Below are 72,089 nucleotides of genomic sequence, written 5' to 3'. Positions count from 1 at the left end.
TACAACTAGTCATAGAAGAAGCGTTCGGGGGCTTTTTGGAAGTGGAAAGCCAGAAATCAGAATACTTATCAAAATGTTGTTTTCAATATCATAGTAATATTGATAGTTATTGAAAGTGTGTTGCTTGAAACTATGGACATAATTTCTAAAAAACTTCAAAGTACCGAAGAAGACTTGGAACACGCAACAAAAATGCTCGTAAATCTCAAAACAAAAATTAACAAACTTAGGAATGAGTGGCAAACAGTTAAAGCAGATGCAAGCATTTGCAATGGAAAGTTGTACCACATTTCATTGACTCAAGAACAAAAAAGAAGACAAGAATGTTTGATGAAGTGCAAGTTGATGACCCTATTAAAGACAATGAGAAACGTTTCCGGGTTGAGGTGTTCAACCGTAGCCTTGACATAATCACAACACAGCTGACAAAGTGTTTTGAGGCTGTTACTCACATTACTAGTAGTTTCCAATGTCTGAAGCCTTCTGTTTTAGTTGGAGCAAGTGATGAAGAAATCTTAGAATCAAGCAAAATTTTGATATTAAACTACCAAGATGTCGTCTTCCTTAACTTAGGTCCACAAGCTTGTAAGGCTAAAAACTTGTTTTTTTAAGTCGCGTGGAAAAACTCAAAAGTATAAGGGATCTTGCAGATACTTAATAGTGCGTGCTCAAGTTGGTTCCAGCTTTCCAGATGTTGTGAATGCTTGTTTGATTTTTTTGACACTACCTGTTACAAATGCAAGTGCAGAGAGATCATTTTCAAAACTTAAACTGATAAAGAACTATTTTCGCAGCACCATGTCCCAAGAACGTCTGAGTGCCTTGGCAACCATATCTATAGAGCGCAGCAGAGCCAGGCACATCAACTTGGACGACACAATAACACAATTTGCTAGCATGAAATCACGAAAGAAGATTAGTTAAGATAGTAATACGCAAGTTGGTTTTGTAACTACTTAACTACTTACTATGTTCACGTTTTAGATAATGTGCTCAAATTTAAACTAGGGTTTTCAATACATATTTATTAAATATATTGAAATTTGAACTTTCATTCCAAACCCTATGGAATTGAATTGAGATTTAAATACATATTGCTATACACGTAAACTAGGTCTCTTACAAGGAACAAAACTTTATAAAGAATAGTAGACTGTAAGTTATTATAAAAAATGATGTTTGGTCAAAGACGCCTTACATTGCTGATGAAATGATGGCCAAGAAAGGTTTTGTTACGGTAGTAAGGTGAACTGTCGGCACTGATTGATCATGTAGGTAAAAGTTGGGGAAGGGGCGCCAGCGACTGACTCGCTCCATGGCGCCAAAATCCTCACTACGCGACTGCGTATTTATATAGTACAAGCAGCAGTGAAGCTTCATGCAATATCTAGAACCTGCCTAAAAGAAAGCAATGCTGTGACTCTAGTTGTCCGTGAAATGCAACAAACCGGCAACTTGTGACGTCATGCAAAACTAGGTCTAGAGAATAATCCAAAATTAACAGTTTTTCAGAAAATCCCGCAGGAAAACTTATTGTTCAAAGATATCGGAAAAACTAGTTACCAGTCAAGACGATAAAGGCACGAAGAAGGTCTAAGCACACAAACAAGATATCACAAAATACTCTGGACCACTGGATAACTAATAACGTATGTTTTAAAAACTTTTTTTTTCCAAAGTTCGCATTTTAACAAGAATATTATCCAGTGTGCCCAGATCAAAAAATGAAAAATCCCCACCCACGAACACGTAAAATCCCCACAAATCCCCACATGCTGACATAATCTATAAAGAGTACCAACATTGAAATATAATAGATCTCCACAGAATATTTGTTACATGTATGTACTTAACACATGCATCACTAAGTTATTGCATAAATAACAAATATAATGTTGATTTTTACTTACCAAATCAAACTTATTTTCACATAGGTTTATTCAGATCATTCCACTTAATTCTTTGTCATGGGCTCTCCTCGTGCTTTTGACAATCTGGATATTAACTTGTCAGCTAATACACTGCATTTTCAATATAAAAAGTGTACATTATTTAATTGAATATTTGTCAAAAATTTTAAAGAAATGTTCATGAAGTATAGGCATTATTCACAGTTTTAATTTGATCTAGTTTTCATAAATTTTCTTATTGTGTTTTACTATCACTTCTTTAGTCAGAGGAAAATTGTAGCAAAATTTACCATCCTTGCCTACCACATTTTTGGTATGCAGTATTCCGCTTAGACTTTTGGTTCCTAACTTGTTCCTTGTTTTTGTTTTATTTAGATTGGATTGCACTAAATATTCTTTCAACAGTGGCACTACTGTGAGGCAAGGTTAAAATGTGCCCTACTAGTGCATTTAAATTGGGAAATGCTTCTTCTTCATTTCCTTTCTGGCAGTTTTTTACTTCCCTCCAGAAATTGAGAGTACTTTTATCTGAACCAGTGTTGATTGAAGTGTTTCTTAGTTGCCTCCACTCCCTATCCAATGCAACAATATCCAGAAAGAGAAAACTTTCAAAAGCTTTTGCTGTGGTAGACAAGGACTGGACCTCTTTACTTTTTCAGGATCCAAAAACATGAGTTCCTTTAGAGATTGTATATAACTGCTCTTAAATGGAAACCGTGTATAAATTTGATGTGCACATTCAGCATAAAAATTTAAACAGTTAATTTTAAAACTTTTTATCTGATCTTATAGAAGTCCTACACCTGGCTTGTTAATTGAAGCTGCACACTGGGGGCCAAAGTACACCTTGTCAATGTCATTGTAATAAAAAGGATTTCTGTATTGCAATTCAGTTACATCTTTAGACGTGAAATATTTTGGTTCAATGTAATAGTCCAAAATTGTTTTGTAAACAGTTTCAATTTTGTTGTAAAGATAATGCACTTTAGGCTTTTCAGACTGAAACTCTATGTTTCATATCAGTCAAAATAGGTAAAATGTGGTCTAGAAACTGGAAATAGAGTTTGTGTATTGGTGTTAGTTTCTCATAAATAGTTTAGGCAGAGTTGTCTATCAAACATTCACCTTGGAAATACAAATGGAGAGCTGAATATTGTTCCAGTATTCTTTTTACACATGCATGAAGAGAAAGCCAGCGAGTCTGGCTGGGTTTTAACAATTTATGAGGCTTAACCTCAACAAATTTTTGGAAGTCTTTAAATTTTTGTTGGCGCTTAGAACTATACTTAAAATAAGAATACATGTTTCTTACTAATTCTTCAACATCATTCGGCAATTTCTCACAGGCATAAGATGCACAGAGAGCTAGGGAATGACAAATGCACTTCATTACAAAAAGATTTGGAATGTCATTTTTCAAATGAGCCTGCAATGAATTTTTAACTCCCATCATTGTATTTGTGCCATCTGCCGCAAATCCTACCATGTTTTCTTTGAAGGGAATATTATGTTGTTTAAAAAAGTCTGTTAGTAAGTTGTAAAGGCCAATTGCAGTTCCATCTACTACATTTAAAAGGCACAAAAATTCATCAAGGACTTCATAAATGCCAGTGCAAGTCCTGACAACTACTGCTAGGTGTTTCTCATCAAATCTATCTGTAGATTCATCAACTAAAATGCTAAACTTATTAGTTTTCATTTTAGAAACAAGACTATCAAAATCAGTTTGCCCCAAAGCATTATTAATTAGTGCTGTACATTTAGTGTAATCGCAAGACATTTGCTTTGATATATTCGAGTCTGGACATATTGACTTAATAAGGTCTATAAGATGGTCAGAGGTTTTTTGAACGAAATATTGTGTTCAGCAATAAAAGCTGCAATCCTAAGCTCACCTTCCTTTGCCTTAGTTTCTAACAATGTAGGTTTAGTAAAGCTCTCAATAATGGTTTTGGTACTTCGGAATGATTTACAATGTTTGGCATGTTTTTCGGTCTTACAGTGTTTTTTAACTGCGGACAAACCTCCTTTGTTATCCTCACCGCATACTTTACAAAAAAAGTACAACTCCCCTTTTTTACTGGGACGTAGCCACTGCTCATGTTGTTCCCAACTGGGTCGATATTTGTGGGTAAACTTACGAACTTTGGAGGAAGTCAAAACTGAAGTCCTGGAAGATTTTTTTGCCGGGTTCCCTATCAATACTAAATTCGTCACTTTCACTATCAATCGTGCACTCACGAGATGAAACAGGGCTTAGGTTCACTCATTTCACCGCACACACTTACACCGAACAGAAACACTGAGACAGAAACAGTTAAGGAGTGAGTCCGTGTTAACCGTGTCCCGCCCGCGTGCCAACTGGGTGACTGAGACTGACGACTGTTTGGTTTCAAAAGATAAATATGCGCAAGTAGGCCTACTAATAATTGTGATTCCCTGATCTGGTTTTAATAAGGTTCGTCGTGTGGTTCTATAACCGTGCATGCGCTGCACCCAAGTTAGTTTAGTATTGGGAAACTCCTTCGTGGTTTCAACCGGAACCGGTTGTTATTATGGTTCTTGTGCATCCTGATTTTCTACTCATCAGCTGTGATGAATTTTATCAGTGTCAATATTTTTACCTTCCAAAATCAAAATATCTCCACCTAATTCCCCACAAAATCAAAATCCCCACCTAAATCCCCACTTAAACTTTAAAGCTGTAAAAATCCCCACAGTGGGGAAAAATCCCCACATCTGGGCATGATGATATTATCTCAGTACATGATCAAAGACAGAGAGTTTACGCATCGATAAAGACAATATCAATAACAATATAATAGTAATATTGAAAAAAAACAACCATAATAATATCAAAAACAACAACGATATAGCAAATAATTAACAAGAATAAATGCTAATGTGAATAAAATAATGATAAATAGCAAATTAGCAACAATTAATACTAGTATGAATACAAAAATTTGCTAGTATATAATAAAAGAATAATAACAATAATAGAACAATAACAAAAAAACAAACATTCAACGGGGGACCTGACTCTGGAAGATTCCTCTGATCGCAGATTGGCCGTCATCAAAGAAGTCGAACTGGCGACACAGCTGGTTGCCCAGTCGATGTAATCGTGGAAGAGGACCGTGCATGATGCAATTGGTGGGGTGCGACCGACCAAAAAACAGGTTGCATGACCGGGTCAATCTTGAAGCACGTAGATCAATGCGACAGAGTAGGTCAGAACAATCGACCGTGCCACGAAGAACTCCCCATAGGAAAAGAGCATCAGCTTGTTGCCTTCTAGTAGACAGAGGGAGAAGTCCAAGAGAGGCTTCAACTAGATCAATGGGTACATCAAGATAGTTATGACCCAGCCTAACACCGACAGCTCGGACGAAGCGTCGCTGGATCCTGTCTAGACGTTCAATGTGATTGTGTTGATAAGGGAAACCAGACAACAACAGAACAGTATTCAAGTATACTCCTTACCAAGGACTTATATAGGATATTCAACGCCACAATGCCAATGTTATTATTGGTTCATGCGAGATGAACTTCTTAAAACCATATTGTGACTCCGCATTGGTTTAATACAAATATCTGATCCGTTTGATACTTTATTTATTTATTTTTTGACGTGACAACGTCTTAAAATTAGGTTGCGGCTCGGAGTCACTCATGAAAAAGTGTAACGCCCGGTAACGTTACGATGCCCGTCCAGTGGGTCCGCCGCACGGGATCCGCACGGGATAAAGCAGATAACTATGTTTATTCGTGAAAATGTGGAGTGCTTAGATTCGTCATTTACAACAACTACAGCAATAAAGGTAAATAATTGTACACTGATATTTCACTATCGTAAACTATGATTGATTGATTAATTGTTAGATTGACACAAAAGTTGAGAAACTGAGTTTATAGGTTATGTCATACTATTGACAAATGTTGATAGTGTTAAGTAAATTATTAGTTTAAATCACTCTGCAATCAATCGTAATTCAGTCGATTGAGAAGAAACAGCGCGTATTGCTAGTCAAACATTTAAAATAACAAATTATAACCTCTAACCTGTCATAACAGTGCGACCAAACAAACGAACTAAACCGACCAATCACCACGCGCGGAGTTAGAATTTAACTGTGTTTAGCAAGAATTTCAAATTCCAATTTTAGTAAATGTTTTATTCAACTTTACCATTTACAATAACAAATTTTAATTAATTTCAAATTATGTACAATGGTTTAGTAAACAAAATATATTTCTATAGTTAAAATTTGTGCAATTCTTATTTTCATTCAATTCCTTGTTCCTATTGTGTAATTTAATAATATTCATATCAATAAATATACTACCGAGAAAAAGACGTTGTCACGTAAAATCTTCGCCCGTAAAACCGACTTTACAGGCAACCATAATTTTTTTTTCTTTGTCCGGAAAACCCCTGTTTCCTTCACAATCCTTCCATCGTCAAAAATAACCTTCAAACAAAGAACTTGAATGCAATTGCATTTATGTACCTTGAATGAATACTGCACAAACAATTTAGGTAAGTTCGACTGAAATGTTTCAAACCAATGGATTTATGTACAGGATTGATTACTAATTAATTTTCAACTAATTAATACTTCACATTAATAACTGTTAAGTGAGTTTACTTATCTTTATAAATAATTTGTTGTAGATAGGGGTAGGGAATCCAAGAGCTAGTAAGATTGTAAAAAAACAAACATGACAACCTTTTAGTTTACATGCATATAAAAAAGAGACAAAAAGACTTTATGTATATCAGTAAAGTGGTGCAAATAGAAACCAAAGCATCCATAGGCAGAGTTGAGGATTGCACATGTCAATAGTTTTTAGAAGTCTGCTGCTTTCGAACAAAACAGTTCTATATGTCTGGTGGCCACAGAGTTTCGGTGTAGTTGTATTAGGTACGGTATGTCTGGTATTTTTATGAAGTTTTTATATTTTATAGTGGAAATTGATTATAAATAACGGATGAAAGAATTTTTATAAAAGATAAATATTTATAATTTATGACCTAACTATTTAATCGTACTTCTTACCATATATGTTTTCTAATTATTTATGAACTAAATAAAAAATTGGGATGTACATAATCATAATACAGCACTTTAAGTGACAACGACTAAGTTGAACTATAGTTGATGTTCTATAAAATATAAAAATGGCTTAACCTAACTCTTGGTAAACTTTTCACCCATCCTTATTTTGAGATGGAGTAAAATATTACGGCGAATCTTTATCAAACATTAAATCATTATTGTGAAAATCAGCACCGTAAATTCTACTCTGGTATTTCTATCCAGCTCTACTATGTTTCTATTTTGATTATGATTTGACTTCTAGAAATTCGTAAATACATACATATTTATATATACTTCAATTTCGCGCAAAAAAGAAAGAAGTATATATCAGCGTCAGAAAAACGCGAAGTGATTTTCTGATATATATATATATATGAAGGGTCGCGGGCAAGAACAATCAGAGTCAACTAAACCTAGTTTGCCAGAAAACAGTTTTTAAAGTTTAACGTTGCCTACCTACTATTAAAAAGGTCTAAAACTAAAAATAACTATCCAAACATGTTACAAATAGTATTTAGTTTATTCCAAACATAGTAAACATTTTTAAGTCACGACAATAAAAGGTTGTTTTAAATATTTAAAAAAAAGAGTCATGACCTTGATTGGTTTTCCCCGTCACTGGGCCTCATCAATGAGTGGGTCGTCTGCAAACCCGTCCGAGGCTTCCTCTAAACATTCACTGTCAGGTACTAACGCTTCATAGAAAGCTTTTGACTCCTGGCGTGTCAAAAACTGTTTTAAGTGTAAAAGGTCTTTCACTTTTGCCGCTTTAATAGGCACTGGTCCGTTGTACTGTTTACTAAGCACTTTTGGAGAGTTGTTTTTGTTATGATTTCTTGAATTTTGCTTTTTTTTCACTGGAGGAACTAAGACAGCCTTTAAATAACTACCAAAGTAGTTAGACTTGTGCAGCATGAATCTTGGTTCATTTTTGTCAATCTTGAGTACTCTTATAGGTCTCGTTGGGATGGGACATTTTTTTACGTACTTGTCAGAAAAGTATTTCGTCCAGGTTTGAAAATTAACCTCAGTGCCACAGTTTATTACTGTGAAAGGTGAAGGTTTTCACCCTCGAATTTCTGAGCACATCCCTCCAGTCATCTGGTGTCTCTGTGTAGGATTTTGAGTTTACAACGCTCATGTCTTTGTCTCCCTCCATATACGAATGACCTCTTATGGGGAACACAACTTTCACACTATCGAAACGGTCCTTGTCCACAACTGTGTGATGTAAAAAGCGTATGACGGTATAATTCTTGTTCTGTCCTGCACACGAGTCGCAAAACAGAACAAGATGTCGCACATTCAAGCTTAGTACATTGTCAAAAAAATGTTCAAGCATTGAACAAACATCATCTGCTCCCTTCTTGGCGACGGTTTCGTCGTATGTGTAAAACAACGATGTAGAGTCACTTAAACACGTGGACATTGAATGATATAAAGTTGAGCTGGCGTCGATAATATACGTCAGATGTTGTAATGTTTTGGTGTAGGCAAATTTTTTTGAAAGTCCATCGTAACGGCCTCAAATTCTTCTTTTCTTCTTGCTTCCTTCCTGCACTTAGTTTTAATTGAATAAAATTTTGTGCCTTTAGCCAGGTGAATTTCTTTTTCTTTTTGTTTCTTTGTTAGATCTTGTGATAATGTATCTTTAGTTTTTTTGTCATCCGCTCCATTGATTTTTTCTTCTAAAACAGAAATTTCTGCTTTAAGTACATCACAGGTACTGCACGTATCTTTCCTTGGGTACCCGAATGAAATATTGAATTTACTATCAAAAATGTCTCGAAATGTAGTGAACCCAACAGTATTATCTTTATTTGTTTCATTGTACATTCTATGCAATTTAGACTTATTGAGCTCTTCAGGTAAGTATAATTTTGATGTGTCCTTCAAAGAGTAATGTGATTTTATACCCTTTAGGGATTGAATGAAACTTATTACTTTTGCTTTTGTTTCTTCGGACAGAGCATTAGATCTGTTTGCATGTTTACCTCACCCATCTGGCTTGACCTCTCCAAAACTAGTAAGGTGTTTCTTTATGGTTTGAACGCGATTGTTCCCAATGCCATGTAATGACATGAATGCTTTGTAACAAACTGTAACGTCCTGTAAATTATCATCTACATATGCACGAACACGGTAACAATAAGAAGAAAGATTGAAATTAGCCTCTTCTTGGGAATTTCGGTTACGGCGCTGCTTAACAGGTACAACAGATATAAGACCACCCAAGTACTGATTTTGTGCGTTGTAATCACCTAGTCCGTTAAAGTTATTGATGATACGTTGTCGGTTTTCCGGTGAAACAACGTGAAAACACTTGTAACGAGAACATTGACAATCATCACCAACCTCATGAGTAGTTGCACGAAGTTTTTTCATCACGTCGCTCATCTTCCCCGTTTTCTTCCTTTTCTTTGCATTTTTTAAACCAACATGAGTCCCTTCCTCCCCCTCACTTCCACTTATATCACTCAACATAGCGTTTACTAACAGTAAAATAATCAAACAATCTTGAAAACTTGTCCGCACAACATTCACACATCCACTAAAGTAGGGTTATGTTTTGGAAACAAAACAACAAAGCACCTGACTGAATCTGAGTTAGAGTGAGGTGGAGGGGAGCGACATTGACTCTGATTGTTATTGTGCGCCGCCGCATGGACTATGATGTTTCTTGCCCGTTAGCTTATATCTTTCCCTTTGAAAAACTTAGTGACTCTACTTGTTTTTTGCACGTTTGTAATAGCATTAAGAAATCTACTTCTATTAAGCTATCGAATGGCACTGAAAACTCGATTTCGTGAAAAAATTGACTCTGATTGTTCTTGCTCGCGACCCTTCATATATATATATATATATATATATATATATATATATAATATATATATATATATATATATATATATATATATATATATATATGTACAGGGTGTATATTATGTCTGGAAACACCCAAATATATCCTTTAATAATTTAAATATAAATTTGAAACCTCTTACAATCGTGATAGAGATTGGGCATCTACTTTTTGGAACAATGTTTTGTTATGTCACACCAACGGGGGACGTCCTGCCGAGGGTATCGTGAATATTCTTAATGGAAGCCTATACCTTGTGATACATAATTTTAAAGGTAATAGCTTACTGAATTGAATGCCACAAACCGCATCTCAAGGGAATTATTCTATCAGAAAATAGAACATTTTTAGTATTGAAAAATTTACTGATGTTCAACAATGTAATTTTAACATGGTTCTTGCCACAAAATGTGTTACACTAATTTTTTAGCATTTTTTTAAATGTTCAATTAAATAAAACAAAAATTTCATTTTAAGCTGGTTCTATTAGCACAAATTTGCCAGTTTTTATTACAGTACAATTATGGAAATACTTATGTTATTGATTTCTTATTACAAATAAAAAATAATGTATGCTGTTAGAAAAGTCTTACAAAAAACGTTTTACCTGCATTTGGTGTCAAAGCAATTGTTCTAACTGTGTTCCTTCTACGGTTTGGACAATGAGCCAATCTTGTGTAAAATGATTCGACAGAGTTGCCTAACATTTCTTCAGTTATCAAAGCAATCTCCTCTATAATCCTGTTTCTTAGGTCTTCCAAATTATGAGGCTTTCTTCTATAAACATTGGATTTTAAATGACCCCATAGGAAATAATCGATTGGTGACAAATCCGGAGATCTTGGAGGCCATTCGATTTCTCCTCTTCGGCTAATCCATTTATGAGGAAACCTTAAATCCAAATACTCTCTTACCTGTCTCCCATAATGGGGTGGAGCACCATCCTGCTGAAACCATACATTATCAAAGTATTCTCCTGATGCAATTTGAATAGCTGGGATTATTTCATTTTGGAGCATATTGTAGTAAAGTTCGGCATTTAAATTTCCATTGATGAAAAAGGGTCCAACAATTTTGTTACCTAAAATTCCACACCATACGTTTCAGTTTTTGTGGTTGCTGTGAATGGGACTCAGTAATCCAATGTGGGTTTTCACTAGCCCAGTAACGGTAATTGTGCCTGTTAACATTGCCATTTAGGAAAAAAGTTGCCTCATCAGAAAATAGTATGTTGGTCAGAAAATCTCTATTGTCATCACATTTGCGCATCACAAGTTCACAAAACTCAACTCTTCTGTCGTAATCATCCTCACTTAACTGTTGGACTAAATGAACTTTAAATGGTTTGTATTTATTAATTTTCAAAATCTTACTCACAGACATAGGATGCATATCATGTTGCTGTGCAGCTTTTCTGAGCGATGTATGTGGGTCTTCAATAAATGTTTGCAAAACATCTAGTGCATGTTCTTCATCTGTTGCAGATTGTATCCTACCCGACTTTGGCCGATTACGTACACTCCCTGTCATTTCAAAACGCTCAATAGTTTTTGATATTGTTGAAACACTTATGGGATTCCTTTCTGGGAAAGTGTCATTAAACAAATTACAAACTTCCCGATAAGATCTTTGACGATCGCCATATCCTCGCATCATCAACAGAGTAATTCGTTCTCTTTCAGACAATTCCATTAAAATGCCAAATAAAAACTGAACTACTGTAATTAGATAACTTGTTGACAGCAATGCTTCAGAGACACTGATTAACTCGACAGGAATGATATGACCTTTGTCCATTTGTAATTCCCAAGCTTAGACCTGTCTAGTGAAAGCTCCATGCTCAACAAACTGAAACCTGTAGACCAGATGATTAATAACACAATAATGTTTCTCATAGGCTAGTGACCTTTGTCTCTTTAAACCTTCCTGCTGACTGGAAAACACCAAGTACAGATTTATAAGTAATCAGAGAAAGTGACTCATAAGTTTTATTCATTGTAATAAAAACTGGTAAATTTGTACTAATGAAACCAGCTTAAAAATAAATTGTTTATTTTATTTTAATTGAACATTTAAAAAATGCTAAAAAATTAGTGTAACACATTTTGTGGCAAGAACCATGTTTAAAATTACATTGTTGAACATCAGTAAATTTTCAATACTAAAAATGCTCTATTTTCTGATAGAATAATTCCCTTGAGATGCGGTTTGTGGCATTCAATTCAGTAAGCTATTACCTTTAAAATTATGTATCACAAGGTATAGGCTTCCATTAAGAATATTCACGATACCCTCGGCAGGACGTCCCCAGTTGGTGTGACATAACAAACCATTGTTCCAAAAAGTAGATGCCCAATCTCTATCACGATTGTAAGAGGTTTCAAATTTATATTTAAATTATTAAAGGATATATTTGGGTGTTTCCAGACATAATATACACCCTGTATATATATATATATATATATATATATATATATATATATATATATATATATATATATATATATATATATATATGATCGGAAGACCAAATACCTGTCAAACGACTTTTGTTTACATTAAATTGTATAAATGGCAATAGCCTTATTTCATTTCAATAAACATTGAATCACAAAAAGTATTTGCTCCGCCGGGAGTCGAACCCGGATTTCTCACTTGCCGGGTGAATGTGCTACCATTACACCACAGAGCGCTTACTTTTTCCGATTCAATTATTTTGTATTTGGCCGTATCTGTCACATATGCGTTTAAATAAGCAAACTAACATATATATATATATATATATACATATATATAACTTTAGAGAACTTGGAATCAAATGGGGAATTTGGTGATGCGTTACGTATGGACCAGTATTTAATACGGTTCGGGTAGGGTACAATAAGAATTCTAACGAAATTCCTGCTTAAAAAAATGACATTCTTTCAAAATTAATTTTAATCATGAGCATTTTTCGTTAGAAATCTACCAAAAGAAGTAAAAGCATTTTTGGTACTTTGGGATTATACCGACCACACCCAGACATGAATCGTTATTTCACATTTCGTTTCTACTGATTACTAGATTAGCGTAGAACAATATTTCGTCAATATAAAACAGGAATTGTCTTATCGCAAACCCCTCCCCATCCTCAGACAGAGGTCAAAGTCGAGCGTCTAGTAGATAACGTGATTGCAGTCTCGCCGCCCGTTCAGCTGGTGCATCGCTTTGTTGTACTTCCGTGTTTTACCTCTACATTTCTCCAAACACAAAAATTCAACAAAAACAATCATTTACCAAACTAAACTCTTTATTAAAAAAACACTAAAAACTTGTTTTTATTCTTGATCACATTCCGCCACCCAAAATGCGAGTGCCTCCGGCCATCAGCGCGGGCTTTGGCAGCACCTTCGGTGCTGCCCCGCGCTGATGTCGACGAAAGAAAAACATCCCTCGAGATAGTACCTATCAGTAAAATATCAAATTCTAGAGGGGCTAATCAGAAATATAAATTGAATTGTAATGGAAAGGCAATTATGTACCGTGCAAATCACGTGATGCCGCGCGGCCTGCCGTAATCAGGATTCTCGAGAAAGATAAGATAACAGCGACAACAATACCGATCACAATACCTGGAAATGCTTGTAAGTTTGTAATTTTGTAATTGAAGAGTTGTTTTTTCGTTCTATCATGTTTGTTTCTATAAATTTCTATTTTTGTGTTCTTCATACTAGTGTGGTCGGTATAATCCCAAAGTACCGCATTTTTTTTTCATTGCTTAGTAATACTTATATATGTATCCAGTTTTCAGACTCGTATGCAAGGAACGGAAGTAGTTTTGTGTCAAAAATGTTGGTACAGTTATTTCTGCAGACGACATCCTGGTTCTTGACCGAACCAACAGGCAACAGCTGGGTGGTTGGTGGTTAAATTGTCATTGCTTGATTGAACACTGATCGTAGTAGTTCAGGTTGTTAGTTTACGCTGTAGTGGTTATCTAATCAAAAGATTTGCATTACAAAACAACTGCTTATCATTGTGTTAATAGTTGATTAGGAATATCTTACTTGGGTGTTGCTTTCGTTTATCTATGAAAGTTTGTACAAATACATTTTTAATAGTTTCAACTTCAGTTTAAATGATCAGATCTCTGTTATTTGTTCATCAAAATTGTACATCAAACAGTCAATTCATTAAACAAGCAAAGAAACATCTGAAGATTGGTCTTTTGATAACCTTCCATTATCACACTGTTTTGTGTAACTGCCAGTAAGTATATCATCTCTAAATCTTTTTATGTTTCTTGTATAACATATTACTCACTTGTAGGCCTATAAAGTGTTAATTATTAATATTACTGATGAATCAGGCCTAATATTAAAATTTCATTTCTATAAATATATATGTAGACTTAAAACATTTAGAAAATAATTGACAGTCATGACTAGGTTACTTAACAATGCACATGAATTAATCATTTACATATTTAGGTTAGAATCAATATCAAAATTTCAACTTAATAAGAAATTAAGTGGTAATTGTCACATTAACGGCCGGAGCGGCAAAATACGAGTTTTGCGTTAATAACTTATTGGAATCGTCCTACAGAACAAAACAATATAAGGTTTGACGGGGTGGAAATGAGAAATAACGAATTTCTAGAACATAAAAAATGGAACAACTATCAAGTGCGGAGCAATATTTCCATGTTCTACATCCACATCGGGCATCACGTGACCTTTTGTGACCATGATTCAACCTCGTGATGACGTCATCGGATGCGGCACCATCTTTGCAAATCTAAATGAAAAATAATACTGAAATAAGCAGAATTTTGATCCAAATGAACAATGTTTTTTCTTAAATTTCAAGCTACAAATGAATTAGTTGTTATCTAGACTAAACCCACCAACACTTACGTCTGCGTCGTTTAGTTGTGTCACTAACCTCAAAAGTATTATAGTAACAACTGAGGAAAACACCCAATCAGAAGCGCTAAAAAGCAGAGAGTAAACTCATATGAATGATTTTTCAACTTCGACATACAACTGCGATCTGTAGGATATTTATAAAACTTTTGAAAACTCTAAACGTAGACCGTTGTTAAACAGTCTTAGTAGGACTCAAGTGAAGACGATCGCCCGATCTATCAGACATTAACAGAACTATTTGGAGGGAAATTTAAAAGCAGACCGCTTTTGCGACCTGAGCTCGTCACCGTTAGGCCCGGCCGCTGTGTGACGAGCCCAGCTCGTCAGTGATCCGCAATGGGTTAACATGCCCGACAAAACACTCCGACACACCAATTCACTACAATTGGTCGAACTAGTGGATGGTTGATCCATGATCGTCATGCACTCACTAGATTCAAACTACAGTACACGATATCTAGTGAAGCACTGACTTCTGCCCCCCGGAGCATTCAGATAACAGGTACGCTATCAGTCCCATCCGCAGATAATATTTATGACACACCAGTTCACTACGATTGGTCGAACTAGTGGATGGTTGACCCATGATTGTCACGCGCTCACTCGATCCAACCTACATTACACGTTATCTCTGACTTCTGCCCCAGAGCGCTTAGATAACAGATACGCTATCAGTCCCACCCTCAGATAATATTTACAGATATCCAGACACAGCACACAAACAGAACATTAAGAACTTAACTATTTATGTATATATTAATATCCCGTTATTTGCACCACCTAAAACCATATATATTTTTTGTTCAGGAGGATGAGCAGAATACGTTGATAACGTCAAATTTGTGATTTGCCACCTCGATCTTTAATCTTATAATTTCCAATTAAATGTATAGGATATTAGTACAATAGACATAAAATAGGGGAAGCCTAAATAATAACCGAAATTATAACGGAAAAACCCCTGGCCATTTATAATATTGGTGCCACTCTGCACTGCTGGCAAAAAAGGAAAAACATCCTCGAGTAGTAGTTCGGGCTCAGATCACATGAGTGCCCCCTTTCCGCCCTACCAAATATTCGATAATCTTAATCTGACATTAGAAAATCAACCAGCCACCACATGAATTCAAGTAATAAAATCTCAAACATAATTAAAATAACAAATATGAATGAAAATATAAAGTAATAAAAATAAGAGCCACTTATGCAAACAATGCAGATAAGTTATAGGTACACTGCTTCTTCTTTTTATTTGATTTAGAGACCCACCTTAAACAACGAAATAACAATGTATTCTTAGATAGAGGAAAGTGGCTGCCACATCTATCACACAACGAAGATCCATTTAAAACTGTGTGTCTCACACAAAATGAAACAATTTGGGAATTGTTCATTGCACTGCTGTTGAACAACTTAAGTGAACATCCATTACACTTGTTGATCACTGGCTCAATCACTAGTCAAAGGTAATCCCATTGTTTTTAACAAACCACGAAAACATAACTGCACTTGAAAAGGCACCAGCACAAAATAGATGATGGTGATGTGAAAAAAAGTTTTTATTTCGGAATTTACAAGGCAGAAAGTCTGACCAATCCCAAAATGGCTGAAAATAACTAAGCAATAACGAGATGCACAGCATAGATGCACATCGGTAGAAAAATGCTGAAAAAATGTTTAGAAACAGGAGCAGAGGAGATGACAGAAGAATAAATGTCAATATAGAGGTAGAAATTGTTGCAAAAATGCTCGGACCTCTAAAGTTTCTTCTACTTTGTTGGCCTGTGTTGATGCTGATTATCATCTCTGTTTCCTACCCCTCCTTAGCTTGTTATCCCCCCCACCTAAAAAGATGGATTCCCCTTGGTCCCCTAAATTTTTGGACTATTCGAGATATAACCTAAAATGTGAAACCTAAACGTTGAAACATATTATCAGTTAGTAAGCAATTATGCATCGCGATCTACTAAAAATTCTTTCTGGGTATCAAAACATACTATTTTAATTGATAAATGTTATTTGATATCGTTATAGCAGACGTGGCTAAAGTAAATAGCAACCCCAGAGTCTTGTGTAGACAGTGAAGAACATCTAGATGGTGTCAAGTAGCATGAGGCAATGTTACTAAAGACATTTGAAAACATAGGCCTACTATAGTCGAACACAAAAAATAATTTATGTTCCTAGCACTAACTCCTTTAGGGGGTGCTAGAAGGAGGGGCTGCTCATTGAGGGGCTGGTGCAGTTAAAGTATGGTAACCGGACCCAGTTTTTATTGATATTAACAAATGAATGAATGAATTGATTTATTTCCCAAATATATGTACAATATTACAATCCAAACTGTACAATTAACTTCTAAAAAATTTTTATTACATTACCGAACAGAGTTTGAAATGAGAACAAAGAATAAATATCATAAAAAATAATCATCATAAAATAAACATCATAAAAATAACATCATGTATAAAACATTGTCCTCGGGAAATGAGCCTGCATGGGCTATGATGCCTGTGCGTAGACTCGTGTTGCTCACGCCTGAAGAAATAACGGACTGGATATATACATAAAAAAAATTAATATAAAATATAATACAAAATAATACACTATTATATACCACATACATACGTGAATATGGAATAAGTATATTAAAAGGAAAAAACCGTGTAATTTTAATATGTACCTGTTTTAAAGAATTGAATATTATTAATTTTAAAAACATTTTACATATTAGCAACAAGGGTAAATAAGCAGAGTCACCGCAGATTATAATGGGGTAGTGATAATAAATAATGATGGGATAGGAGTGGTGGCTGTCCACATGTCAAACTGTCCGCCCCGTAGTTCGTAGACAATACTGCCTCGGTCCTCCTCAATAGACAATGATAATATCCACTGGTTAACTTTCCTTTTAATGATAATTGTAGAAATTTCATTGAAAAAACTAAAATTAGGAAACTGTTTACTTATATTAATAAAAAGCACATGAGCTAGATAGTATGAGTTGGTGTTTGAATAAGATTTAGTTAATTGCAGTGGTAGAATTCCTGTTGATCTAGAATAATGTGTGTTATGGGTGTGTTGAGTTCTTTCAAATAAATCATCTAAATTTTTATACATGTGTATTAAAAGAAATTTTATAAAAAGTTGTCTTATTGTAAAAATGTTAGTTCTTGAAATAAAATGGATGTTGAAAATCTATGACATTTTTTAAAAGCTACTTTCAAAATTGATTTCTGAACCGTAAACAGAGGATCAAGATTTGATTTATAAGCTGCCCCCCAAGAAATTATCCCAAATGCAAAAAGAGATTGCACGTATGCATAATATACCATTTTCATTTCTTGAACAGCAAGAATATCCCTAAGGTTCTTAAAGGCAAAGATATACTCTCGGGTATTTTGTTTGAGATATTCAATATGAATTGACCATTTCAAACGGAAATCTATAATAACGCCAAGATATTTATACGAGTTTATTTTTTCGATTGCTTCGCAATTACAGGTACTGTTACTATGATTTCCACAATTATGTTTAATCAGATTTTCTAAGACATATCCGACTGAGGATTCAAAGAGATTGGCATAAATTTTGTTTTACAAACAATATACAGTATAATTTCACTCATTTATAGGCTGAAGTAGAGTTAGCGGCCACCAACAATCAAATCAGTGTACCAAATTATCGATTATAAATATCTAAATTATTGAATAAAAATCATTTTAATTACAGTTATTTGCAATTCATTATTGCCAGCTCCTTTTAATATAGGTATTGTATAACACCTACCCTTGAATATCTTCTGCTTCATCTCTAACCAGCAAAGCTGGACAGACTGCGTCAATAATAAATAAAACTAATATTTACAAACTTGTGAAGCTGGATAGACTGTGTCAACAATAAATAAAACCAATATTTACAAACTTGATGATGGTGTGTTGGTGTTTATAAGTCCCAGTTAACATAAAAATATTCTTTTACAAAGTAGAGTGGGTTAGCCTGAGAATCAACCTTACCTAAACTCACTAGGATCTAACGCTTTCACTTCAGTTGGCAGGGCATTGTAAAGCCTAACAGCTGGAATAGGGAAGTAGTCTTTCTTTTTGCTTAGCTGACAGTATGGTATATTGAGTCTAAGCCTCCCGCAGGTGTTATAGGTATGTATCTCATTTCTCACGGAAAGAGGTCCAGGTTATCTCCAACATAAAGCAAGCTTATGAGGATATGTTTACTATAGATTGACAGGATTACCAGTTCCATAAATATAGGTCTACAATAGTCCCATGGTTCAGCTGATATGTAATAATATGCATGGCTTTTTTTTAAGAATCATGATGTCACTTCTTTACATGTGTCCACATAGCTGGAAGCTATATAAGATATGGCTGTGGAAAAGTGCATGATAAACTGTCATTAAGCATAGTCTAGACAGTATAGACTTAAGCCGTTGCAGCAGGAATGTTTCCCGGCTATTCTTGAGCAAATGTTGGTTACATGGCTATTCCAGGTAAGTTTCTTGTCCAGTGTAAACCCGAAAAATTTAACTTTATCCAGAACTTAAGTTTCCGCACAGATCAGAGTACAGGCAATCTTCTGAGTTTTCGTTGAGGCTCAGTTTTATTCAATAGGAACCAGCCTTTACGTTTTCAAAAGCCCAATTCAGATGTCCTTGTAAAATTAGGTTTATCTTCCCTAGAATAGAATTGTTCTAAATTCTCTAGTAAAATGGTAATGTACATGTGTCATATGTGCCACAAGCTGGCAGACATGTTTATCCTTCAAAATAGTAAAAAGAAAGTAACTGTTTGATTTTATAAATATACAAAGCGTATGTTAGATAGTATTTTATTCATAATTAAACTATTACTTTTTAGTTATAAAAACAGCTCAACTTTGTTGTAATTTAAAATACCTACATATCATAATTCAGTTTGATATTTTGGTTTTGGTACTTTAGATAATCAAGAATATCAATTATTCGTTTGTGGCGGTCGCTTATTATACTGCAGCCCATCGATATAATCATCCGATAATAGTTAATTCATTTGAATATTTTACTGAAATCGGTAACAATGTAAATACATTTTAAGATTGTAAAGATTTTGTTTGATGTGGCTCAATCTAAATTTAAACTGATACTTAACTTTAGGAAATCATCTAAACTAGTGTTGAAAGACAATACACTGTGTTAGTTTAGACAGTTTTAATATGTTTCTTTAGTTGTTATGGTTTATTATAATTATTTTTAATACAATTTTTCCCATTATCTATAGTAATTATTGTTTGTTTGAGGGTTAATGGCTACTTTATTATTTATTAGGTATGTCATTATATTATACTTAATTAATTCTTTCAATTTCAAACATATGATTTTCCTTTTGTATTGTACATAGGCTTTGTTGATATTGATTAATAGTTATTATTTGGTTTATGAAGTATCGGTGATATATCGTACTGAGCGGTATAAAAACTGGGTCTGGTAATCATACTTTGATAATATGTGGTATCTATCTATTCAAACCCAACAGAGGGTCAACACTACTTCAGCTCTCGAAATGTTTTTATTTGGGAAGATAGACTGCAAATGTCTGATTCTATGAATATGTTGGGAATGATGCTGGACGGTTGTCCCTCATGGTTGGAACATCAAAAGCATTGGAAAAAATTTATTCTGGCCTTTTAGTTGTAAGGAGGGCCAGGTCTCATGTTTTGGACCAGCTGTAAATTGAACAATGTAAACATTTTATCTACAGTAAGTTGTTGTACTTTAGTGTAATCGAATTACATAGTGTATATTCAATAACCATTTGAGGAGGTTTTAAGACCAATCTAGATACTATTCTTATATTACCTACAAAAAAAGCCATAAGGGCTATTTTTCGTCCACCACATGGGAGCTTTGCCTAGATCTGTTTGTGAAACTAGTTGTACTTACGGTACCCTGCCTTTATATGGGCTATACGAGTTAGTCATTTAAGCCAGAATTTAATTAACCCCAGCCAAACAATCCATAGCTATGACATTAGTCACAAAACTACCAATTGAAGGTACATAGGTTGGCTTTGTTCAAAAAACAACCATTGTATGTTAACTTAAGTCTTTTAAGTTATCATGCGCTAACAAAATTTGCAACAAAAATAGTGAATCCAAAAAAGTTTAGAACTACATTAGAGTATTAGCTACAGCATTATTTCTATCAGGTGGACTCTTTTTCAAGCTAGACTGCTAAAATATTGTTGTCCTTGAAACTGTCTTGACCTACCCTTGGCCTAACAAGTGCATTTGGCACTTTGACCTGTTTACTGCATCAGAAAAAAGCTATTAGAGTGCTTGCAAAGCTCAACAACAGAAACAGCTGTTGACAGAAATTTAAAGAACTGAAGGTTCTAACAGTGGTTTGCCTTATGAATGTAGATATATAACATTTGTGGTAAAATAAGTACAAAATAAGAGCAGTATTTTAAAGTAGCAGAAAAGTTATATTGTACCTTTTATATGTGGCATGTTTAAAAAGTATGTAAACTACCTAATTTGATACAAAAGTTAAATAATAATATAACATTTTTCAGGAAGGCAAATACACCCAGTACAAACTCACTCACCTCAATGGCAGAAAACATAACTAACTCCAGTGTGTTCACGGGGAAAGAAGACAGGTACAAAGGAATACATGTTAAATCTAAAAACAACATCTGCAGTACAAGTAATTTTATTACCAAACTTGAAGGTAGGTTTTAATTTTAATTGGTTGAATTCAATTTCCGGATTTTGTAATGTTTTGTTTTGATTTACAGATACCATTATAGGAATATGTTGGGTATTTGAAATTTTGTCTGTATTGATTTCTAAAGATTACAATTCTTTTTTAATATAATGTCAGTTGTATATTTCATAGAGTAAATAAATTTATGTGTAATGATTCCATGATGTTGAATGCTACTTAATTAGATTTCAGTTGTCAAGTACCTACCTGTAAGCTGTCAAGTAACAAAAAGTAGGCTACTGCAAATAGATTATTTAGATGTGTAATGGTTCCCGCGTGGAGTAGAATTTGAAGGGAAGTGTAGGTTGGGTAGGGTAAGAGGAGTGGAACAGCAGATGCAGTTGGTAGACTACTAGCATTATTACAGGCATCAGGCTGATGCATTTCTAGACTTTCAATAATATTGCACGACTTTGAGGTATACCAACATGGTTTAACAAAACAAAATATACCATACCTACCTTAATCATCCTCTAAGGAATAATCCCAGTCATGCAGTCGTAGTCATCAGTGATTCATTGTTGGAAACTGCAGGGTCAATCAGCATCACTTCTTTGTCACTAACATTGCCCTCACTTGCATAGTCTTACCTCAAACACCTAATCGTTTCCTATCTAATACGCCGCAAAATAACATAATATTAGCTGTTAAAAAAATGTGTGTATAAAACTAATATAGTACGATATTTCTCAAGCATGGTGGTTTTTAAGAAAACTAGTATGGCATAATATATTTCCTGTGTGTGACTGTTAAAGGGTTTTTTTAGTCTAAAATGCACCTTTTTACTAAAAAATTACACTAGTTTAGCTTAAATAATTTGTATTTTAAAAGTTTTTCATGGAAAATACGGTTTTGTACCTGAAAAGAATTGACAGCTTTGCCTAATGGAAATGATGTTCTAGCTTCCCTGCAGGAGTGGACCTCACAGAAGAAGTCTGCTGCTTGGTTCTACATTAGCCTTGGTCAGTCGGAATGGGTTCCTCTTCTAACAAAGGTAAGCTCTTTGTGAGTAAAATACCATTAATTCAGCTTAGTCTGTGAGCCTGAAGACTAAATATCCTGGACCTGTCAAGCATTCAGTCCCTTCCAACAGTATTAAAATAACGATCAGTGAAGTTACTTGGTTGTTTTAACAAAATAAATCTTACAAACTGGAATGGGAATATGGATTCCCTGCTTATTTACCTCCCAAGTCCCACAACATGACCTAAATGCAAACCCCCTTTTTGTAGCAGTAAGCATACGATATTTACACACCATGTTTTCCAATGTTTATCTGCTGATCATAAGGTGTACCCTGCCCTGAGAAAAGTTGGTACTTCTTGTAAAGGCAAGGTTGATCTGGAAGTAGAAGCTAAACTAGAAGGAAAACAAGGATGGTAAGTTGCTTCTCTTAAAAAGCTAAAGGTTTCTTGGCCTCCAAAGTCTCCTTTGAAATCAGAATCAACAATAAGTTCATAACAAACAAACCTCCTTTTGTTTATTTTTTGTTTATATGTATATATAATTGAGTGCATCCATTAAAAAATATATGTGGGAATTCCTAAACTAAAATAAACCCTCTCATAAAAGGTTTAAACTATTAAACAATAAAGTATTGTGATTTCAAATACTCCTTGCAAAAAAGTACCCCAACTTCGTTGCAGAAGTGTACACTTTTAAATAAGATGGTGATGATGCGATGGCTGGCTGCAGGGGAGTCACACATCCCTGTGTTTTGCACATACCATGACCGATGTCAGGGCAGTAGTTGTGAAGCAATAGTTAAACTGTTGTTCAGTAGACCAGACGGCTGGGTTGACAGCGAGCAGAATAGTTTCAGATTCCACCTAGCAGCGCGGGATGGCAGTGAGGTAGCGATGGTGCGGTGGCTGGCTGCAGGGGAGTCACACATCCCTGTGTTTGCACATACCATGACTGATGTCAGGGCAGTAGTTGTGAAGCAATAGTTAAACTGTTGTTCAGTAGACCAGACGGCTGGGTTGACAGCGAGCAGAATGGTTTCAGATTCCACCTAGCAGCGCGGGATGGCAGTAAGGTAGCGATGGTGCGGTGGCTGGCTGCAGGGGAGTCACACATCCCTGTGTTTGCACATACCATGACTGATGTCAGGGCAGTAGTTGTGAAGCAATAGTTAAACTGTTGTTCAGTAGACCAGACGGCTGGGTTGACAGCGAGCAGAATGGTTTCAGATTCCACCTAGCAGCGCGGGATGGCAGTGAGGTAGCGATGGTGCGGTGGCTGGTTGCAGGAGAGTCACACATCCCTGTGTTTGCACATACCATGACTGATGTCAGGGCAGTAGTTGTGAAGCAATAGTTAAACTGTTGTTCAGTAGACGAGACGGCTGGGTTGACAGCGAACAGAATGGTTTCAGATTTCACCTAGCAGCGCGGGATGGCAGTGAGGTAGCGATGGTGCGGTGGCTGGCTGCAGGGGAGTCACACATCCCTGTGTTTGCACATACCATGACTGATGTCAGGGCAGTAGTTGTGAAGCAATAGTTAAACTGTTGTTCAGTAGACCAGACGGCTGGGTTGACAGCGAGCAGAATGGTTTCAGATTCCACCATGCAGCGCGGGATGGCAGTGAGGTAGCGATGGTGCGGTGGCTGGCTGCAGGGGAGTCACACATCCCTGTGTTTTCACATACCATGATTTGGTGTGGGGGCGGTAGTTGTCAACACAGAGAACAAACTTCTGGTGGTCCAGGAACGCTACCAGAAACCAGCCTTACTGGAAGCTGCCCGGTGGCTATGTGGAGCCTGGTGAGTCAGTTGTATTACTATTTCTTCCGAAGATGGAAATCTCTACTTTGAAAATGCCAATTCTTCTTATCTGAATTATTATTTAAAAGTTAAAATATTACTAAAAAAATCATCATCATACTAATCAGAAATTTGTATTGTTAATAATTTCAAAATCTAACTTTAAATTGTACGCATTAAAAAACGCAAGGTCGTATTTTTATTATCAAATATAAATTATTATTAACCTATTCTGTTGAAGAATTTTTATACTAAGTATATTTTAACACTCATGTAGTAAAATAATTTTAATTAAGATTTTATCGTTTTATTGTGCATTATCAGTCTTTTTAAACCTATGTGACAATTAATAAATTAGGAAATTAACTGTTTGTTTAACTATTTAGTGTTAAAACATCAAAATAAGTGGAATAATGTTTCACATTTTTTAATATCGTACATTGGCCATGACATAAGAATCAAACTGCTTGGCTAAAGAAAAAGGAGATTACATTAAATAACTGTACTTGCCTAAACTATCTTTCTGAGATAGAGTACTATGTATTTTGTATGAAGAGCGATTTGTAAAGTAGGTAGCATAATTTTTACTATGGTAACAAACAAGCATTTTTATTGATCATGAATATATATTCTATAAATATCATAATTTAATAAAATATGTTGAATTCATCAAATATGTACGCAATTGTGTTAAAAATTTAAACCATACTACACATTGACATTATTGTTGTAAACAATTGACCTTATAATATATATGCTCTACTAATTAGTATCAGATACAAATATCTTTATTCAAACTCTGATGTATGTAGTAGAAGTACACAACCAACAAACCCTATTACAAAGTTGTTGGTTTACTTAAGGTTTTAGTTGTTAATCATAATGAAAACAAAAATTAGTATATTCTCAATGTGGATTAAAAAATAAGTCATTAAAATTGCTACAAATACATTTTTGTTTTAGATTGAAACATAGTAATCATATTAACAATGTATGTTCCAAATTAGCTGAAGTTCAAATCTGTTGCGCAAGTTAAAACGTTGTGTAAGTAAAACTATCCTGATATTAGCACCTTGTGTATTCACCTTCTGCTTTCATACTGAGGTATTATTGTGTGGAGTTATTTGAGAACTCAAGCAATGTATTTATGAAACAGAAAAAGTATTTTGTGTCATGAAAGACGTCTACCATTTACCATTGTTTAAGGAGATTTAAATAGTTACCCTATGTTGCATATACTTATGCATCTTAAGTAGTAAATGTGAAACATAAACTACGGTGTTATGATTTAAGCAGGATGGACACAATAAACTAGGAATAAACACTACACAGCAGTTGTAGACAATTGAGTATGAATATTAGTTGCCATTGCTAGAAGAAGCTTGATTAAATAACAGGGCTAGTTCAGGAAGTAATAAGTTTTGAAATATTTGACTATATATTCGTTGTTGTTCGTGATAATCAACAGTTATCATGGCATTCAAGGCACAATTCTCTATAAATATCTATCATCTGCAAATACGACCACCGGTTAACCCAGGCATGTAATAATACATCCTATCGTCTTCTTTACTCGTCACTATACAATTGAACTTTTTACATTTTGTTTATAATATTTGATAAAGATGTGTGATACAACCAATCTATTGTCTGTGGTCTTTCACAAATATATTGACAATACAGACAATCTAATGTATTGTCTATAGGTTTTTTAGCACCAAACGTAAATGAAATTCAGAATAATGTCTGAACATCGTATAATTGTAAAAATACCTTTTTCATGTATTTTACTGTCGAATTTTATCATTAGTTCATTAATCACAACACAGCCTACCACTGTAATCTTCCATGTAAACAATAGTATAGCTATTTTTGAAATTGCACCATTGCCTTTCTCTTTCTATACACACTACAAAGTTTATGATAAATTTCAATTAGTGGGTTCAACCTACTAGTTCAGAATATATCTCGCAAGTACAGGATTTTAAATAGGAGCTCATATTTTAATATTTCACAGAGACAAATAGCAATCGGTCGGTTACAGAACTAATGAGCAGTGTCCTGAATTGTTTATTGGACTTCTGCCACTAGACCTGCATACAATAGGAACTGCTGATGAATTGACCTACACTGCATAGCCAAATGAGCACATGGGACTTCAGTCGTTATATGGGATGTCCAGTAGTTTCACATAATTTACTCAATTCCTGGGTGCATGATAAGCACCAGAAAAGATAGGCTACAACCCCAGTTCAAAGAATTATGTAAACTACCTATAGACTGACGTACCTAGGAGTCCATATTTAAATAGAATAATATATCACACAGAACCAACTATGTCAGAAGGACAGTCTGGATCTCAATAGGTTAAAACATTTGTTTCAATAATTTTTTAATTTACTGTTAAGTATTTAAACAAATTTAATTCCTATTAAATATTTGCTAATCATAAAGAACATTACTTTCATAATTTACTGATATGTATAGTGTTCAAAGTGTAAATCTTGAATATTTAATCAGTGGCGTAGCGAAGGGGGGGGTCCAGGGGGTCCGGACCCCCCCCGAAATTTTAAGACGTATTAAAAAATAAAGCATGGAGCAGGAGAAAAAAGGACAGTTATCATTACTCTTGTCTACAAACATTAAATTGATTGATTTCACTGATTGAAGTGACCGTTGTTAAAAATATAATTGTCCTTTCGTTTAAATCATAAGGTATAAAACGATATTTTTGGGCTCGGCCTTTCGGATAGTGTTGTGTAATCACGGTATTTTTATAGGGCGCGGTCACGTGACGTCGCAAAGTAACCTGAACTGTAACACGGCGAACAGTTTAAATTAGCGACCACTTCGTTCAAATTCGTCGTGGGGGACGTAAAGTGACTGCTTAGAATTTAGTTACGACGTTGATTTTAGGTATCATTAAACTGTAAAACGTGTATATAATTATCGAAAAAAAATCACTTTCGGTCGGAAAATACACTTGAAAAACTACTGATTAGAACTTCAACTAATTTGGACTTCAATAATTGAGGTAAACATGGGGTTTTCGATTGAGTTAGGACGACGATTTTTGTTATCATTAAACTGTACACCGTACCTATATAATTATCGAGAAAAAAATCACTTCCGGTCGGTAAATACCGAAAGAAAAGCTCTCAAACCGATTCAAGTTTTGACGATTTTGGATTTCATTGGTTGAGTGGTTGAGGTAAAAGTGATACTTAGGAATATCTAAGGATAGTGGTTTTAGGTATTAATTGAACGCCGACTAATACATATATAATTATCGAGAAAAAAACATTTAATCATTTTAAATTAGAAACTATGGAGTCCCACAGGGATCTATACTTGGACCAGTCTTGTTCCTTGTGTACATCAGCAGGCGGAACTCATCGCTTCTGAGAGGGAAAAAAACTGAATTCATGTATTCAGTACGATGTCCTCATAGAGGAAACTGATTCCACCAAGTTCCTCGGAATGTACCTTAATCGAAGTCTGACTTGAGACAATCACATTGAAAGTACCTGCTCAAAGGTTTCTTCAGGCATTTATGCTCTACGGAACCTTTCAAAATTTTGCTCCTGGGATGTACTAAAAATGGCCTTGTACACCCCCATATAATGTACGAGTCGAGGCTATGGGGCAGCTGTTCTAAATACAAATTTGAGCGAGTATTTAGAAGTCTAAAGAAAGCTGTCCGCATCATTTCAAAATTTAAATCCGAAAATTCATGCAGAGATGCCTTTAGGGAGCTTGGATTCCTAACTTTGTCCTGTCTCTACATCCTCAATGTCGCCCTGTACTGCCGATTTAAGTGCGAGTTCGTCCGGGGCAGGGACGTCTATCAATACGGGACAAGAGGCAGGGACAACCTTCGGTTACATCCGCACAGAACAGCCGCATTCAAACGTTTGCCATCCGAGGTTGGTGTTAAGCTGATCAACAAGCTCCCTGATGAAATCAAAAATTTGAATTAACCAACAAAATTTAAAGGTCGATTGAGACACTTTTTGGTGTCGAGGGTGTTTTATTCAGTGGAAGAGTTTATAATGAGCCGCTGGGATGAAATTTAAAGTAATTCGATCATCCTCTATTTCTGGTGGTAAAATTTAGAAGATTTTAAAACGTATGGCTGTAAGTATGTATCAGTCTTAGGAATGAGTGTGGACTGTGTATGAACGGGTATGAATAGGGGCAATTTAAAATAGATATACATATTTCTAAATAATTTAATTTTACGATTGTGTGTAATTTTTATTATTGTTGACACAATAAAAAGTATTTTTATTATTATATTATTATTACCTCCGGTCGGAATTATACCGAGGAAAAGCTCTACTGAATCAGATTTTGACGATTTTGGGTTTCACTGGTTGAGTCGTTGAGATAAAAGTGGTACTTAGAATTATGTTAGAACATTGATTTTAGGCATCAATTGAACGCCGACTAATACTTATAGAATTATCAAAGAAAAATTGAAAAAATCGCTTCCGGTCAGATAATACACCGGAAAACCTCTACTGATAAGAACTTCCGACTACTTTGGATTTCACTGACTGAGGTATTATTTCATTTTCCTTAGTATATTCCGATCGGAAGTGATTATTTTTGTTTTTTTTTTTTTCTCGATAATTATATATTTATTAGTCGGCGTTGAATTAATCTCTAAATTCAATGTCCTAACATAATTATAAGTACTACTTTTACCTCAACCACTCAACCAGTGAAATCCAAAATGGTCCAAAACGAATCAGTAGAGAGCTTTTCTTCGGTATTTACCGACCGGAAGTGATTTTGTTCTCGATAATTATATAGGTAGTCGAGTACAGTTTAATGATAACAAAACATCGTCCTAACTCAATAAAAAATACCACGTTTACCTCAATAACCGAAGTCCGAAGTAGTTGAAGTTCTAATCATTAGAGTTTTTCAGGTATATTTTATTTCCGACCGAAAGTGATTTTTTTCCGATAATTATATACTCGTCTACAGTGTAATGATACACAAAATCGTCATTATAACTCATTCATAAATACCCCAATCAGTGAAATCCAAAGTGGCCGAACTTCTAATCAGTAGAGTTTTTCCGGTGCATTTTCCGGACCGTTATTTTGATCTGTACCCGAGCAACGCTCGAAAATCGCCCTTCTTTTCTAAAGGGTTTTCAGCCGTCAATGGTCCAATGTCCCCGAAGGGGTATTTCATTTTCTCCACAGAATATAGTTGAGTCAATTATAGGCTTGAATGAAGCTCTGTTTTGTTCTTTTTCTTTCTTATCCAGTGAATCCAACATCACTTTGGTGCCTTCTACTCGGCCAGAATCGAACTTCGTAAAGTTTCTGTAGCTATAGAAGAAAATTTGTGGTACTAGAGTTGCTGTGAGAGTTTAATTTGCCTATTACATCTTTCCACTTTCTATAAGGCGTAGTTATTAAAGCTCCATATTTTTGGTATTTACCTTTTACCAGTGAATTCATTGGCAAATAACACACAAAACGTCCCCCTGATCCTCCGGTTTCGGACCCCCCCCGAAAGAAATTTCTGGCTACGCTACTGTATTTAATCTTGACTTCTTTCGCTATTGTATTTCATAGGCTATGTTTATCATTACATAAACATGTAATCCCTGCAATGGAATAGTAATTTTTTTCTTATAGTATTGTTACAATTCTAAAAAAAATGAGTGCTAAAAATAATTTTAACTATATTTTTTTAAGCATAACGATTTTTCCTCTTATAAAAGTTTATATTGCAAGTTGCTTTTATATATGATGTTTATCACATTCATTACACAAAATAAGCTAATAAAAAATATATTTACAAACATGGAAAAAACACAATTACAAGCACTACCAGACTGAACGATAAAATAGCATGGCTTGATTTCATGACCGCCCCTTGATTTCAATCTCTTTCATTAGAAATGCAAAATAAAGTGTTTGTGTTTTTACTGTAACATATGTTTGAATTTGTAAGCTATGAGACATGTGTCATTATCCCTGATTGTTACTGCAATGTCCTTTAACTCTGACTGGTCAAGTGACATGGCTTTGTGTGTTACAGAGAAGTATCTTTTTGGGTACGGGAATGGTCATGACAAAAGTGGATATATACTTTCACTGGTACTAACCCAGATTGAATATTTGTGTATCGTTCACCTCTAGCCACGGAGTTTTTATGTCATACAAAATTGACTATGACAATAAAAAAATTGAATAATAGTAATAAAACTGAATACTAACTTTGAATGATGCCTAGGAGTTAGGCTGCGGCTGTCTAAACTGAGAAGTTACAAATCTCAATTCCCTGGGAGATCAACAAAAATTAAAAAAATGGTTTTGGACTGTATTTTTTTTTTAAATTGGTGAAATTAATAAAAACTGTCATTGGTTTAAAAAGAACACCACTAGCAACACAATAAACAAGAATACGAGATAAAACTACATTTACATAACAATTAATTATTTTAAATTAAAAAATATAATACGTTTTATAGCAAATCAAAGTAAATCTAATATAATTTAAATACTGCCAGTAATTTATTCATATACAATAGTCAAATTTAAAATTTAAAATTTCCTGTTTTAGAGTTTAGATGTTTTTCAAAAGTCAGAACATTATGACAATTCTCAAACTTTTTCAGGGGAGGACATACCAGCAGCTGCGATGAGAGAAGTGCTAGAAGAAACCAACATTAAGACGGAATTCAAATCCATGGTAGCCTTCCGACATTCACATGGGGGTCCTTTTGGTTGTTCTGATATCTACTTTATAGTCGAATTGGCACCACTGACTGCGGAAATTACCAGTTGTGAAATAGAGATTGAGGACAGCCAGTGGATGGAGGTGAGTTCTAGCTCTCAGGCTGATAACCTAGAATGTACACTTACTCTTCAGTGGGAGTGTGTGTGACTGACTGTGACTTCCTGCCAGATTATAGCTCAGATTTAGTATATTTTAGACTCAACAAACTTTTTGCTTTGAATGGTTTTATGCTAAAAACTGTTAAAAGTTACATAAATAAGGTTTAGTAGATTTTAATGTGGTACAATCAGCCTTCAGTTGGTTTATTAAAATCACATCTCTTGAATACAGATTACCTATTGATATAAAAATTGATATTGTTTATTACTCCATAGGAATATACTGTGTATGAATTTTATTGTAATTTTTAGTATATTTGTAACCAATTCAAGAGAAAATAGTTAAATGTTAATCATTTTAACATTTTACAGCATAAATATGAATTATAACATAAAGAAATTACATTTTTGATGAAATACTATGTAAGAAAATAACATGATTTTTATTGAAATATATATTATAGAAATCAGTTTTGTTTTAGTCAAAACTGAAAAAATTTGTGTCCTATTCTTTAGCCGATTTTACAGGGGTCTGATTTCAAGATGACCTCAATTTATTACTTTACATGTCTATAATACCTTGTCAAACTATTAAAAAAACTAGCAGTTATCCACGGTTTCATATGTAATTCTTAGGTTTTACACCTGTATGAGCACTGAGATACTGCATTGAGTGATTTAGATTTCCGACCTCAATGTTGAATTTGCCTTCTTGCCAAAACCAAGAAAATATGTTAACAACTACATATTTATGGCCATTGTAATGTACTCCAGTCTTAGTATTTTTTGTTGTGTAGTTGATTTTATCTGTTTCCCGATGACGAACATACATACGATATGTATTATATAGTCAATAGTCAATAATCTTTATTACATCTTTGAAATTTACAAGCGTCAAAATTTCTATACAGATTGGTCAAGTTGTGTTGGTTGTGTCTTATTCTCTAGTCGAGGAATTCATCCACGGAGTAGAATGGTCTGTTGATGAGCCATCTGGTCAGGGTAATTTTCAGCTTCTGTTCTCGGAGTGACTTCATGTCTTCTAATAGAAGGTTAAACAGCTTTTGGCCCATGTACAGATAGAAGAATATGTCTGGGCGCGCGGGGCCGGTCAGTGGTAGGCTATGGCGCGGGGGGAAGAGGGGTGTGTGAATCGCTCATTCCTGAAAACATCACGCCTGCACCACGGTGGCGGACTTCAAGGTCGGGCCAGCCGGAAGGGCTTGGCTGACTTGTGACTCATCTTTCCCTCCAGCAAACCTTCCCTCCAAACAATATAATACCAGTGTGACATCTGTTGTCATAGAGTGAGCATCGTTAAATTTCAGTATTAACAGTGAGTTGTTCTAAGCTGTGTGTATTTACTGTGTGCAGTTAACTGTGAATAATTATTACGTTCAGTGTTTTTGTATTGTGTTATTTTGTTTTAGTAAGAAGCTTATTTCATAAGCGATATGTGTGACCGCGTGAAATCAAAACTGAAGGGTAGAGTTTTGCACAGTCAAAGTCGTGAAATTGTCAGTAATGTATATACATTCATGAAAAAGGAGGCTGATGAAAAAAACTTTAAGTATTCCCTTGGCAAAGGCCCGTGTCCGAACAGCAGTAGCTACAGGCGTCTTAGAACTTGAAATCTTAAGAATTAATAAAGAGCTTAAAGATTTAACCGTTAATAATGACAATGGTGAAAGTAGCTTTCTCACCCCAAACAAATTGAAAAGGAATCGTAAAAAGCCTATTACAGGATTGGATGACTTTGACAAAGCTCTGATAAGGCGAGTTGTGTACGAGTTCCATCTTCTAAAAAACAAGCTACCAACTGTATCTTTGTTACATGAAGAATTGAAAACAGCGGATCGACTTTAAAGGATCAAAATCAAGCCTGAACAACATTCTTAAAGAACTTGGTTTTCGATGGAGAAGGACACAAAATAACCGCAAGCTTTTGATCGAGACTAATGAAATAAGAGAAAAAAGAATTTCGTATTTAAGAGCACTCAAACGTTACAGAGATGAAGGACGTCCAATTATATACTTAGACGAGTCTTATATACTGACAAGTCATGTGTTAAGTTCATCGTGGTCTGACGAATCAACTAAAGGAATGCGTGTTCCCATTTCGAAAGGGGAACGGTTGATCATGATACACGCAGGAAGTGAAGCTGGTTTTGTTCCCAATGCATTGACAATGTGGAAGGCATCGAGTCATTCGGGTGATTACCACGATAACGTGAATACGGAATCAATGTTGAAATGGATGAGAGAAAAACTTCTGCCTAACATACCACCAAGATCATTTATTGTTGTTGATAATGCCCCCTATCACAATGCACAAAAAGACAAAGCACCTACTTCAAAAAGTAAGAAACAATTGATGAAAGATTGGCTTTCCAAATATCAAATACCTTTTTCGGATGATTTGCTAGTCCCGGAGCTGTACAGGGTTATTCCCTTAAATAAACCGAGATTTGTTAGGTATGAGCTTGATGAACTATTGACCAGCAGTTGAGGACATGTTGTGCTTCGGCTCCCACCATACCACCCGGACTTAAACCCTATTGAACTTATTTGGGCTGAAGTGAAAAACTACGTAGCCGGTAGAAATATTCAGTGCAGTTTTTTCAAGTATTAAGTCTTTAGCGGAAGAAAAGTTTTCACTTATAGGTGCAGAAGAATGGGCCAGAAAGTGTGAACACGTGAAAAAAATTGAAAATGATTATGCTTCAGCTGAGCCCCAAATCTCGTGGAATCAATGATCATTTCACTCGGCAGCAGTGACAGTGAAAGCAGTGAAAACGCGCCAGATGACTTGAGCGGCATTGAAGACTTGGGTGATTTGAGCGGCATTGAAGATTTGGATTGAAGCGTATGTATTAACTTTGTACATATTTTATTATTATTTATTAACATGTTTTAAATTACTTCTGTCATTAAAAAACTGTGGAGAATGTTGAATACAACACTGTTCTGTTCTATTCTATTATGTAAGGATCTAGCTTTATATTTAAAGCCATTTAAAGACAGTTTAAGATTTAAAATGTTAAAACTGAACTTTTATCCGTATTTTATCCTAGAAAATATATTAGGTGAGGTTTATAGGTAAGCCAAAATGTCATTGCTTTAACGCTAAAAGAACAGAAGACCGTACTGAGACTGGGAGAAGCTCGCGTGCCGAGTGTTTATAAATATTAAGATAACGCTTAATTTCCCCCGGAATAAGGGGTCGTAGAAAAAAGTTTTTTAGATAAAAAATGCAGTTTAATCGATTTTCTAAAACTTTTCCATGGGAAGTTTGATACTGACCGGATAATAAAAAACTTCCTCGCAGAGCACAAATTTCATGTCATAAAATTAACCAAACTAAAACTGTACTTACTAATTTTTTACTAATTTAGACATTATTATTTTAGAATTGACATTTTTTATACGTATTGGTTGGAAAGACAAGAATGTGTTCTTTAATTTGATATAACTTTTATTACGATAAAGTAATGGCAAAATGCTCATTTCATGTGTTGAATGGAATGAGTTTTGTAAAATGTTGCGCGTGACAGCGAAATAGAACCTCGAGCGAGCCGAACCTTAGTTGAACGGCTAGTAGTGCCAGAGCCGTGCGCCCAGACTAATTATTTCATCTGTACGATACAATTGTTTATTTTCAAACTGTGTGATGTGGTCTAATGGCAGGTGGAAATTTAAAGCATGGTGAGTGTTATGTCTTTGGAAGTTGTTGCCTCGTAGATGTTCCTTGTCAACATGCATGATAACTTCTCGGATGTATAAGCCAACTATTGTTAAAATCTATTTTGGCTGGAGAAAAAAATGTTGCAGCTCTCTCTAGGACCCAGTTCTGGCACTATCATGATGGCTTTTTTTCTGAATCAGCAATTCTATCGAGGTTTCTTGTTGTGGTCCCTCCCCAAACTATGAGGCCGAATCTCATGTGCAACTCAAACAGAGCGTGGTAGGCAACTTTAGTTGTGGCTTCATCACTAATATGCTTGATTCTTTTTTAAACGTACAGGCATGAACTTAGTTTCTTGGGAAGACTCTCAATATGATTATTATGGAATAATCATATTGAGAGTCTTGTGTCTTGAGTTTTGTGGACAACAACTTAAAATGGTTGTAAGTTGTTGTAAACTATCATTCCAAAAACTTAGCATGAGTTTCAAATTTTAAATCTGAAAGCGTAGGATTTTCAACATTTATTCTTCCAAAAGCAAGCTGTTTTGTCTTATCAGTGATAACTACAAAAATCATTTTCAATACAATACTGGTAAGCCATGTTCAGTCCAATGTATGAGTTTGACAGGTTGTTTGAGGATGATTCAGACACCAACAGTGTTGTGTCATCAACATACACAGGGTAGCCGTGTGTGCGTAGGTATTGTTGTACAAAGGACATTGTCAGGAGGATGAACTGGACTGGCAATACAGAACCCTGTGGTACTCACATGCTGATTAGAAGAGGCTTTGATCTTGTTACTTGGTTTATACCATTTTGTGTGTTTTGTATCTCAACACTGTGACTTCTTCCTTCTATACAACTCTTCAACCAAGCCTGTCCGAAGCCTTAACTCCAAGCTGTTTGAAAACAATCAAAGGATTTACTGAAATCCAACATCATAACAGCAACCATATTTTCCTCCTCCAAGGCATCTATGATTAATTCTTAACCAGTTTGATCATGGCTGATGTTGTTGACTTTCCTTTGAAAAAGCCATGTTGGTCTTCTCTCAGGATTTTGTGGAATTGGCAGTGTTTCATGTGTCTTTTCAAGATTACTCTTTCAATCACATTGGCAAATGTAGAAATTAATAATATTGGTCTATAGTTGCCTGCCTCAGTATGAGGTGAACCTTTTAGCTTGGGCTAAACTTTGCTTTGTTTTTTGGTCTGAAAGGAAATGTCCTTGGCTTAGGAATAGATTAGTTTTACTAACTAGAGGTGGTATTAAAGCTTTGTTACGGTGTTTTAGTAGTTTTGCTGAAATTTCATCGAGGTTTTGGGTTTAATGCTTTCTGTTATGGCCTTAATTTCTGGTTTGTTAGTGAGAGGTAGTTGTGTTAAGTCATGGATTGAGACAGTCAGGTGTCGTGCAAATAGTTTTGAGAGTTTGGTTGTGAGTTAAGAGTATTTTCTACTATGTTAGTAAAGTAATGGTTTAAATGGTTTGGACATTTTATGTGGACAATACCTGTTCTTGTTGAGCTAGCTCTTGGTTATGACTTTTCCTTTCACTGTTAATAAATTTCCACAGGGCTTTAGACTTATTGTCGGCTTTTTTGCTATATGATCTACAGACAATTTACGCCTGAGTTTCATGTTGTAGTCTTTCTTGGCTTTGCTCATTTCAGCTTTATCTGCTTCTTCTCCAGCCAGTTCATACCTAGGGAGGCATTATATATACGAGTATATTTGTCCCTTAAATGTTTTGTTTCTTCATTGCTAACATTTTTCTTTGGGCATGTGTTGTTCATAATCATAAGTATGGTTGATAAATGTTTGTAGACTGTTTCTGGTGAGTCGACTATGTGTACTTCTTTTTTCAATTAATCCTTAAGCAGATTTAGATTTTATTGGTTGAACTTTCTGTATTTTTTATGTTTTGGTTTGGTTTACTTTGTGTATATTTAACTTTACAGAATTGAGCGGTGTGATCACATATTCCAGTATGAATTATAGTTGATTTAACAAGGTCTCGGTCTAGGTTTGTGCAAATAAAGTCTTTGGATGTTGCAGATGTGGATTTGACTAAGATTGGAGGAAGAGGATGTCTTATGATGTTGTGGCTGCTTAAGGTGTTAAACATTTGACTATTCCTGTCTTTCTTCAGGCCATCAAAATGTATGTCTCATTAGAAGAATTAGATGGTTTTCTGCCTTTGTTTCTTCTAGTGCTTCCGATATAAAATTTAAAACCTCCTCCAAGTGTCCTCCTGGTGTCCTGTGTACGCCAAGGACATACAATTATTTTTTCCTGGACATTATTTTAGCCATACCCATTTCTAGGATTAGTTCTCTATTACTTTTAATGGGTATCTCTTGATTAGAAGCCTCATGCTCTTTCTTAACATAAACATCCACACCTCCCTTTTTGTGGATTTCACGCCAAAAATTTATTTCAAGCAGTATTTCTCAAGCCTGGTGTTTTCTAAATGTGTCTTGAGCTTATGTTCACTTAAGATAGTAACATGTGGTTTTGTTTCCTGTAAAATATGATTGAGCCTGTCAATGTTATTGCTCATTTCCTGCATGTTTCGTTGTAGTATGGAGAATTGGAGCTTGGTTTGAGGGAGATTTTTTCCCAGTTGAGTATTTGGTGGGTGTTATTTCACCCAAGATATTCTGCATAGAAAGTTTATTGTATTGATAATACCTTTTCACTGTGTTGCTTTTTGCTGAAGTAGAAAGTTTTGATTGTAAAAAACTGTGGAGGGATATGCCTTATATGTCATTTTCGCCTGTTCCCTCTTGTCGCTTACTTCTAAAAAAGAAGTTTGTCTAATTATCTGGCTGGTTTTATCTGCCTCTGTTGGCTGGTAACCCCTGTTAATGTACTTTGCAGCTTGGTTGTCATAAGGCTGGTTTCCTTTTGCTTTGTTTACTCTTTGCTATTTGTAGAGAGACATTGAAGACATTCTTTTTCTGATAGCTTGAAGAGCTTATGTTTGTGTGAGAGTTGAATATACTTGTTTTAAAAATTGGCATATCATATTTGTCTTCAGAGTTTTTAGTCCAGCGTTGCTACAAAAGTGAATTAAGGATACTTTCCATATTATCTTGATTCTTTTGCATGTTTCCAAGTTAAATCAAAAGTGTTATGAGGTTGAAAGATAGCTATGGTTTTTTAAGAGATTAGTTAAGGTTGATTTTACAGTTAGAACATTTCCATTGTTGTACTCGTATATTTTGGTTTTGTAAGTTTCTTAATTGTTTATCAGACCAGTTCAGACATTTGTTCAGTATACACATACATAGCTCTGAGAAGCACACTTCTAACAAAAGACAACAAAGGTAGTTTACATAACAGTCTTTAAATGTATAGAAGTTAGACTACTTTGTCTTTTATATCTCCACTGATAGCAGTTACCTGCTGCTTTGCACACAATTTTATAGGCATTGCACGTGTAGGAGCACTACTGGTTTGTTTGAATTATATTTCCAACATCAATGTTGAGTTTTCCTTGTTTCACAATATATATATATACAGATCTGAGAAGATGTATTTCAACAGTAACTAAAAAAATGTTTAGTACTTTTTTACTAACGTTACTAAATGACCTGCACCATGTAAAAATCTTGAACTAATTTTACCTCAAATATTTTCGCTCAAAATAACTATAAAAAAAGTCCAATTAGTACAAGTACTTTGGAATTTCCATCTGAGTAAAGCTTACACAAATCTTGGTAGCAAATCATGTATTAGAGGAAGTTCAGCTTCTTGTCAAAGTATTAAAACAAATATATAGTGATATTTTTTTTATATTCCCAATCTATAGTAATGTTGCCTGTTTCCTATGGACATTACTAATATCTCTGAATGACTGACATAATTTATAACCAATAAAGGCTTAAAGTAACATATTTTTTCTAGATGGATACGTACCTGAAACACCCGAAGGTACATGAAAACAATCGGTTGTTCCTCCGCAAGTACCTCTTCAGTAAAGAGAATGGGATTGTTATCAACGGCACGAAAACCAATCATCCGATCACCAAGGCACCTCAGACATTGTATTGCCTGGAGCACTCAGAGTGAAGGAATTCAGGCAGTTGGAATGGTGGCAGCATTTAATCTAAAAGGAGAATTTCGTTGGGAGTTTAGTGTTGGAATATTGATGGTAACTTTTTCTTTAGGAATTATTTTATAGATTCTTGCTTTTCAACAAATAATCCTCTTTAAATGTCTTTGCTTTTCATGTTCGTAAATAAGAAAACTTTTTTTGTTCATGATAACTGCTACAGCAGCTATGGAAACATTTTGAAAGGCATAGGTCACATCTTTGCAAGAATTAACTGAATGAATCTTTTAAAATTATTTTGATATTTTTAATTATATATATATATATTATATATATATATATAAAATCATATATATACAGGGTGTATATTATGTCTGGAAACACCCAAATATATCCTTTAATAATTTAAATATAAATTTGAAACCTCTTACAATCGTGATAGAGATTGGGCATCTACTTTTTGGAACAATGTTTTGTTATGTCACACCAACGGGGGACGTCCTGCCGAGGGTATCGTGAATATTCTTAATGGAAGCCTATACCTTGTGATACATAATTTTAAAGGTAATAGCTTGCTGAATTGAATGCCACAAACCGCATCTCAAAGGAATTATTCTATCAGAAAATAGAGCATTTTTAGTATTGAAAATTTACTGATGTTCAACAATGTAATTTTAACATGGTTCTTGCCACAAAATGTGTTACACTAATTTTTTAGCATTTTTTTAAATGTTCAATTAAATAAAACAAAAATTTCATTTTAAGCTGGTTCTATTAGCACAAATTTGCCAGTTTTTATTACAGTACAATTATGGAAATACTTATGTTATTGATTTCTTATTACAAATAAAAAATAATGTATGCTGTTAGAAAAGTCTTACAACAAACGTTTTACCTGCATTTGGTGTCAAAGCAATTGTTCGAACTGTGTTCCTTCTACGGTTTGACAATGAGCCAATCTTGTGTAAAATGATTCGACAGAGTTGCCTAACATTTCTTCAGTTATCAAAGCAATCTCCTCTATAATCCTGTTTCTTAGGTCTTCCAAATTATGAGGCTTTCTTCTATAAACATTGGATTTTAAATGACCCCATAGGAAATAATCGATTGGTGACAAATCCGGAGATCTTGGAGGCCATTCGATTTCTCCTCTTCGGCCAATCCATTTATGAGGAAAACCTTAAATCCAAATACTCTCTTACCTGTCTCCCATAATGGGGTGGAGCACCATCCTGCTGAAACCATACATTATCAAAGTATTCTCCTGATGCAATTTGAATAGCTGGGATTATTTCATTTTGGAGCATATTGTAGTAAAGTTCGGCATTTAAATTTCCATTGATGAAAAAGGGTCCAACAATTTTGTTACCTAAAATTCCACACCATACGTTCAGTTTTTGTGGTTGCTGTGAATGGGACTCAGTAATCCAATGTGGGTTTTCACTAGCCCAGTAACGGCAATTGTGCCTGTTAACATTGCCATTTAGGAAAAAAGTTGCCTCATCAGAAAAATAGTATGTTGGTCAGAAAATCTTTATTGTTATCACATTTGCGCATCACAAGTTCACAAAACTCAACTCTTCTGTCGTAATCATCCTCACTTAACTGTTGGACTAAATGAACTTTAAACGGTTTTGTATTTATTAATTTTCAAAATCTTACTCACAGACATAGGGTGCATATCATGTTGCTGTGCAGCTTTTCTGAGCGATGTATGTGGGTCTTCAATAAATGTTTGCAAAACATCTAGTGCATGTTCTTCATCTGTTGCAGATTGTATCCTACCCGACTTTGGCCGATTACGTACACTCCCTGTCATTTCAAAACGCTCAATAGTTTTTGATATTGTTGAAACACTTATGGGATTCCTTTCTGGGAAAGTGTCATTAAACAAATTACAAACTTCCCGATAAGATCTTTGACGATCGCCATATCCTCGCATCATCAACAGAGTAATTCGTTCTCTTTCAGACAATTCCATTAAAATGCCAAATAAAAACTGAACTACTGTAATTAGATAACTTGTTGACAGCAATGCTTCAGAGACACTGATTAACTCGACAGGAATGATATGACCTTTGTCCATTTGTAATTCCCAAGCTTAGACCTGTCTAGTGAAAGCTCCATGCTCAACAAACTGAAACCTGTAGACCAGATGATTAATAACACAATAATGTTTCTCATAGGCTAGTGACCTTTGTCTCTTTAAACCTTCCTGCTGACTGGAAAACACCAAGTACAGATTCATAAGTAATCAGAGAAAGTGACTCATAAGTTTTATTCATTGTAATAAAAACTGGTAAATTTGTACTAATGAAACCAGCTTAAAAATAAATTGTTTATTTTATTTTAATTGAACATTTAAAAAATGCTAAAAAATTAGTGTAACACATTTTTGTGGCAAGAACCATGTTAAAATTACATTGTTGAACATCAGTAAATTTTCAATACTAAAAATGCTCTATTTTCTGATAGAATAATTCCTTTGAGATGCGGTTTGTGGCATTCAATTCAGTAAGCTATTACCTTTAAAATTATGTATCACAAGGTATAGGCTTCCATTAAGAATATTCACGATACCCTCGGCAGGACGTCCCCCGTTGGTGTGACATAACAAAACATTGTTCCAAAAAGTAGATGCCCAATCTCTATCACGATTGTAAGAGGTTTCAAATTTATATTTAAATTATTAAAGGATATATTTGGGTGTTTCCAGACATAATATACACCCTGTATATATATATAAAAAATCATATATATATATATATATATATTAATATATATATATATATATATATATATATATATATATCCTACCTTTCTTTAAAAGTAGATAGTATTATATCATATATTCATTTGCAATTGTAATAATCAAAAGCACAAAAAATACAATAGGAGAAATTTTATATTATACTATTTATCCTACTTCTTGCATAATTTATATTCACATTTTCTATAGAATGGAATATGCAAATAAATAGACTTGAAAGAGTTAAAACTTACATTACTTAAACATTTTTATAGTAGTTTGAGTTTTTTAAATCGTGTAAAGTTTCATGACAGCCCTTAAAAGTTAAAAATTTAAAAAAATGTTTTTCAACCAATGTAATATTAAAGAGTTATAATGGGTATTGGTAAAAGCCAATGACCAAATCACATGTAAGATGTTCGACTTAGACTCTGAAATAGAGCTATCAAAGTTTCAAAGCCTATCCTCAAGTACTTTTTATCAGCATGGTTAATCTTGTACTGTACTCTCTCCCAATTCTGTTCGATAAGAGCCTTGCACAGGTCAGTAACAGGAGTATGGTTATGTGAATGTTAAATTTAGGTCCAATTCATTTTCGTCTTAGTACAGGGTCTGAATCAACCCTTTCCGCCATAGACACATTATGTGTCATATGGTTATGTTTGACATATCCTTTAAACAGTTTAACACACTCGAAATAAACATGATTTTCTGTTTGAATTCAGTAGATTAGTTTTAGTAACAATTAAAATATAAAGCAGAATCACTCCAGAGTTTTAAGTATGCCATGTTGCGATGGAAACATTGAAGTACATGCAGTTATATTCCTAATGTAGTTGTGACACTTAGGAGGTAAAAAAAACCTGTAATTTTATAGCAATTCACATATAGTGATTAATAACAAATGTTCATACTTAAAAATGTAACATTGTTATTTATTGATAAATTTTCTTAAAATATTTTTTTTGCAAAATATTATGTTAACCTAAAATATGAAAACAAGTAAAAACCACTGATATCCACCAATTTTTAACAAGTTATTTCTAAAAATAAAAATTGAGTGCCCAGCCAAATTGATGGCTCTCATCACTGCTGATTGATCAGCTGTGTTTTGTACAGTATATAACATATTTATCAGAAACAACATTTATTTTTAATGTAAATTAATATTACTGTAAATACGTTTAAAAATTCAAAACCTTATATTTGAAATTTTTTTTTAAAACATTAGTTGAAACTGTATGTATGTTCTTATAACGTCCAGGTACCTGGATGATGGCTCTGAAAGTGTTAAATGGCATTTTATTCACAGTTTAAAACACATGTTTTATTGTAGGATACTCAAGAGATCTTTAAACTCTTTTTTAAAGATATAAGTGTTCAATATTTCTACATTATGCTTAGCAAGAAAAGGTATATATTTCTAAGTTATTTAACACATTCACTGCAGTTCACTGTTCACAGCAGGCCACTGTCCGGACAGTAATGCACGTTACCAGTAACAGCTCTCTGTTGTTATATCTGATAAGTGCTGCAATCTTGCAGCAGACACTTGAGACTTTTCAAGCTTATTATAGATGTAGTAAGGTTCCTTACTGACACTGCTGTTTGGCCTGGAAATGTGGACCAGCTGTCCAGATAAGTTTTTGGAAAGCAGATGATTTGTTTATATTATTTATTGACAACCTAGCTTAGAGAAAATTATTATGGTCCTAATTCCTAAAACTAAAAATAATAATTGGAGGGGGGTTGTTAAAAAATGGTGAATATTGAAATTCTACTGCAAGCCATATTTACTATTGAATGAATTGTCACTTTCATTATCAGAAACATAACACTCAATAACAACTGGTTGTCCTCCTCCGTAGATGGTTATAGTCGTGGCTCTCTAACTGAGAGATCACGGGTTCAAATCCTGGGGAGGTCCAATTATGTACTTTGACAATAAAAACCAGTGCACTTCAAAGCCGAAATAGCTGACACTGAGGCTTAAAACTCGTATCACTAGAATGTAAATCGCAATCCATTTTGTATCACAGTATTAACAAGCCATATAAAATAAATAGAAAGATAACAGCTGTCTCGAGCAGAACCAAATTGTGCTGAGCTTGTCGTATAAAAATAATCTTTGGTTTTTAGCAGCCTGTAACAAAAAAACATAATGAAATGTAAGTAAATACACAAAAAGTAAGTATGGAATGTGCTGATGAAAATTGTATGTTTTAGTCTTATTTAAGCATTGATGAATTGAACTGTGATATTTTAAAATTTTTATAATCATGGAGTGATTTATCATGAATTATTCATTGCGATCCTACCAGACCTTAAAGGGTTAAAATACGTAAATTACAACATTGGCAGTTATAGTAAAATAGGCACTGACATAATGTATTGTGGCAGTTGTTGTACTGTGTAATAGTTATTGTAAATAAAGATGTTTATAATATGTTTTCACCCAGTTTGTATTTCATTTCTACCTTTTTCTAGTTCACTCAAACATTAATAAGATGTTTGGTACTATATGGTAATGACAGAGTATATTCAAGGTAAATAAAATTACAAAAGATCACAAAATTTTTGCTTTATTCAAAGTTATGATTTGGTGATTAACAGCATTGGGAGTGAAAATGCCAAGATATCTCATGTTCTTTCTATTAATTACATCAAAAGCACCATGCCTTTTTTGGGTTAATCTGTTCTGTGTTTATGCCTAAAATGTTTGAATGTCACCATTATTTTAAAGTCTTAACTATGCCTTTTGTGTGAGAAATCACCATCCTAGACCCATAAGGTGCTGAAGAAGTGTGGTTTTTTAGAGAGGTTACGTAAACATTATATTTAAACTATTCATCCCTTTAATACTAGTGCAGATGACAATATTGATTGCATTTAAGAAAGTTGTGGACACTTACAATAGAATGACTAAGATCCACAAACCAGACCTTAATACTACATGGCAATCAAATAAAATATGATAGATAAAATATGAGTGTGTAGGTAACTTCTCATTTGGGTTTTATTACAATGCAACTTAATTGTGTTCGCATATGTTGTGGTGCATATGTCATATGGGTATAATGACATTTCCTCTGAATTTTGAATTCCACATTGGAGTCTTCAGAGTATTTTTATAATGAGTAGAGCAGGACTGTTTGTGAATTATTAAAAAATGTCATCCAGTAAATAAAAAGTAAATACAAAAAAGTAGGATTAAAACGTTTTAGGACATGATGCTCATGGTTGATGAATGTGAACATCCTTGAGAAAACTATGATCTAATAAAAGATTGTGTTTTTTTCTAATATTAGACAAAAGGTTAGTCATCCCAATAAAAACTGAAAATAGACTAAAATTTGATAAATAAAAAAGGTGTTTGTCAAAAGTACTTGAATCTTTCAAAAGCATTAATAATTTATTAACCAATCGCGTAGGAAAACCTTAAGCAAACCTCTGAATAAAATCTGTGATTTAATGAATGTTTAATTAAATCCGATTAAAATCATAGGAGACTTCACTTCTGGTTGGTTTATACCTTCTAGATTAAGCTACACAAGGTGCAGGGAAAACTGGTCTGTCAGTTACATCTTGGACCTTTTTTACTGACACGCTTAGGAAAGTTGAATGGATGGTCCTAAGGCAATCTTAAAGCGATTCAAAATTATATTTAGAACGCAACATATATCATCTTAAGTGCTAAAACTAAGAAAGCTAATGAAATCCAATACCTTTATGATATCTCTCCTTGGCCTTAAGATAGTTCAAGTATTTCTGAAATCTTTTGAGTCGTTCAATAAATATCATAGAATGTTGTAAGGAAATTCAAATGGAAATATCTTCAATAGGCCAGGACTTATCTCATGAGCACAATGCCATTTAGAAAAGATATATCTTTTGAAATCACTGTTATTCAGTAAGAAACTGCATGTGAAGCCGCAGGTAACTGGTTATTTTATTATAACTAGAGATTGGTCAATTCCCCATCTTGCAAACCTACATCTGTGTTTGCTGACATCATCCATAGAGGAATCTTGTCAATCTTATTTTCCTTGGCCTCCTATATATCCTGGCATCACTGTCTTCTGAACCACCTAAATTTCATCTCTCATAAAATACACAACAATTTCAATCTGAAAATTAATAATCTTGAGACTTGTATACACATATTATGAATAAACATAACATTAAAAACTTGAATATTTTTTGAAATCATACTTTTTAATGATTGTTATTAAGTAAATTCATGTATATCATACAAAGGAGATTGAAAGAGATATGTGGTGAAAATTAAGAACTTTTAGAAAAAAACTGTGCTTAAAGTTAAAACTTTGAAGCCAAAAGAGAAAATGTCCTTATTCAGACATCATAAGTTCCAGGCTTTAACACCCTTATTATTCTTCCAGTGTTTTAGTTTCCTCTTCTTAGTTCTTGCTGCTACTCTGGTAATTTTCAATTTTATATATGTATGTAAAGTTTTTATAGTAGCCTATATTTGAATTGTATTGCCGGCTTTTTAAGTAAGTATATGTATTTTTCAATTAAATCGTTAAAAATGCTTTAATATACAAAATTCAATTTTATTATTATCTTAATTTTATATATCGTATTGAGCGTAGGATGTGCAGACAAGAGAATTATAATGTGCTTAATAAAGTGGGTAGGTTTATCTATATTCCATGATAACTCGTGGCATTTTTTTTTTTTTTTTTTGAGGGAAGAGGACACTTTGTCCCCGCACTTAGTCCTAAAAGGACCTTTGCGCCTCCCTTACTTTTATTTGTGCCCTCAAAAACCGAGGCTTTTGCAAAAACCAATCAGATTTAAGGGCTCCTGTTCTCTGATGTCCTTGGGGCTGAGGAGATATGCTCCCAAGTATCTTTTCCTAGTCTCTACGATGGCAGGACAATCCAACCAAATGTGCTCTGCTGACTCTTCCTCCTCTCCACAGAGTCTGCATTCGCTGCTCCGACTAAGGCCTACCTTCAAAAGGTGCTTCCTCAGAGGGCCATGTCCTGTCAACATTCCTAATATCAGTCTTATATCCTCCTTATTCTGGTCTAGGAGAGCTGTCCACCCTTTTGCATAAGGAGAGATAAACATTTTGGATATTCTTAAACCCGGCGCTCTGCTCCAATTCTTGTATCTTGTCCTCTTTTCCCAATCTTTAACCAGAGCTTTAATGCTGGAGAAGGATATTCCACAACCTGGCTCAGGCCCCACCAAAGTGGATTCTGCTCCCTTTTTGGCGAGGATGTCCGCTTTTTCGTTCCCATGAATTCCTTCATGACCCGGCACCCATCCGAGTGTTACTCTGTTATTTGTTGCTAGCTCTGCTAGGGCATTCCTGCATTCCCAGACCGCTTTCGAATCAATCGAACAGGTATCCAGTGCCTTCAGTGCAGCCTGACTATCAGAGAGTATAAGGTATGATAATCCTTTTGTCCCCAACTGTGTGAGTCTTCTAGAACATGAATCTATTGCCATGACCTCCGCCTGAAAAACTGAGGCATGTCTTCCTAGGGGCACAGCCATGTCAAACTCCAGGTCCATGTATTCCATATCCTGCCCTTGAGTCTAGGAGTGAACCATCGGTGTAAAACTTCAGGACTCCTTTTTTAGGGTAGGCCTCCCTTTTAATCCATTCCTCCCTACTTCCGATAGAGACCGTGTATGGTTTTTCAAAGGAGTATTTCTTAACCATAGTATCAGATACTTTGGTTAGCATTTCAGCCTCAGGGAAATTTTCCAATATCTTCATGTGGCCTTCTAGGGAGGTAGCAATTATTACCTTTGTTCCTAGAAGCTTCATTGCGCTCATCGCAGCTGTTCTCATCACTTCCTGGCCAAGAGGAGTATAACCCAGAACCGCTTCCATTGCTAGTGTTGGGCAGGAGCTCATTGCTCCTGTGATGCTTAAGCAAGCTAACCTCTGAAGACTCTGTAGCCTTTTTGCAGCTGTTGTTTGTTCGACCTTCGGCCACCACACTAAAGCAGCATATGTGACCATTGGCTTTACTATGGTTTCGTAAATCCAATATATCATTTTGGGTTTAAGTCCCCATTTAAATCCAAAGAGTCTCTTACAGGCCCCAAGGGCCATTATTGCTTTGGATGTCTTGTTTCTAATATGGGGGTTCCAAGTGAGCTTCTCATCCAGGATTAAACCCAGATATTTCACTTCTTTTGTTTGGTTAATGCTGATTCCCTCCAGGACCGGTTTAGCTAGCTGGAATTTCCTTTTCCTGGTAAAGGTAATCATATTAGTTTTTGATGGGTTGATCCGCAGACCTTCCCCATGACACCAGTTGCTTATGAAGTTCAGTTCTGTTTGTATTAGGCGTTCCAGCCTGCCTATGTTTTTCCCTTTAATCATAAGCACTAGGTCATCCGCATAACATAGTAGCCTTATCGCCCTCTTCTCTGCTTTTCTTAAGAGATCATCCACTACCATCGCCCACAGGAGAGGAGATAAGACTCCCCCCTGGGGGCAGCCTCTTTGGGCCGTGATCGCAGCCGATTCGTCCCCGTACTTGGCTTTCACCTGTCTGCTTTTTAGGAGGGCTACTATCCATTTGACTACGTCTGGGGAAACTCCAAAACGTTCCATCGCAGTCTTCATGGATTGATATGCTACTCGGTCGAAAGCTCCTTCAATGTCCATGAAGACGCTGACTAGGGCTTCCTTTTTTTCGAAGGTATTCTCCACCTCTCTCACTAAACTGTGGAGAGCAGTGGTGGTTGATTTTCCTTCTATGTATGCGTGTTGTGTGGGACTAAGTGGGTGTTCCAGTAATACTACGTCCCTTATGTGTCTATTTATTATTTTTTCCATAGTTTTCACCGTGAAGGAGGTTAGGCTTATGGGTCTGTACGAACTGGGTTTTGTTGGATCCCTGTCATTTTTTCGCAAGAACACCACTAATGCTATCCTCCAGTTCTTTGGTATATATCCTAGGGCGAAACTGCTTCTAAATAGAATGCTAAGGGTATTTAATAGAATGTCCAGCCCCTCTTGAAGAAGGGCTGGAAAAACTCCATCCGCCCCAGGAGATTTAAATGGCTTGAACGATCTTATCGCCCATTTAATTCTTTCGTGTGTGAATAGTCTGTTAGACAACTGTCTGGCTTTTGCCACCTCCCGACTGGATCCCCCCCATATAGAGAATAAGTATCCTCATTACGAGTTAGCTGACCCCCCGGGAAGTGTGTCTCCAGAAGTAGTTCTAAGGTCTCCTTCCTGTTCATTGTTAGGTCACCATTGTCCTTTACTAGAGTCCCCATAGGATTTGTATGCTCCGTTTGGAGAGTTATTTGAAGCCTGGATGCCTCGGGGAAGACTGTTAATATTTTTGCAGAAATTTCCTCCAGGTTCTTCTTTTATTTGTTCTAAGTTCGTTTTTATATTCATTTTGGGCCTGTAGATAAGGGAGCCAATCATCTGTCCTTTTTGCCCATTTTTAATAATTTCCTCGTTTTATTTCTTAATGTTTCCAACCTCCCAGTCCACCATGGCACATCCCTCTTCGACCGGTTTTGCCTGGGAGGACAGTTTTTCTCGTAAGCCTTTATTATAGCTTGCTATACTATTTGTGCAGACCTTTCTAATTCAAATTCATTTTTCTGAAAGGGTCCTGTTTTCTTCCAACTCTTCTGCCAGGGACTCTCTGTAGCCTCTCCAGTTGGTCGATTTAGGAACCCTGTGGGTCACGTATCTTTCCCCTATCTCCTCTATGTCGAACCTAATTGGACAGTGGTCCGATAGTGAGGCCTCCTTGGAGACGTGCCACCTTACTATATTTATGTTTTTGAGTCCTGTAGATAGGGTTATGTCCAGGACTTCTTTCCTATTTCTAGTTATAAAGGTTGGGCTTGACCCTCTATTCTCTAACACTAGATCATTGCTGAACATAAACCGTAGAAGTTCCTCACCTCTCTTGTTTGTGTTCGTACTTCCCCAATACGTATGGTGAGCATTGCAGTCGCAGCTGAGAATGAGGGCCGAGCCTCTGTCTCTGCAGCTCTGCAATAGTCTTTCTAATTCTTTCGGTGGGCAGCTTGCTGACGGGTTGGGGAAGTAGGCTGAGGCTATAGTAACCTCTCTGTCCCCTTGCAGTGAAGCCACCTTCACTGTAGCCGCCACCAGATCTCTTGTTATTAGATCTGTAATAGGAAAGACTGTTATTAGTTTTGAAGTTAGAACACAAGTTCTTGGGTTTTCAATTGTTCGATCATAAATGAGATTACCTACCTGAGTTGTCAGTCCTCTGATGCAACCTCTATTGATCCAAGGCTCCTGGATTAGGGCGATATCCAGGCCTGTTGAGATAAACCTTCTTCCCAAGATGTCAGTTGCGCCCTTTGCATGGTGTAGGTTTATCTGTATTAGGCGCATACTTACGCCTTTTTCCCACCTCCCCCAGGTGGTCCATCCCCGTCTCTTCTTCTGGATTGCTTGGAGACTTTGTCCCCTTTTCTTCCTCGAGCCGAGACGGATGGTCCTTTGAGCGAAGGTCCCTTCTTCAAGAAGAGAGAACAGGTTGGTCTTTCTTCTTCGACCGCTGCACTGGCTTGTGGAGTAGACCTTTTAGGTAAGGTATGTACAGATTGCTCTGACACCTTCGTGGCCTCCTCCACTTCCATCTCTTCAGCGGTCCTTTGTTCTGTGGTGACCGTCTCAGATTTCTCTGTGGTCCCCCTCTTCCCTTGTGGGTTTTTCTATGTTTCCTTGATGTTTCTTCTTCAGTCTAAGCTGAACTTTCCCAAACTTGTAGCCGATCCATGGACCTTCCTTCTCAAGTTTGTTCACTGTAGCGCAGTCGACTGCCAGGGTGAGTAGGACAGACTTCCCCTCGTCGCTTCTCCGCAGAACATTCCATTCTCCGACAGATAGCTCCTTGTTTTGTCCTTTTAGGAGCTTCATTATCTTTTCGGTTGTATCAAGTATACTGTCAGGAAGATAGACAGTCACAATTCTCGCACGAGGGATTTCTTCCTCTGGTACTATCCTTAGACTGGCCTCTTCCCAAGGCTGTAGGGAGTCTTGCTTTCCTTTAAGCCATTCTGCTGTTTCAGTGTTTTCGCAGGTGAAGATTAGAACCCCTTGTCTCCTGTTGATACCGTAGAATCTTGGAGAGTAGGGACCCTCCTGTTCTTCCACGATAGCTTCCAGGATGAAGCTCTGGATCTTCTCCATCTGTTCGGTTGTGAGTAGGGTCTCGGGAAAGTTGGAGTGCAGAACCCCTACCCTTATACCAGCTACCGCTTGTTTGTAGGAAGGTTTCTGGGGTTGTCCAGATTGCTCCTGTGTTCCCCTTGATTTCCTTCGTTCTTTGTTTTCTTCCTCTGATGGGCCTCCGAAGTGGATCCATCAGAGTGAGGTCTTTTCGGTTTCTTTCCCTCTTTTTGTTTGTTCAATTTTTTATTTCTTTCTTCTGGAATTGGTTTTAAGGCCAATTCCCTGGCTTCTTCTTGGGAATACCCTCTTTTTCGGAACCAGACCATGCGTTTCCTGGCGGCTCCACATAACTTAGGCAGTGCTGGGAGCTGTCTCTCGACTTTTGCTCCCTCTTCCTTCTGGTGATCGCCCTCCAGTATCGCATCTTCTTCATCGGTTTTCGACTCTAACCGAGTCGGAGGCTATTGGACTTCTACTAGGAAGTCCGCCTGTTTTTTGGGTTTGATCAGGATTGCTAGGGTCAGAGCCCATCATCAATCCCTCTGTGTTTCGTGAATTTTCATTAACTTTTTGAGTGCTACAAGAGCTCTCTGGTTTTGTTTGTTTTTCTTTAATTTCTATACTCATTGTGTTCCCACGAGTAGCGGAGATCTAAAGGTCACCCCAAGCATTGTCCCGCTCTACTTGGGGAAGGCTAGGTTTTAAAAACTGGAGGTCGCCAGGTATCCAGAGTTCGCATATTTACGACCAAGCTCTCCCTTGATCACGCAGCCCTCGGCATATGCTGTTCCACCTTGGCTTGGATTAACAGAAGGAAAATTAGAATTAGAATAGTTTAAGATAGATTGTTGGGAAGATTAATAATAATAATAATAATAATATTTCTTTATTGCGGTAACAATTATAAAATTGCATACAAACGTCATAAATAAACATTTAAATAGTAAAAAGGTAGGCCTAAACTTCATTCACTCACGCACACAGTCACATGGTTCTCTCATTCACTCTCATCTTCATTCTCATCAGACAATCCTGCCACTGCCACACCAGAACCAGAGGATTGATGGTGTTAGTTTTGAATTTCGTCCCAGCGGCTCTCCATAAACTCGTCAACCGAGTAAAACACCCCCGACAGCAAAAGATGTCTTAGTCGAGTTTTAAATTTTTTTTGGTCATTCAATTGTTTGATCTCTTCAGGGAGCTTATTGATTAGCTTGACACCAACCTCAGACGGCAAACGTTCGAATGCTGCAGTTCTGTGTTGTTGAAACGCGGAAGTTGTCCCTGCCTCTAGTCCCATACTGGTGAACGTCCCTGCCTTGAACCAAGTTACACTTAGAACGGCAGTACAGGACAACCTCCAGGATATAGAGACAGGGCAAAGTCAGCAATCCAAGCTCCCTGAAGGTGTTTTTGCATGAATCTCTGAAGTTCAATTTAGAAATGATTCGGACAGCTTTCTTTTGACTTCTAAATACACGTTCGAATTTGTATTTAGAACAGCTGCCCCACAGTCTCAAACCGTATGTCAGATGTGGATATACCAAGCCAAAGTAGGCCGTTCTTAGTATATCCAAAGAGCAGAATTTTGCAAGGTTCCGTAAGGCATAAATGCCTGAGGAAACCTTTGAACAAATGCCGTCAATGTGATCGTCCCAAGTCAGCCCTCGATCTAGGTGCATTCCGAGGAACTTGGTGGAATCAGTTTCTTCTATTAGAACATCATCCACCATCACGGCAGCGAAGTTGTCAGGTTCTTGCTGCCGGAGAAAAAAATTGACGACGCTTGATTTGGAACTGTTGGCCCTCAGATTTAGTGTTGAAAAATACTGAATACATGAATTCAGTTCTAAAAATGAGTTGATTTCTAATTCATCTTTTGTTTTTGCTCTGATGCAGAGAGTTGTATCGTCAGCATACTGAACCATCCTCCCCGTAAGGATCGATGAGTTCAATCTGTTGACGTACACAAGGAAAAGGACAGGTCCAAGGATAGATCCCTGTGGGACACCATAAGTCATTTGAACCTTTCCTGACAGGGTATTCGCAATCTGCACACACTGGCTTCTATCCCTGAGGTAAGACGAGATCCATTCGTGCGGCAGACCTCGAACACCACATGTCGTCAACTGGTACAACAGTGTTTCGTGATGTACACAGTCGAATGCTTTAGAGAGGTCTAGAAATATGCTTAACACATGTTCTCTTCTCTCCAGGCCATCGACAACTGTATCGATTAGGTCTGTGGCCGCATCGATTGTTGATTTGTTTTTTCTGAAACCAAATTGTTCAGAACAGAGGATTTCAAAACGATCAAGAAAATTTTCAAATCTGACAAGAAAAATCTTTTCAAAAACTTTGCTCATAACTGGGAGGATTGAAATTGGACGATAGTTGCTTGCTAGGCAAGGATCGTCTTTTTTGAAAATGGGTGTGTGACTTTCGCAGATTTCAAAAGGGAGGGGAAAATGCCTTGTGCGAAAGACAAGTTGATCAAATTTGTGAGTGGAGCCAAAATATGCTTAGAGCAACGTTTGAGCAGCCACACAGACATGCCGTTGATGTCACATGATTTTTTTGGTTTCAATCCCTGTATCACGCGGGCCACCTCTTCCTCACTCACAGGAGACAGTGCCATGGATGAGACCGGTCCTATCGATGACACTTCGCTGCAATTGAGGCCTTTGAATGATGGGTCAAGTGATGCAACAGATGAAAAAAATGAGTTGAATTCACTTGCCACTTTAGAGGGATCTGAAATAATTTCGTCCTGGATTTTGAGCTTTGGAATTTGGAAGTTTTTTGAGCAATTTGGCTGTGTTGTTACATTTTTCATAATGCCCCAAGCAGTTTTGGAAAAGTTTTCGCAATTTTTCAATTTTGTTTCAATTTCACGTGCTTTTGCAGATTTTATTGTTTTCCGATATTTGCTCTTGAAATTTCTAAAAAAAGTTTTAAATTGTTCATTTTTCGGTGCTAATGTAAATCGAATGGTAAAATTTGAGCCGTTCACGTAATTCTAAAATTTCCTTCGTCACCCAAGAATTTTGTTTTGCTTGTTTGCGCTCTTTAAAATTTTTGAAAGGACAAGTTATATTTAAGTGATAAAAAAAAGATTATGAAACGCGGTGTAAGCTTCATCTACGCTTTCAAGATTGTCTAAAAACGACCAGGACTCATTTTTTAAAAACGTATTCAAAAGGGAAATGTTTTCCGAGCTAGTGTCTCTTTTGATTTTGGATGACGGGTGTTCAATTTCTGGCTGAAAGTTACTACTGATAGTCGTCTCCTGAGCGAAGTGGTCAGAGATGGCCGCATTGAAAACAGTGACTGAGGCGTTTGGAATGTTTGTGATGACGTTGTCGATGGCTTTACTCGATGTGGCGGTCACTCATGTTGGCATGTTTACTGACCAGATCAACCCGAAAGAATTTAGGATGTCGCGTAGCCGCTGGGTCAGGGGGTTGGTGTGGTCTAAAACATCAATGTTAAAGTCGCCAGTTATGATAAACTTGGACGACTTCAAACAGATAGAATTTAGAAGATTTTCAAAATTTTCAAAAAAAATATTGCTGCATCCGTTTGGAGAACGATATAAACCGATAATTGTAATTTTATCATCAGAATTCAGGCCGATTTTTATTCCATCCACTTCAAAATCTAAATCACAACTGTGAGTCAACTTGTGTGGAAGGAATTCAATATCAGATTTTACGAAAATTGCCACACCTCCCCCTTTAAAATGAGTTCGATCGTAAGATGTTGCCAATTTATAGTTGTCAATCCTGAACAGTCTGACTGTTTCAGGTTTGAAACCATGTTCAGAAATAACAAAAACGTCAGGATGCAGTTCGCGTGCCATGAGCGACAGCTCGTCTGCTTTGTTGGTGGCAGTCTGTGCATTTTGATGCACAACCGAGAAAATTTTGGTTGAATTTTGAATTTTGTTGGTTTGATGTTTTCTGTGGAATGTTTGACGCAAATTTTGACGCTCTAGTTCTGATGTGTCTATCCTTCTTTTACATTGGTTAAAAACCGACAGTTTTTTTGTCCAGAATCATCACCGCACTGGAGGTTGGCTGGGCGTTGGCTCTTCACCGCCTCGGCGAAGGTGTCGTAGGCCATGGTCCGGACCGGAGGTTCAGGAGAAGCTGGCGACACATGGGCGGCGGGTGATCCCGGCTGGGCCGGCGGCGGCGGCCCGCAGGGGCTAGCGGGCGACGCCAAGGCCGGGGTGACTGCGTGGTCCAACCTTTGCACACACTCCAGCAGCAGCTCGGCCAGCAGGTGTTTGTGTGTGGGCTTGAGGTGCATCCCGTGCGGTGTGAAGGCCTCTCTGCCGATGAGGCTGAAGTCGAGTACTTTCTGTCCCACGATGCCTCACGCACAGCTCCTCGATGTACGAGTTTACTCGCGCGGTCTCCAGGTTGACAGGATGGCTCGCAGGCAGGTCGTTGTCTGTGGGGCAGAGTAGCGACGACAACCCCGCCGGCAGTCCTCAGCTTGCTGGTGATGCGCCGCTCCAGGTGTTGGTAGATGTTCACCTGTTGACCGGCGGCAACATCGTTAGTGCCGGCAATGATGGCGCAACAACTATCCGCTGGAGGTGGGGTGTCGGACGCCACTTCTTGGAGTTTAGCTCCCGGCTTGCAAACTCCTTGCACCGCAGTCCCTCGGGCCACCATCCGCCGCACCAGAACAGCCAGACCGCGGCTGTGGCTGTCTCCGTCTATGAGGATGGAAGAGAAGGACAGTGGAGTTTTGCGGTTGGTCTGATGGTCTTGTTAAGTATTATTGCATTAAATAACTTGTTTTTTATTGCCTAATATGAAAAGGCTACTTTTATTGAATAATAATTATGTATATATTTTTTGGGCAATTTATACTCTATATTTGAATTTGTTTACTAAACTGTATATACTACATTAATCCTATATCTCTTTCTGCGGCCTAGTGCCTACAATACCATTCCTTACTGGATTAAAATATTCACGTACAGTGACAGACCAATGAACCATTGTTTCCCGAATCAGCTGTTTACTGTACACTGACCAACCAATCACAACGGTTGACTTATCAATTGCCCACCTTGCAAGCGTAGGCACGCTTGCTCATTATACTCTCGGTCCCGCCTGGGGCACTTATGTACTCTCTAGCCACTGCTTACCATACTTACTCTCTTCCCCATGTGTTACTCTCTTATTTAAATATTAGTTTATCTCTATTTGTTTTACATTTACATTAACATTAAAGTCAGTGCTCTGGATTGGCAATCTCTACCAGAACGTCTCTGCTCCCGGACACCCGCGTCTACCGTGGTCTACAGGACTGGCCACAGTGTTATGAACTATTCGTTTGCGGTCGGATTGTGCGTGAGTGAATCCGTGAAGGACATCTTCCGTCTTCACGCCTGCCTACAAGACAGCAGCCTATTTCCACATTTACTGATCACAACCTGGCCCTCAACAACAGCAGTCTACGGTTAGGTACCTCTCATGAAAACAAAGGTAACTGTTTATTTTCTGCACTTTATTTGAATATGCACTGTTCATAAACTCATTATGTGTAACCTAGTGAACTCTTGTTAAAATCAGTGTGTTCGGCGTCTTCACTGCCTAGTGTGAAGTGGTCCTTCTAATCGAGCCTCTAAAATATTATTTCACGGTTCTCATAACCAAAAATTCATTCTTTTCAGGTCTGATAAGGCGTTAAGGTGTTTAGAGGTTTTTATGGCTCGTTTCTTCTTTCTTCGCCGTTTTTGTCGCCTGTCATCAGTCTTCCGCCTCTGGGATTTGGGAGGTTCTTTCTCTGAATTACCGTTCTCTGCAGCACCCCTGTTCTCCGAAGTAATCGGAAGGCGTTTCTTGCTGTTGATAGTCCATTCCATCTCCAGCACTCCTCCTCCACACTTGCAACGCGCCGCCCCCTCCTTCAGGCACCGCAGCTCAGCCTCCAGAACCTCAATGGTGACCTTGAGGCTGCCCACGAGGTCCCTGGCGTCAGCACAGCGCTGGTCCCTGCAGTCGGAAAGCAGGTCACACTGTACTCCGCAGTCGGTCGCGGAGGCGCGGCTCGGAGAGTCAAGCCGCGAGGAATTGGCCACGAACACCTGATCTGTGTACTGCAGCAGTCGTGTGTCTGATTCTATTGAGTGGTCTAGGACACACTTCAGCTGATCCTTAAGCTGCTGTACCTGATCTTTGAGCTCGCCATTCTCAATGACAAGGTCCGCCACCCCTGGCATCGACGCTGGTAGCTCACAGAAGGATGAAGAGCTGACAGGTGGCGCGGCATTAGAAACGTGCTCGGTTGGCGCGGCAGGACGACCGGGGGTGGAAGCTGCGGGCGATGCCGCTGGTGAGGTTGAGGAGGCCGTCGATCCACCACCCAGATGCGGTGATGTATTTGGAGACGTCAGTGTGTGTCCTCATAGTGACAGGGTGCGGGCCAGTGTACCTACTGTGTGTCACTGTTACGGAAGTTTTTGGCTCCGCATGTCCGGCCCAGGCAGCGCCAGACTATCTCGCCAGTCTTCACCGTATAGCTCTCTCTATACTTATAGTTTTTAAAATAGTTTATTTATTCATTTCAATAAATGAAATAGTATAACAGCCACTTGGTGATCAACCATCGTCAACACGAAGCCTTTTGGTAACAAGTCTCTCTTCTACACTTCTTATACACTAGTGTTTATTTTCCGTTTAAAAGCTCTTAACTTGTTTATCAAAATGAATACGCATACTAGCAAAAAGCATTTAATGAAACAGTTCAAATATCATTCATTAAAAATTGTTAAAAATTAACTGTCATGTTATGTTCATTGGCACTTTATTGTCTTTCGGCCTAACCCCTCCAGGTCTCAGTCCTAAATTTCCTTACTCTGGTCTACCACCTGCTATGCACGAAGCTGTTAAAATTTTAGCTATCAAGACAAGTTTTGAACTTTCTAAATTAGTATTGAAAGCATATAAATCCATGGCAGAAAACCATGGTAAAGAATTAAGAATCATATATGATTGTCTATTATCCCAATATGATAGTGATTCTCTTCATAATGACATTAATAATATAGTACGAAAGCTACAGAGTTTTATGACTAAAAAAAACTGAAAAACTTTCAAATAAGTTGTTAAAAATCTGCAGAAAAACTATAAATAATGGTGAGGAAATACCCACTAAATGGAAATGCTTCAGTGACACCGATTCTAATAATGTTATACCACCCTCATATGATGGAACAAATTCTTGTGTTGAACAATCACCGAACACAAATGTAGACCCCATTATTGAAAAAGTAGCCAAAACAAGATACCAATAATGCCAGTGATCTTCTTGAATCGTGCATTGAAAATATATCTGACTATCAACCTAACAAAGATGAACTTCAAGTTCTTTCAAAAGGTCTCACGTTTTGTCCTACTCCAAAATTTAATCAAATAAGCCTAATAAACGACGCTCTTACCTTTTCCCGGGAATTAAGACTAAAATTTTTCTTCAGCAAACAACAAAACATTTGTAATGATGAAATTCTTCCTTGCTTGAATAGGTTCAAACAAAAATCGGATTGGGAACCTCCCCCTCTCCCTGCAGATCACCCAATTGAACAGTTTATTAACATTGTATTGTCTAATTTGTCAAATCCGGAATTTCAAAACTCTTTAAATAAGAAGAATAACTTATCCCAAAATGAAATTCGAGCCATTAAATCACTGAAAAAACAATCGCAATATAATCATTCTCCCGGCTGATAAAGGAAGTAAGATTGTTATTTTAAATTTAAAAGATTACATTGAAGAAGCTACCACACAGTTATCTGATACAAATACTTACAAGCCTCTGGAGGAAGATCCTACAGATAAATTTAACGAAGTTATCAAAAACTACCTCAAAGATTATGGTCCCAATCAAGGTTTGTCTTCAAAGAATATTGAATTATTAAGTCCAAAATGGCCCCGAACACCAATATTTTATACACTCCCAAAAATCCATAAACCCATTCGTCCTCCACCTGGTAGACCTATTGTTTCTAGCTATGGGAGTCCAACAGAAAGAATTTCAGCTTATATTGATGATCAACTGCAACCTTTTGTAAAATCATTACCATCCTATATAAAAAATTCTACTGACTTCATTGAAAAAATTACTACTGTTAAACAACCAATTCCTGAAAATTCAATTTTAGTAACAGTAGATGTAAATTCTCTATACACAAACATACCACATAAAGAGGGTTTGCAGGCTGTAGAGAGTGTTCTAGACGCTAGAAAAAATAATGTTATTCCATCGACCAACTTTTTGATTAATTTAATGCAATTCGTCCTTACAATGAACAATTTTAAATTTAACGACAAAAATTATCTACAAATTTCGGGGTACAGCTATGGGGCACCAGGATGGCTCCCTCATATGCTAACCTATTCATGGGCGAATTCGAGAAGAAATTTCTAGCCTCACAAAATCTTCAACCATTAAAATGGGTACGTTTCATTGATGATATATTTTTCATATGGCATCATGGATTGGAATCTTTCCAAGAATTTTTGAAGAATCTTCAAGAGTTCTCTCCTTTGAAGTTTACATGGAACTATTCTGATGTTATAATAACTTTTTTAGATTTAGACATTTTCTTAGAATCAGGCTACATCAAAACAAAATTGCATGTTAAAAACAACAAACACAATGAACTATCTAAATTTTTCAAGTTGCCATCCAATATATATAAAAAAGTCTATTCCAAAAAGTTTATCTATACGAGCCAAGAAGCTATGCAGCAATGATATAGACTTCCTAAATTACATTGAAAAATTAAGCAACACTTTTAAACATTTAAATTACCCAGACAAAATTTTAAAAAATCAAATAAACAAACCAAAACATCCAGCAAGCTTCAATTATAAAACACAACCAAAGTTTATTACACAGTTTTTTCCTGGACTACACAAAATTAACAGTATTATGAAAATTGCCCATAATGTCCTACTTTCCTCTCCAGATACCCAAACGTTTATGGCCTAAAGCACCTAGAGTAATATTTCGAAAACCTCCAAATTTGAAAAACAAACTTGTCCAACCTAAAGTACCTAAATTATACCAACCCGTTACTAATGGATGTGAACCGTGCAACAAACCACGTTGCGGTTCTTGCAAAATTATGAAAAACTCTAGGGAATTCAAAAGTAACGTAACAGGTTTAACTTATCCCATCATTGGAAAAGTAAACTGTGACTCTAAGAATGTAATTTACCAAATTAATTGTAAATTTTGTGACAAACAGTACATTGGACAAAACATCTAACCACCTTAGAGTCAGAATAACAGGGCACAGATTTGATATTTTCCATAAAGACAAGGAGAAGCCATTGGCCAAACATGCTGCTGAGCACAAAAAAGACAAAATTGAAGAATGTTATAACCTTAAAGGAATTAATAAGGTCTTCCCCTGTCATGAAGAAAATTTAAATAGATTAAAAATTAAAAAATCTGGAACAAGCACATCAATTACTTTTAAAATCAAAATACCCAAATGGTCTAAATTTAAGATAATTTTAACTTTTCCAAATTTCCATCTGTGCCATTAATGATATATCAGCTGGGTTTTTGAATGTTTTAGTTGCGTATTTACATTTTTGGTTATTTTATTTATTTGTTGTGTTTCTTGTTTCTTGTTTTCTTCATTTATATTATGCTTCCTGAAGATGTGGGTATTAAATCCCACGAAATATATAGAAGCCTTTAATCTTCGTTTTTCATTTCAATAAATGAAATAGTATAGTTTTTAAATAATATATTTGGTTTTCCGTTGCGGGTAGTTTCGATTTCAAACATTGTGATATATTAATTTATGCCTGCAAGTCTGGAGTATATAGTTTGCAGAGCAGTTGTGTGTTGCGGGTGGTATCCAGGAGCCAAGGCGCCAGTGAAATGCAGGCGACGCGACGGACGCGTCGATTTGTGTACACGCCGCCTTCTAGGTTGGGCGGGTAGCAAGGGGAATCACGCGCGGCGTATTTGGCTGCAATGGACCGCAGTGCGCATGCGCAAACTTCCAGGCGGACGACGTGACCCTGTGATAGCTTGTCAGATTTTATTGCCAAGGTTAAAGTGAGTTATCTAAACTAAAACTGCACTTATTATGCTCCGGTTTTCAACGTCTAGTAGCACTGTGAATGTGTTGAGAGTTACCCCAGGCATGTTATAAAAAAAATAATAATATGTCTATATAGTGATAAACCCCTTAATTTAATACTAATTACGGAGCACTATAATTTTGATAGCAACAAATATAGGCCAGGCCTACCACCCCGACAGGTGAGAGTAGTGGGAAAAGAAAGTTAAAAATTGGGATAGTTCAACAGAAAGCCCGCCAGATCAGCTCAGCCTGATCGGAATTATCAAAGAAGACAAGATTTGGATCAAGCAGTTCCCAGGTGCACGCGCACGAAAAGTACAGCACTTAAGAAGAGAGAAGGTGGCTGTGCGTGTGCTTCGTGGACGCTCTGGCTTGGCACATGTGTTGGGGTATGAAGACCCCGCCACTTCGCACCCAACTCGTGGCATTACAAACGAATTAATGTGAGTATTGTTTAATTGTGAAACTTTAGTAATAGCAATTTCTTGATTATTTTAAATTATCTTTAGAAACGTGGAAACTAAACCGATAATGATAATCGCTACGATAATTTCTTATTGTTAGACGATTGTATTGACCTAGCTGCTAATGCTATTGTCAAGTGGAAATCAGCTGATGTAAACAGTTTCCTGCCACAGACACAAAATAAAATTACTCTTTGAAGTTATCTTTCATGTAAAGTGCAGTTCACTTGACTTGAATTAGTGCTCTATGCCAGTCCTAATTTTGGTAGTGTTGCTGACTGTTTGTATTGTTTTAATATATAATATTGCTTACAGTGATAGTCTAAAATATTTCAAATAAAGAACTAGATTTATTATAAGTACACTCGGTGTTTTTGGTTCTTTTCAGACAACGGTTATAAAAACTTTAAAATTTAAACAGTTGTCCTTGTGTATAATTCTAATGTTGTGAGTAATTCTAATGATATGATACAGGTCCGTTTTACACCTTGCCAGCGCCCTAGGCACAACGAATAGTAGCACCCCTTTTTAAACCCCTGTAAGCTGACTACGCCCCCCCTCCAGCCCTCCCATAACGCCTATGCCCCGTAAATTTAGATTTAGTCTGAAATGCGAATTTTGGTTCGGGAGTGACTTTAGATTTAATGTCCCTTAACTCTACTTTACAAATTATCCTGATTCTTTTCGAGAGCCTTCCCATTATCCACCACCTATGGACCCGCCATGTCCCGGACTGGCAACCGGTAGCCGTGTGGTATCTACTGGCCTCCGGTGGGAATGCGTGTAACATACCTCACGGACCATCCATCCTCCCCTCTTTACATTTGAAGTATTTACGTTATTTACAGTATTCGTTTAATCACATTTTTTTAGATTATTTTTGGTTTGTTGGCTTACCACTAGACTGACTAGAGATTCATACCAATGGCTTTTTCCGTGTTGCAAAAGTCATCAATAATGTTTTTGTAGTCTAACTTTAAAGTAATGCCGTTTTGGGTGCACACCAACTAATCTCTTCGATTTTATGTAGGCGTACATTTCTTTGACCTTAGAAAGGTTATCCAAAACCATGTATAGTTTGAAATAGTTACATTCCTGGGCAAGGTCTTGCCCATCAATATCGTTCCTGTATACTTTTTCCTAACAGTTTAGCTTCAGAAGCCACCTCTTTGGAATTTTTCTCTTCTAGATTTTTTTAAGATCTTAAATCTTGTGTCGAGATTTTTATACGCCTCCCTTCTTTTGTTGAGCTGCGAAGTTATGTTGTCAACAATGGCAATAAACACCCCAGTGCGAAATCTTTGGCGAGGAGATGTTTCTTCCATGCTTCTGTCCTTCTTTACATCGGGCTATAACTTTCTTTTTCTTACTTTGTCGTACACAGCTTCTTCTTTTTCTGCAAGTTCCAATGCTTTAGAATCGAAATCATCAAATAGATTTATCTTTTCACTCAAAAACGAGGATAGTGTTTCAAGTTCCTTTATAGCACCAAACAGATCTAAATCTCGATTTTGAAGAGTCTTACTTGTTTTATTAACTCTCTCGAGAACTTCGTCCTAGATCACAGTAAATAACGTGGTTTGGAAATTTCCAATTGTTTCTATAAACCCAGCGGCTGTGCATTGTCTTTGGCATCTGAGTATCGTTTTTATTTAGGTCTTCAAGAGCACATTTTAATTCATGTCGACTTATTTTTAAAGCTCGAAGGGCGTCTGCCCTAGCAGACCATCTTGTGTCACTCAGGGGTTTTACCATTAGCTTTCTCTGATCTTTCTTCGATTTTCCTTCGTTACTCTTTCCAATATGACTTTTTAGGATGTTCTACCTGAAAGTGGATGCCGATAAAAAAGCATACAACCCTTGTACGAATGTAAAAAAATATTGTTGCTTCTGGACACGCCTTCTCGGCAGCAAAACACCCTGCAAGGTTTAGTGAGTGAGTTGCGCATGGTACATAATCAGCAAGATCGTTTTTGCTGTTAATCCGTGCTTGAAGACCTGCGTATATGCCCGACATGTTTGATGCATTGTCGTACCTTTGCCCCCGACAGTTATCGACATCTAGCTCAAGTTTCTCAAGTAAACTGAGGGTTGCTTCTTCCAAACTTCCAGATTTGTGGCACACACTTGGTAAGAGTTGTATCAGGCGTTCGTTGGCGCAAGCATTGGGCAATGAAACATACCAAAGTACTACAGCCAATTGGTCTGTGCGACACATTAGGTGTGGATTGAAGAGAAATAGCGAGCTTGCTTGATTTCATTTAACATTTCTTCTGGTACTTCTTTGCTCATAATCTCAATAAATTCACTGCAAATGTCAGACGAAAAGTATGATACACTTGCAACCTTTGCTTTTGTTACCTGTGTTTGGGTGAAAATGGATCAAATTTACTTTATCAGCTCAAGACAGCCTAGAAAATTCCGTCTGGTGTAGAAACGCTTGGTTATCATCTCTAAATGGGAGGCCTCTACTCGACAAAATTATACAACAGACGCAACTCTTGTCAATATTTCCCGCCAATATTTCACTTCCTCCTGGTATTGGCTTTGAATTCGTTTGGTGACATTAGATGTGGTCTTTTTCCTCAAAATAAATTTCAAAACATTAGCCCTGTGGTCGTTAGATTTTTCATGTTTCTCAGTTAATGAAAAAGAATTTTCCCAATCATTAAACCCTTTGCTAAAAGATGTGGATTTGTCCTCTGGTTGAAACATAAGGCAGAATTTACAAAATACCTGCCCTGTTAATTTCGAGTAAATAAGCCAGTCTCTTTTGTTCTTTTCTCCGTTCGGGAAGCGCGACAAAACACAAGTTGACCGAAAGCTTTCGTTTCACCTTAATTTTTCCATCTCCGTGATGTTCGGACAAGCAATTTTTTCCCCAATTTTTCTGCGCCCCCAAAAATGCCAATTGACTAGCGCCCTAGGCACGTGCCTACCGTGCCTATTCGATAAAACGGGTCTGATGTGATATGTAAATAAAGGGAAAACTTACAATTCCTAGCCGTCATACTAAATGTATATGCATAATTTAAAAAATTAATGTTCTTATCTTCAGCCATTCTTCTTTCAATCTGACGACTGAATTTCCTAATTTAAACACCTAAGGTAGGAGGAGTACGCCACACTACGTATCGTGTAACAGGTTTCGATGAGGTTGCATGCAATATTTCAAGTCTACAGCTACACATATTACTATTTACCATACTATGTACTATACTAAAATGCCATTACATGACTGTACTAAATTTGTTTACAAACTATCGTTGCTACCATGTTTACCCATCAAACCAATTTACCCATATAACCCTCTATCCAAGGCCAACTCTCGCGTTCGAGAATAACGTTTAAGACCACATAGCAATTCTGACGACGTCTCGGGTGTAATCAGTTAAGATTCCGCTCCAGCAGCGCTCACTCACGTACTGCTTTGGTAGCACTATAATGCTTAGCTCTCGAGAGTCGTAGCGCTTATAAGGTTGAAGGGATACGACTTTGAAATAATATAAACTAACCCAAAATAAAACACCGATAGCACCACTACTCTTCAGAATGCCAAACGTGGTTCTCATCTGCTACTGCAAATATTTAAGCAAGTTATGGAATGCTTTGATAAAGGAACGAGGCAGTATGCTTCAAAAAAGGTTTTTGCCTTCTCGGTTGAATGTTAATTTTTAAACGCACTAATGGTGAATGCAGCTGATTGTGAACTTATGGGAGAAGTCTATAAAAACCAACTTTTTATTTTGATGAATTCTTTGAAATCTTTACACTCCCTACTAGGTTAGTTGAGGACTAAAAAAGTATTAAAAGTTTCACTTCCTCAGGATGAGGAGGGTCCTAAGAGGGGGTTACAAATTTGAAAATGTTGTTCTACACAAGAAACGTAGCCCACACATTTTTACTGATAGTTTTATTTTCTCGTCTATTCTGGGTTCTTACCAACATTACCTATGATATGAATTATGAGATGTATCAAACTCTTACAGTTAGTGCAATGGCAAAGTTTTTAAATTACCTAAATTATAAAACTTGTAATTTTATTCAGTATTTAAAAATTTAAAAATATTTTTTCTTGAAATACCGAACCCTTACTTGTTATTATAAAAAGTTTTATTCTGAAGAAAACAACAACAAAATTATTTTAAATAGTACAAAGTTTCGATATGATACAACGTGTTTCGTATCAGACAATAATACGTTCGGGAATCACCAAAATCGTTTACGTATATTCTGCATAACTCACAGTTTTGTTTGAATTATCTGGTTCCATACATTGCACCTTCCTGCTCTTTTTGAAATGACTACTTCTTTTGGCGGGTTATGGTTGTATGTTTAGCACGGGGGAAAAAAACCTTCGTTTCACGTCAAAGAACGTTACGCCCGTTCACTATGTAGCCGCTAGGGGTGGGAAATCGCGGCCATTTATGTCAGGGCTTTTCTCCGTTCAGTGGCTAGAGCCGACTTGGTAGTGAGAGGTTTCTGTCACTCCTTGTTGAAGTAACTGCTTCTTTTGGTTGTTTTTGAATATTTTCTTTTATTTTCAGACGCCTCTCGGGTTTGGAGCGGTTGATTTTCACTTTGATTCAGCGGTCGCGTAATTTGCCACCGTAACAACTAAGTGTCTTTTCTTCCTGGAGATAACCTTGCTAATTCCCACATTAAAAAATTGGGCTAATAAAGCATTTGTTAAAATAACTAATTCTGATACAAAATGAAAATAAAAAACTGAATTTTTAAAACTCAAATCACTCTAAGTAACACTTTGTTTGTAAACAAACACATAATGCGTTATAAAAAGAATAGCTGAAAGCAGAAACTTGAAAATTAGTACAAAACGTTGTTTTTGACCAAAAATCCCTAACATAGCTCTTCCATTGCTGAACACTAAGATATGCCGTATATTATTATAGTAATGTAATAATTCTAAAGCCCAATACATTAGCCTAGATATCGCGCAGGCAATTAGCGGCTCATCAACAAGCTTCTATTGGAATGAGATTAGCCCGTTGACCACTTCCTTAGAAAATTACTTTTTTCATTTTATTTGTACATACTTAAGCTTGTAAAATATTCAAGAATAATTCAATAACTTAAAAAGCTTTGTTTAAATCGAGTTCTTTTGTTTTGTTTTGTACAGACCTGTCCCTTTGTGATAGGGTTGTAGTACGATCAAATATGTAACTTTTGTATATCAAATTTGTAAACGCACATTAGGTTGTACTAAGGTGGTGCAGATTTAAACATTCAGGTACCATTATTAACCAGTTATTACTATTTGGTAATATTAATTATTTCAGGTAACGTTATTAACTAGTTATTATTATCCAGTAATATTAATTCGTTCAGGTACCATTCAGTCATCATATCTTAAAAATTAAACATACTTGTACACCGAAAACCAAACTAATAAAAAATAAATAGATAAGCTTAGCTGCAAATGTTAAGAACGAAGGTTTTACAAAGTATCACAAACAAAATACAAATATGTCTGAATTAAATCGTGGCGATAACACTCGTTTACCAGTATAAGCATCCGACTAAGCTACTGTACCAAGTTTATCGTCTCAATAATGGTTATATTAAGCAGCAAGCCTTGTGAGCTCTGGTATAATGTTGCTCTTTGTCTCAGTTGTCGGCTGCAGCCCACAGATAACCGTTGCTAGGCAACCGAAGTGAAGATGTCTGGCCTTGGAAATGTTATCAGCTAATTAAATAGTAATCGGATCCAGTTTAGTATTGTTATGATTAGTTTATGCTGGGATGGTTACTACAAAACAACTTTATTGTTATGTAAGGCTGTTAGGTTATATAAAAGTAACAAAAATATTGTTTTTGTCAGTGACATACACCGGATTAGATTATGGTAGAGGGCGAGTAAAATCCATCACCATATTTTATCGCATTAGAATGAAAAAAGATCATCTTTTTGAATAGTAAATTTGGAAAATGTGTAGGTAGCCTACTATAACTTTTAGAGCTGGATATTTAGCTTCACATGTCTAAAATAAAATTGATCCAAATTCTCTCAGGCCTAATTCTACAGTCCCCGTATTTTCTATTGTTCACAATAGGCTTCTCGAACTACTTAGAATACAACGGTATTTTTTACCCTTGTCAGTGTAGTTTTAGAGCTAACCTCATACTTAATCTGCAACTGATTAGGTTTAAGGCGGTTTTTGACCTTTTTTGACCCTGGGCTTTTTTGTATCTAAGCTGAGCATTTGATATGGTACATAAACAAATCCTGCTTAGCAAGCTAGAAAGATAATGGAGTTCGAGGACTTAGGTGCTATGCTTTGATTTGGCTATGTGTTGAAACCAATTTGCACAGAGATATGCCAAATCAAGTTGTGCGTCTAAACTAAAATCTGAAAGACGGTTACATGCTGAAGTGGAAGAATGATACGACTGATTTGTAAAGTGGAGATCTTTGGAAAATAAAAAGCGTTTTTGTACACTGTGGAATTCCAGAAACGTGGACATTTATATTGTATCCCACGAATAACATATTCGTCTGCTTTTAACATTGGAATGTAATTTTAAATTTAGGAACCCAGAGCTAATTGCCCAAAGTTATATGTGCTGAAATTCCCTTCCAATAAAGAACTCTATGAATTAGTAAAAAGTCATGGTTCATAGACCCTGTGGTCATCTCAATCCTTCTCGTGTTTGCATGCAAGAAGGTAATGTAAGAAAGATTTTACAAAATCTTTCAGAAAAAAAAAAATGTAAATTGCTATCCACTTCATAGGCGAATAGATAATGGCACGACCATAACTAAACGCAGTAATGGAGAGTTTGTTGATGTTACTAATCAATTTATTGTGCCATATAATCCATTCCTCTTGCTTTATTTCCGCGCTCATATCAATGTGGATATCTGTACGAGTGTTCGCTGTATCAAGTATATCCACAAGTATGTTTATAAAGGTCATGATTTCTGTAGTATAGAAGTAGCGGCTGAACATGATATGCTCAATCATGATGGAATTAATGGATTCCTAAACACTCAATAATTTTAACCAAATGAAGCTGCTTGGAAAATGTTTGCATATAGCATGCATTGAACAATTGCATACTGTGGTTAGGTTTCAAGTTCCTCTAAACGTTTATACTTAAAAAAAAGTTGCTCCTGAGGAAGCACCAATTCAAGCAGAGTTAAGTAAAACGCAGTTAATGGCATGGTTCAAGTTAAACAGCAATCCTACTACAAGAAAGTCATTACATTTATCCTGAAACGCCAGTCCACTACGTATGGATTAAAAATCAGTGGCATAAAGGTAAACGTTATTCAAAAACAATAGGCTGAATATACATTGCCTCACCTTCTGATTCCGAGCGGTACCGTATACGTTTATTATTGCTTCATGTAGTAGGAACTACAAGCTTTGAAGATGTGAGGGCTTTCAAAAATGTGACTTACGCTACTTTTAAAGCAGTTGCCACTGCCCGAGGATTGATATTGGATGATGTAGAATGACAGTGTGCTTTAGAAGAGGCTTCTTCCTTTCAAATGACGTATCAGCTTAGACAGTTATTTTGCCTATATACATATGTATGTATATTTCAGAGTCCATCAATTTAAAAGAATCTCTTCAGGGAGGCAATGTCTCAAGATTGTCTTATCTCTTACACGGCCGAGGTAGCCTATCTTTTTAAAAACATTTCAGAAGCGCTAAAATAACACGGTTGCTCTTTGTCATACTTTTATTTACCTACTATTGACAATTTACCTCGAACTATGGAGATTCGAGTTGATGAACTAATGCAAATGATGGAGTCAGCAAATGAAGAACAACGATTTTGTTATAGACAAATTTAATCCACAACACAGACAATTCTACAAGTGTTTGCAGGGCATGTTTTATAGATGGGCCAGGTGGCACTGGAAAAAACATTTGTGTAGATGTTTAATCCTGAATTGTATCAATTTAGGCATGTAAGTTATATCTGTAGTATCGACTGGAATTGACGCTACATTACTTCCATATGGCCGAAACAAATTACCACTAGATTTACATGAACATTCTGTATTCAGTTTAAAAGTTAATAAGTAAAGAAGCCGCCATAATTCATTCTACAAAGTTAATCTGGGATGAGGACACCTATGGCCAACAAATTCCTTAATAAGTCTTACTCGACTATTGAATGATATAATGGATAACGATGTACCATGTTGTGGAAAAATTATCAACTTAGGAGGAGGTTTCCGGCAAGTATTCTCAGTTGTACCTCACGCATTTAGAGCTGGTACAGCACAGAACTCAATTAGATTTTTAATTTTGTGGCCTCTTTTCCAGATTTCCACAAATCCACAAAAAATACGAGGGCTACCGCCAATGAATATGGATTTGCTAACTTGGTAATGGTCAATAACGTACCAGAGATGACGGTTTAGTGGAGTGGCATTTGTCCTTGATTTCAGACTCAGATATTGTCGGTGAAATATATGGTCAAAATTCATAATTCCCTCTTCACGCCTCATACCTCTCAAGCCATGCAATTCTGGCACCTAAGAATGAGCACTGTGATGAGAGAAATGAAAGAGTTTTAAATCTCCTTCCAGGTTCATCCAGAACTTACAAGAGTATAAATACTGTAATTACTAAAGACGGGAGTGAACTGCTACAATTTTCTACTGAATTATTAAATAGCCTTGAAATGACTGGCTTACCATTCCATGAGTTAACTTTGAAGGGAGGTGCAGTTGTAATGCTGTTTGTGAAACTTGAATTCAATTAAAGCGTTACTAAATGGCACAAGTATAATCTCTAAGCAAATGTTTGACAACTGTTTGGATTTGGAAATTATTACTGGCAGAGGGGTTGGACAAAGGATACTAATACCACTATTGGCTTATCACCATCTATCACTATTCTTGAATTTTCATTACAGCGAAGAAAATTCCCTATCAAAGTGGCATTATGCATGACAATCCACAAGGCGCAGGGACAAACAATCGACCGAGTCGGAGTATACTTACCTGAACCAGTGTTCTGTCATGATATGTGGCCCTATAATGCGGGAAATTGTTTAAACATGATAAGGTAGAAACTAAACCTCAAAGTCAGCTCACATCCAATGTGGTTTGGAAGAAGTATTGTGAAATTAGATAGTCTTGTTTTTTGAACGAGTTTGGACCGACATGTCAACTGATTAAAATGTTTTTATGGTGTGTGATATTTCATGCGACATTAAAAATATGAGAAACGATTTCTTGACTAACTACATATCTCCTTATTATACTATTTTCTCCTTTGACGAGGTAAACAATTATAATGCGCCCCCCCCCCACTAATTACAATCTCGAGTAATGCTGCGAAGCAGCATGGGCCCACTAGTCTTATAAATAAACATAAATCGTTAAATGTATTGGTAACCACTAATCTCGAAAACGGCTTACCAATAAGGCTAACTCTTTAAAAACCTTTTCATAGGATTCCAAGGAAGGTTTTGGAAAGAAAAAATTAGAAAAAATTACCCAAATTTTTTTGGCATGTTTAAATAATGATAATATTTACGAAACATAATCTAAATTTGATTGACAGTAAACAACTGTAAACACTTTCAGCTGAATTCGCTAAATAGTTAGAAATATTGAGTTACATTTAAATGTTATTAAATACTAGCTGTACCCTGCTCGCGTTACTACGCCACCAACTAAAAAACATTGAAAGGAAAGACATTACGTATATACAATTCATTTTGAGTCATTTTATTGATTTGTTAATTTAAACAAAAATTGTGACACTGCAGCGTTTCGTTTGTGAAAGTGCTGTGGGATACACAATATTTCTTGCGGTGGGTAAACTAATAAATCAGGGTTTTCCGACGGGTGAGCAGGCCACAAAGAGCTGCCCATGTGAAAAGCATGGATTCTCCAAATTTAATCCACGCAATTGCAATGATTGTCCTTGTGCTTTGTTGATAATCATTGCGAAAGCTAGTCGCACCAAGAACTGCAAACGTTTAAAATTGAATGGCATATCTGTCTGGATCATTTGGATACGTGACAAACCTTCGTGGGTTTGTATATATATATATATATGAATTTCAACAGTTTAATTCAACAGTAGTGTAGTGAAAAAATGAAATTACTATATAATTTTTATTACAGATTACGTGTTGAATTTTAACCATCTAATATTGAAACCATTGAAAATACTACAGGCATACTCGATTATAACACTGGAAATGTTTTAAACTTTAAGTTAGTTTAAATGGCTGGAAATTGACGCGTTTTAGCCAAAGTAGCTTTCTTGAGATCATTATAATGTAAGTTTTGTTTTCTTTAACGGGGCTTCACGGCTGGTAAAATCAATTGCGACGTCAGAAATTAAATTAATTCGAACCAGAAAGTATGCTTCTACATGCGCAAAACATGAAATTGGAACCAGTAAAAACTGTAATTAACTTTTTTCCAGTGGATTTTAGACATTGGAATAATAGATATCAATCATATGAATATTTCTGTTTGAACAATAACCAAGACTCCATCATATTAAACAAATGCTTTTTACTAAGAAGCTTATGCCCTTCGATTTAGAAAATTGCATGCGAAGCTGCGGGTAACTGCTAGTTTTTAAGTAGATTTAATAGACAAGTTTGATCTTATTAAGTTTTTATTTATTTTTCGACTAA

At 36.2% G+C, this 72,089-nt stretch overlaps 2 protein-coding genes across 2 annotated transcripts; one reads left to right on the top strand and one right to left on the bottom strand.

Moving 5' to 3' along the window:
- Window positions 1-13,757: 13,757 nt before the first annotated feature.
- LOC124371384 (nudix hydrolase 2-like) lies at window positions 13,758-39,237 on the top strand. Its single transcript, XM_046829715.1, is given in 8 exon segments — window positions 13,758-14,126; window positions 21,358-21,515; window positions 22,454-22,545; window positions 24,103-24,210; window positions 24,212-24,277; window positions 24,279-24,318; window positions 30,965-31,167; window positions 38,784-39,237. Coding segments are annotated over 8 exon segments (963 nt in total). The 5' UTR covers window positions 13,758-13,995; the 3' UTR covers window positions 38,949-39,237.
- Window positions 39,238-50,351: 11,114 nt separating this feature from the next.
- LOC124371382 lies at window positions 50,352-50,870 on the bottom strand. Its single transcript, XM_046829713.1, has one exon. The coding sequence runs from the start codon at window positions 50,868-50,870 to the stop codon at window positions 50,352-50,354; it is 519 nt and encodes a 172-aa protein (XP_046685669.1).
- Window positions 50,871-72,089: the final 21,219 nt, after the last annotated feature.

The sequence above is a fragment of the Homalodisca vitripennis genome, unplaced genomic scaffold (assembly GCF_021130785.1).
Source record: "Homalodisca vitripennis isolate AUS2020 unplaced genomic scaffold, UT_GWSS_2.1 ScUCBcl_1348;HRSCAF=4857, whole genome shotgun sequence".
In the NCBI taxonomy this organism is placed as follows: Eukaryota; Metazoa; Arthropoda; class Insecta; order Hemiptera; family Cicadellidae; genus Homalodisca; species Homalodisca vitripennis.
Note: the sequence above shows the minus strand (reverse complement) of the source record. Positions and strands in the feature narration are given on the sequence as shown.

Bases quoted from the DNA above. Each gene is read 5' to 3' on its own strand.
- LOC124371382 (XM_046829713.1), bottom strand. From the start codon at position 50,870: ATGGAGAAGATCCAGAGCTTCATCCTGGAAGCTATCGTGGAAGAACAG.